The sequence below is a fragment of the Coffea arabica genome, chromosome 8e (assembly GCF_036785885.1).
Source record: "Coffea arabica cultivar ET-39 chromosome 8e, Coffea Arabica ET-39 HiFi, whole genome shotgun sequence".
Taxonomy (NCBI): Eukaryota; Viridiplantae; Streptophyta; class Magnoliopsida; order Gentianales; family Rubiaceae; genus Coffea; species Coffea arabica.
Window position 1 is genome coordinate 34,246,373 of NC_092324.1, and position 72,089 is coordinate 34,318,461.

The 72,089-nt window shown below is 36.2% G+C and overlaps 3 protein-coding genes across 3 annotated transcripts; all 3 read right to left on the bottom strand.

The window, feature by feature from the left end:
* Window positions 1–13,455: 13,455 nt before the first annotated feature.
* On the bottom strand, window positions 13,456–21,897 carry LOC113703368 (glutamate receptor 2.7). Its single transcript, XM_027224709.2, has 5 exons — window positions 21,400–21,897; window positions 17,036–18,360; window positions 15,221–15,533; window positions 14,307–14,701; window positions 13,456–14,054 (listed from the first exon to the last, which is right to left on the bottom strand). The coding sequence occupies exons 1-5, from the start codon at window positions 21,671–21,673 to the stop codon at window positions 13,626–13,628; spliced, it is 2,736 nt and encodes a 911-aa protein (XP_027080510.1). The 5' UTR covers window positions 21,674–21,897; the 3' UTR covers window positions 13,456–13,625.
* A 5,980-nt stretch (window positions 21,898–27,877) lies between these two features.
* On the bottom strand, window positions 27,878–30,283 carry LOC140013058 (replication protein A 70 kDa DNA-binding subunit B-like). Its single transcript, XM_072062079.1, has 8 exons — window positions 30,019–30,283; window positions 29,838–29,934; window positions 29,599–29,723; window positions 29,193–29,499; window positions 28,954–29,105; window positions 28,730–28,850; window positions 28,423–28,651; window positions 27,878–28,344 (listed from the first exon to the last, which is right to left on the bottom strand). The coding sequence occupies exons 4-8, from the start codon at window positions 29,316–29,318 to the stop codon at window positions 28,217–28,219; spliced, it is 756 nt and encodes a 251-aa protein (XP_071918180.1). The 5' UTR covers window positions 29,319–29,499; window positions 29,599–29,723; window positions 29,838–29,934; window positions 30,019–30,283; the 3' UTR covers window positions 27,878–28,216.
* LOC140012742 (uncharacterized) lies at window positions 29,428–32,545 on the bottom strand. Its single transcript, XM_072061036.1, has 7 exons — window positions 31,434–32,545; window positions 30,657–31,352; window positions 30,379–30,523; window positions 30,019–30,289; window positions 29,838–29,934; window positions 29,615–29,723; window positions 29,428–29,499 (listed from the first exon to the last, which is right to left on the bottom strand). The coding sequence occupies exons 1-7, from the start codon at window positions 32,543–32,545 to the stop codon at window positions 29,428–29,430; spliced, it is 2,502 nt and encodes an 833-aa protein (XP_071917137.1).
* Window positions 32,546–72,089: the final 39,544 nt, after the last annotated feature.

The following is a 72,089-nucleotide window of genomic DNA, read 5'->3' on the forward strand; positions in this document are numbered from 1 at the left end:
GAATTATCACAAATGGAAAGGTAAAATGAAAGATCTTTTATTTGTGAAAAGTATGCACCTACCTATGTTTGCTATGGAAAAGCCGGAATCCAAATCTGATGAAGAATGGGATTTTGAGCATCAACGGGTTTGTGGTTATATTAGACAATGGGTGGAAGATAATGTTCTCAATCATATTGCCAATGAGACAAATGCCAAAATACTGTGGAATAAACTTGAGCAACTCTATGCTTCCAGGACTGGTAACAATAAATTGTTTCTACTCAAGCAGCTAATGCAGTTGAGATACAAGGCAGGCACTCCTATCTCTGACCATGTGAATGAGTTTCAAGGTTTGTTGGATCAGCTGTCTAATATTGGAGTAAAATTTGATGATGAGATTCTTGGATTGTGGTTGCTGAATACTTTGCCTAACTCGTGGGAGACATTTCGGGTCTCACATACCAATTCTACCCGTAATGGTGTGATGACCATGGAGTATGCTAAAAGTGAAATTTTGAATGAAAAGGTGAGAAGAAAAACTCAAGGTTCATCTTCATAGATCGAGATTTTGATTACCGAACAAAGGGGAGGCAGAAGAATAGAGGTAATGACAAAGGCAGGAGTAGAAGCAAATCCAAATTACGATACAAGAATATTGAATGTCATTATTGTCACAAGAAAGGCCACATCCAGAAGAATTGTTTCAAGTAGAAGAATGAGAATAATAGCAATGGTGCAAGATAGTTTGAAGATGGTAGTGTTGATTGTGTTGCCACCGCCACAGATGGAGATCTTGTTATTGTTTTTGATAACAGTGTCATTAATCTGGTTTCTTCTGATACTAGTTGGGTGGCTGACACTAGTGCTGCAGTCCATGTCACTTCCAGGAGAGATCTTTTTGCTACCTATACTGCAGGTGACTTTGGTTCACTGAGAATGGGTAATAATGATGTATCTAAGGTAGTTGGCATGGGTGATATTTGTTTGAAGACGAGCAATGGCTCTACACTACTACTCAAGGATGTTAGCCATGCTCTAGATATTCGCTTGAACCTGATTTCTATAGGGAAACTTGATGATGATCGCTTTGACAATAATTTTGGTAATGGTAAATGGAAGCTCAGTAAAGGGTCCCTAGTTATAGCTCGAGGTATGAAATTGTAGACAAACTTGTATTTGTTGCAAGCTTCAATTTCGAGTGACACTGTGAATTTGGTGGAGAAGCAAAACTCACCTGAGTTGTGGCACAAGAGGTTGAGTCACATTAGTGCAAAGGGACTTGAGACTTTGGTGAAAAAGAATGCTCTTCCAAGTGTGAAGAATGCAAATTTGGAGAAGTGTTCTCATTGTCTTGAAGGAAAACAACATCGAGTATCCTTCAAGACTAACCCTCCTCATCCAATGTGCAATTTGCTAGATTTGGTGCATTTAGATGTTTTTGGTCCTTTGAAAGTACAAACTTTTGGGGGTGCATCCTACTTTGTTACTTTTATTGATGATCATTCCAGGAAATTATGGGTTTATACCTTGAAAACAAAAGATCAAGTGTTGATAAGTTTAAAGAGTTTCAAACTTTGGTCGAAAGACAAACTGGAAGAAAGTTAAAATACATCCGGACAGATAATGGGGATAAGTGTCGAGAACTATTTGAAGATTATTGTAAGCAAAAGGGAATTAGATAGCAGAAGACGCCTCCAAAGATGCCTCAACTGAATGGTTTAGCTGAGAGAATGAACAGAACATTGATGAAGAGAGTTAGATGCCTACTTGCAGAGTCAAAACTGTCAAAATCGTTTTGGGGTGAGGCTTTGTATACTGTTACTCATATTATTAATTTGACTCCTACTATTGCTTTGCAGGGTGATGTTTGAGAAAATGTTTGGACTGGTAAAAACACCTCACACGATCATTTGAGAATTTTCGGTTGCAAAGCTTATGTTCATGTTCCAAAAGATGAGAGGTCAAAATTAGATGCAAAAAGTAGACCATGCATCTTTGTTGGCTATGGTCAAGATAAGTTTGGTTATAGACTATATGATCCAGTTGCGAAGAAACTTGTGAGAAGCCGTGATGTTGTGTTTCTTGAAAATCAAACCCTCAATGATATTGAGAAGACAAACTCTCATATCCATGATGACCTCACAGATTTTGAGCCAATTCCTATATCCCAATTACTTACAAGAGTTGATGGAGGAGCTGATATGCAGCATGATGCTATTGATAATGACCAGTATGATGGTGATACATATAATCCTATGGATGCTGATGATGATCAACTCAGTCATTCTATGGTAAATCCACAAGAAACTACACTCAGAAGGTCTACAAGAGTTAGACAACAATCTACTAGATATTCTCCAAATGAGTATGTACTCCTGACTGATGGGGGAGAGCCTGAAGACTTTAAAGAAGCTATAGAGAATGCAGACAAGCAGTAGTGGTTGCATGCTATGGAGGATGAGATGAAATCTTTGTATGATAACCAAACATTTGAGTTGGTAAAATCACCAAAGGGTAAAAGGGCTTTGAAAAATAGGTGGATTTACAGACTGAAGCAGGAAAAGGGTTCTTCAACACCAAGATATAAAGCAAGATTGGTTGTTAAAGGTTTCAGCCAAAAGAAGGGTGTTGATTTTGAAGAAATCTTTTCGCCCATGGTTAAAATATCTTCTATCTGAACTGTGTTAGGGGTAGCTGCAAGTCTTTATTTACAGATTGACCAAATGGATGTGAAGATGGCTTTTCTTCATGGTAATTTGAACGAAGAAATTTATATGGAGCAGCCAGAGGGATTTCGGGTGAAAGGAAAAGAGGATTATGTGTGCAAGTTAAAAAAGAGTTTGTATGGTTTGAAACAAGCTCTGAGACAGTGGTACAAAAAATTTGAGTCTGTTATGCAACAACAAGGCTACAAGAAAATCACTTCTGATCATTGTATGTTTGTGCAAAGGTTCTCACATGATGATTTTATTATTTTACTGCTCTATGTTGACGATATGCTCATTGTTGGTCAAAGTGCTTCTAGAATTGCTAAATTGAAGGACTAAATTGAAGCAGGAGTTGAGCAAGTCTTTTGCTATGAAAGACTTAGGACCAGCAAAGCAAATTCTTGCTATAAGAATTTTGCGAGACAGGAAAGTAAGAAAATTTTGGCTATCACAGGAAAAGTACATTGAAAAGGTACTTCAAAGGTTTCGAATGGAGAAGGCTAAACTTGTCAGCACTCCTCTTGCATCGTATATGAAGTTGAGCATCTCACAATGTCCCTCTACTGAAGAAGATAAGGAATATATGAGGAAGGTTCCTTATTTATCTGCGGTTGGTAGTCTTATGTATGCAATGGTGTCTACGAGACCTGACATAGCTTATGCAGTTAGTACCGTGAGCTGATTTCTGTCACAACCTAGGAGAGAATATTGGAATGCCGTGAAGTGGATTTTGAGATATCTCCGTAGCACTTCAGATTTGAAGCTTCGTTTTGGAAGTGGAAAATTAGTTCTCACTAGTTTTACTGATGCTGATATGGCTGAAGATGTTGATACAAGAAAGTCTACTTCGGGTTACTTGATTACTTTTGCCGGGGGAGTAGTTTCTTGGCAATCAACATTGCAAAAATGTGTTGCATTGTCAACCACTAAAGCCGAATTTATTGCAGCTACTGAAGCATGCAAGGAGTTGTTGTGGTTGAAAAAGTTTCTAAGGGAACTTGGTTGCTCTCAAGAGGGGTATAAATTACTTTGTGACTGTCAAAGTGCAATTCATCTTGGAAAGCATCCAACTTTTCATTCCAAATCTAAACATATTGATGTAAGATATCATTGGTTGCATGATGTGTTGGATGAGAAGTTGATTGAACTTGAAAAGGTACATACGGATGACAATGGTGCTAATATGATGACCAAGTCATTGCCAAGATGGAAGTTTGAAGTATGTTACTCACTTACCGGGATGGCAAGTTCCTCCACATAGTCGGGAGGGGGGAGATTTGTTGGGTTTTTGGGCTCCCAACTTATGTGGAAAAGTCCAAAAATTAATGGGTAATTATTTAGGCCCATTAAGGAGTTGCCCTACCTATTAAGAGGTCAAATTAGGTTTATTCTAGAAGGAGAAAAGTGGGAAAAATGCAGAAAATTTATGGAGAAAAATTTCAGCAAGTTTCTGGTTTGAGTAGTTGGGGTAAATCACCCGATTGACATAGGAAACGACGTCTGATCGGCCTGAAATTTTAACTGAAAGTAGAGGACATCCAGTTCTATGTTTTGGACTGTGAAGATTGGACTTCAACTGTTCAATCTTTAGTTATAAATTTCGGACAGCTGCTGTTTCTAGTGAAGCTTTTCACAACTTTTGCTCTTTATTTGGGATTTGGTGACTTTGTTGATTGTTTAAGGCCTTATCTCAATTGTGTACTTGCTAAGAGTTGTACTCTACTTTTAATTAGTGATAGTGGAGTAATTTGTGGTGGATTCAAGAGCCTCATGGTTTTTCCTCTTCACATTGGAGAGGTTTTCCACGTAAAAATTTTTGTGTCTTCGTGTGGTTATTTCTTTTTGTGTCTGTGGGTTAATTTATCTTCTGTTAGTTGCTGATCTTTGTCTTGCTAAACGCTCCTAATCTGTTCTAACAAATTGGGGAGGTGTTCGTTGCATGTTGTGGTTATTAGAAACCCGGTACGTCCCAACAGTGGAATCTATACCATCTAAGTCAACTTAGAAATCTCACCAGACTTGTTTTCTGAAGTTACCTTTTCATTATTAGTGACTGTAAGCATTTTGGGCACCCTAAGAGGCCTACTGAAGTCACATTAAAGGGTAAAAAACAAAAAGACCTATGATATAGTTATTTTACAAAAAATGCTCGTTGTGGTTTCAAATTATATGTGTCGGTACCTCATGGTTTGAAGTAATTTGAAACATTGACGAAAATCGTTAAAAAAAAAATGTTATGAGTGAAATGATAGAAATACCCTAATAATATAAACAAACAAAAAAAAACTGAAGAGATTCATCAGTTTCATTCACTAATAATATAAGCAAAAATAGTCGATTTCTGCAAGTTTAGGGCGAAGTTGAAGAAGAGTTATGGCAATTTTATTAAGGTCTGAGGGGCAAAATAGATATATTAGGTCAAAATTTGTCTTAAAAAAACTGTTATTTGGAAGAGCCACTCGCAGGTCCAACGTGTTTACATCAAATGCATTAAATTTAATGATTTCTGTCGATTTTTTACCTTACTTTAAACCATAAGATACTGACGAGTATGATTTGAAATCATAGGGGGATTCTGTAAGATAATTATACCACAAGTGGGCTTTTTTGTTTTTAACCCTACATTAAAACACTGTTAATAATGAATTTGTTTAATTTACGTGATACGATTTGATGATACGTAAGTTTCAGGGCCATCAGGTTGAGTTCATTTCATTGGGATTCTTGTCTAGTTTCATATGGCTTTAAATGTAATTCAAGAACGGATGGAAATTCTTCTAAGGATCGATAGTTTCATATGGCTCCAATGCCAACAATGCTCCCCACAGTACATGAAACAAACAATCATTTGCCATTTCAAGATTTTCTTTGGAATTTATTAATCCCAATTCCTTCGATTATGGTTTCAAATGGGCTTTCTAACGTCCCCTTTCTCGTATACATTACTCATCCGGTTGCCTTGCTGATCAAACCAGAACCAGAACCAGGCGGTTGTATGAGAAAACACCAGATATTGGCATTCTTTCCATGTCAAATCTAATAATTATCTAACATTTGCTGTCCAAAAAAACAAACAAATAAATGAAGCAGCATACCTATGCCTCGTTCCATCTTTTTTTTTTCTTTTGTTTGACAGAATCTTGTTCAGATTTCTGCATCTAGGTTTCATTAGCTGTAAGAAGTTACTAATCCTTTGCTGGTTTCTCCAAAATTCGTGTACGTCAATTACAAAAAGATAAGACATTAAAAAATATAGAATGTGCATAAAGGTTTTTACAGTTAAGAATTACTGATGTTTAAGTCTATTGTTTGCATGCATCCTAGTAAGTATCAGAAGTTTAGTGTGAGGATCACAGGGGTAGTCTACAATTTCAGAGATGACGTCTGACTTTTGAAGAGGATTCGTGCTAGACTTTTATATCATTTTAAATTGAGAAAGAACAACAAGCAATTATATACTAGTGAATTCAAGCGGAATCCATATGCGTATAATTTAGATCACTTAATTATTTTTGAGATAATTTAGATCACTTAAGAAAGAATTTTATAAAATATACTAGTGCATAAAAGTTTTTCTTTTACATAATATTTATTTTATTTTAGAAGATATTAACGGGATTTTGCTATAAATACAAGTTTAATTCCGAAATATACCCGTTTGGACTGCAAGTATACAGATCAAATTAGTAGTTTATGGCAAATATCAGGTCGATCCCACCAGGAAGATTGGACAATTACCAGCACTACTAAAGTTTCTCTATTATTTAGATGATCAATGAATTAAAAAAGATAAAACTGCGCTAAAAAAGAAAATAGTAAATAAAAGCTCCTTAGGTTATGGTATTCCTGGCTACTCATGCAAGTGCTATTTTTGGATCATTGAGTACTACTATCTTGGCTAGTTATGGCGTAATTTTCTTATGTATGTGAAACCTGACGTGTTTTACTTTAAGTGCAAGTTTAATTTCGAATTATACCCGTTTTACTGCAAGTATACAAGCCAAAATCGTAATATTGGGTATGTATTGGGTCGATCCCACGAGGAGCAATTAACACAATTATTAGATACTAATTTATTATATTATTTAGACTCACAATAAATTTGAACAGAAAATTCAGAATTTAGTCCAACTAAAAAAATTCTTAACTAGATAAATGCAATTTCACAAAAGGAGTAGAATTCACTAAATATTAAGATCTAGGGATGTAGATTCCACATATGACACAAAAGATCTAAAACGAATGAATTTAACACTTGTTACTACTCTTGTTTAACCAAGGATTCATTTCCAACAATACCAAAATCACATTCTCATGATAATAATGGGTTAAAACAGATTAGTTTTTCCTAATCTCTTGGTAAATACTAAATCTGTTTTGTGCATACATGAAATGTAGATTTCATCCACTTGAATGTATTTCTATTCTCATGAATATACTACTCAAGCTCTACTTATGTCATTCCATTATTTTTACCATTTCTCAATGAGTAAAAACAACTATAAACCTGCTATTGGTGATCAAACAACAACAAGTAATCCAACATACACAAGTAGATAAGTTAAAACAAGATATAACAAGTATAAATCACAATCACTTCATATCATTTCGCCATAAGCTTCATCTACTCCCTAGATAAAGGAAATTAGCTACTCATGAATGATGAAATACTCATAACTTCATTATTGTAAATCATCATGAATTACAAATACAAAAAGATTAAAGAAAGTCTTAGCCAAGATATGGTGAAGCCTTCCAAAAATCTCCTTTGTCTTGAACTTAGATGATTACAAGATGAAACCTCAATTGCCCTTTTGCAAGTTTCTAGCTAGAGAGAATATGTTTTTTAGTAGGAATACTAGCTACGTATGGCTCACAGACCTCTCTCAATGTCTCTGCATAAAAACTACTCAAAGGCTCCATTTTTCCAAGTCAAATTCTAACCCTTGATTCCCAAATCTCCACTTTGTTATCATAGTCAATAACCAATATTTTTGACTTGAAAATAAGCCACCTTTCTTGCCCTTTGGTCTTCTGAAGCATGTGCACTGAGTTCCCTTACATCTTATAACTGGAAAGTGGTATGAACACAAGAGAAATGGCTAAGCAAATTGCAGAATTTCGGCTACAAAACGCGCCTACTCAAAACGCGGCATCAACTCGCGTTTTGTCTACTCGCGTTTTCACTCTGGCCTTATTTCAACTGTGATTTTCTCCATGATCAAGGCCGAACTGGCTTTTGTGAAAAACAAAAAAGTTGTAGCTCTTTAAGTTAGCTTTCCAATGCTTCAAAAATCATCTAAATCGGAGTTTTTTAGCCTGAGATATGATCGAAATACTAACACCTGGTCAAACCTCTGTTTTAACTTCCGACCACAGAATGTAACTTTTGTATTCCGACTTTTTGTCCATGAAAATGGCACAATTGGATTTCTATGTCTTCATACGCATTGTAGGTTTCTTTCTTAGCTTTAAAATGGTATAAAGATCACCTCAATCTGACAAGTGTAGCTCCAGATATGGTTGAAATACCAAAGAGTGTCAAAACTGACTTGTATTGCAATACCTCACTTGAACGTTTTTCACTTCATTCTTCTTGTTACCACTTGAATTCATCACCAAATCTCTATTTTTTCACCTCATTTGACATCCTTTCGTGATTGAATCATCATTCCTGCATAAAAATGAAGTTTTTACCATTAAAATCAATAGAAATGCAATATTATCCACTTTTACCAAAAATATATAATTTTACCAAAAACCTCTTTATTTTAATTATAAAACTAAATAATCAACTCAAAATTAACTAATAAAATGCACTTAAAAATACGTAAAATAAACTCTTATCAAAACCTACTTTCGTAGTGAATCAACTATACTTATAATTAATCCATATCTACTCTCGGGTTGTGAAATTAGCTACAAATTCATTTCTTCTATGAAATTACATGAAATGAATCACTAAAGCTACATAGGTGCACTTCTACTCTCGTGAGTGTACTCCTTAAGTTTAACACTTCTTGAACTAGTGTTAAATCTCAATTTTCATTGAAGAAACAACACCTTTAGATAATCACAATTAATAGTACCAAGTTAATCATGATTTAAAGAACTAAAGTGCTAAATAGCTTGCTCAAAATAATAGCATCAAATAGCCAAATAATAAGCACTAACAATCATAGAAATTTCAACCAAACCCAAGGTATAAACTTTAGAAACACATAATGAATATAAAATCCAAAACTTGTATATTAACTAAAGAGTGAATGGCCCAAAAGGTCACTAAACTATTAAAAATGGCACCCTTTGGTCACCAAACTTTTTTTGCGGCCCAAAAGGTCACTAAACTCACAAAAACACGCCAGCGGAGTCATTTTACCGATTTTCAGCGGTTTCTCATCCGGTTCCAAGGGTCTTGAGTTGAATGAAAATTCTGATATGGGCAAAAATGTCCAAAAGATTATTGGGACAGGTGAACTCATAGATTGTTTCGTTCCCAAAAGTTGACCAATTGATCATTTCCCTAGCTATCGCCTTCAAATTTGTAAGCCCAAATATTAAATCCTAAAAAATGTCAATTAATACTCACACTAACAAATCTAAATCCATCCTTCATCTCCGCCACCGCCCCATCTTACATCTTTCCTTCATTATTTTCCTCCTATTCGTGGTTCCTAAATCTGTCGCACCAATCCCCGAAGCGACGTCACTAAAGCTTCGACTCGCGGGAGCATCCGAGATTGTACTGATGTCAGGTCAAGATCCGAGTGCTCGTTGAACGCCAAATGTAGGTGGTGCCGCAGTAGAAAGCTAGCACTCGAAAGAAAAGCCACTTCCTTCGTGAGAAGGATTTCTAGCCCCGGGTAAAGGAAGCTTGACTTGTTGGGAGATCATCCACCAAGACTGGATGTCGCAGCAAAGGAATCATATTCAATTGCAATCGGCCTTTTCACTTTCTTCCCTTCTGCAATGTAAAGAGTAGTCAACAGGCGGTTGGCTAAGAGTCTTACTCTGAAGAAGCGAAGGAGACCAGCCCTTGAACCTAACCCTTGGAAGATAAGCTCAGACTCTGCCCAAGGCTTTAGATTGTTGGTTTATAGATAGCACCAGTCAAGAATCGAATTCTAGGTAGCGCACTGAATGAAGTCAAGGCTATTTCGTCTTTCTAGTCAAGCTCCGGCGAAAGGGAAGACAGAGGAATTCGATCGAAAGTGAAAGGCATTTCGTCAAGAAATTAAATGCGTAAAGGACAGATGCAGCTCAGTCGAAGGAGATGAGATGAAATCGACTCAATAGTTAACGGAAAGGAAGGTAATGAATGGGCTAGGAAGCCACTGATTATGAAGGGAATGATAAGGCTGCTTTAGGCCATCGACACCATCGATGACTTCTGCTTCTCCAAATCTGATGTCTTGCGGTTGCCCTCCCAAGTCTTCGCTTGCGATTGAATTTCTTCCTTTTTCTGGGGAAAAAATTATTCCCTTTGTCCAGCTTTTTTTCGCTTTGAGATGGAATTTTTCTGCTCCCTGTTGAACATTTTTCTCTATTCTCTGCTTTTTTTCTTCAATTCCTCAGACTGAACGAAGATTTGTGTGAGATGAAAAAAAAGGAATCAATGAACTAATTAGGCTGTAAATCTTGTTATTTCCTATTTTGATTTGCTCTAGAGGTGGTCGCAGTCACTACTTTTACTGCTGGAGATGAAGTCAATCTATGGGTGGAGGTTGGTCAACTTCGGGAACGAAAAATTTTGGGCTTCACTTGTTCCAATAACCTTTCGGACATTTTTGCCCCTTTATTATATTCCTCCACTACACATTGTCCATGCCACCGGATGAGAAACCGCTGAAAATCGGTTAAAGGACTCCGCTGGCGTGTTTTTGTGAGTTTAGTGACCTTTTGGGTCACAAAAAAAGTTTGATGACCAAAGGGTGCCATTTTTAATAGTTTAGTGACCTTTTGGGCCATTCACTCTTAACTAAACTTAGAATCAAGTACAAAAGATAAAAAGTTTGGAAAGAAATGTAACCGTTGTCACATGAGTTCATCTCCTCCTTCATCTTTGCCTAGCTAATAAACAAGAAGGATGAACTACTAGTTAAAATATCCTATACTAAACTAACCTAACACTAAGAAAATGTAAGAACTACATTTTTTAGGTATGTTTTGCACTCTCCAAGCTCTCTTTGTCCTTGCAAATTCATGGCTATATATAGATCAATGTAGTGAAGAAATGAGGCTTCAAATATCCTCTTTACAGCTGCAAAGTGGTTGTCACGCGTCCATCAATAGCTGTGAATTATTGGAGGAGAAAACAAGTTGTGCAAGTGGAGAGCAGCCATTTCTGATCAGAATCTGGCCAAGATCCGGCCGGATTGTCGGCCGGTTGCTCCCCTGCCTTTCTTTGTAATTTCTGTTCAGTCTTCAACGTTGCTCCAATTTTGCCTCAAGTTCAACTGAACTTTTCTTGATGATATAAGCTTAATTAACTCTTGACCAAAACACAAAACTTATCACCCTTTGAGTTATCTTTCCAATGCATCAAGAATCACTTCATTTGGATTTGTGTAGGCTTGGGAATGACTGAAATACCCTTGATTGTTCAATGCCTTGTTTCAGCTTCAACCATTAGAAATTGGCTACAGTAATTTGGCCTTTTGACCTAGAAAACCTTTAAACTGGACTTTGATGTCTTCACAAGAATTGTAGATCTATATCTTATCTTCAAAATTGTTCAAGAATCATCTCAATCCGATTATTGTAGCTCAATTTATAGCCAAAATACAAAGATGTGTTAAAGCTGTCAACTTCCTTTTCATCCAAATGAAGTATATTTCCAACTCATTTACAAAATATGGACAAAATGCAAGTAAAAAGTGACAAAAATCTCATTTAATCACTTGAAAGCATTTTAAACTAATTATAGCCAAAATAATCCATTTTCTTCCTATAATATAGCCAAAGTGACTAAAAATAGCATAAAATGTCATTCAAAAATAGGGTAAATTAGTCAGTTATCAGATATTAAGTAGTTCTGTCAACTCGTCGGGTATGGGTCAAAATTAAAAATTTCAGATTTGGACCCATGATAATGTACCAATTCTAGACCCGACCCATCTATCCAACGGGTTTTGTGCTTATAGTCTCGAAACAGGGTCCGACAGGTTCTAGGTCGAGTCCGGGTCTGCCTGATAAAAAATAAGGCTCGACAAAATTTGTCTATGAATTGACTTATGGAGCCATCAAGAATGACAATGCATCAATTTAACAACACCTCAAGCAGTTCTCTATGATATGAATTGGCTTACACAAACATATTTATTGTAAAAGAATTATTATTGTATTTAGAAGTATTTATATTTTTTAATTATTAAACAAGTACAAGAAGGATACGGATCGGAATCCTATATTCTGTATCTGACCTGCTTTTTTGTTAGAGTAATCCTGAGAAAACATTTCAACATCTTGAAATAGTTTCTTAGGACAGTGCTAATAAGCACGACTCATGCTACATTTTAATTAGCTTTAGTTAACATTGTTTTTTTTGTCTATTTTTACTACAAATTATTAATTAAGATTGGTCTAAATACTCCACTCCCCATGAAGTTACTGTATGATAATCAATATGCTCATCCTATTGCATCAAATCCAATTTTTCATTAGAGACTAAGCACGTCAAAATTGATTGTTACTTTATTTGTGAAAAGATTCAGTAAAACTTAATTGCAACTAGTTATGTGAAAACTAAATAGCAATTAGATGACGTCTTCACTAAAATTTTGAGTGGTGTAATGATTGATTACATGTATAGCAAGATAGGCATGATTAACATAAATACTGTATCTTGCAGGGTAGTATTGTATAATATAGTAAGAATAAATTTCAAATTGTAATATTTGATTATAGGATCATATTATAGGAAAATACTACAATCCCTTTTATGTACTGTACCCATCATTCTAATCCACTTATATCGTCCCACATCATTCAGTGATTTAAACTCCTGAAATAATCTAAAGGTTGATAACTTTTATTTTATATCCAACGGTGAATTTAATCTTATCGATACAATACTAAAAAGGGACCATAGAACTCCCCCATATTATATTAGTTTGATTCAAGAATCTAGATAAGTTGATTTTAAATTGAAATTAATTAGGTTGATTTTAGGATCTAGATTAGTCTACACTTGTATATACATCGTATCTTTTGTACTCTTTATGACATGTAAGGAAAAGATTTTCCCTCCTTTTTAGTTTTCACGATTTTTCTCTCCTTTTTAGTGTTCACCTTTTTAGATTTTTGGAACTGGAATTCTATTCTTCACTTTTAGTAATTCAACATTGACATTCTAAAGTCTTGATTCTTATCAACTTCATTTTTTTCTTTGTTAATTGTCTTTTTTTAGGAAAAAATAACTTTTATTGAAGGAAGCAGGAAGAAGTCACACACAGCTCAATACATAAGAACATAAACCGAACAAACAACTGTATCTTGCTAGATAAGATGAAATTATAGCTACCTATCCACAACTCAGTTAAAATAAGGAAAAGATGCCGGGGACTAGAATTTCTTTCTTAATTCACTTTTTAAACTTATGTTTGTTTTTTATCAATATGTCTATCTAATAAAATCATTTAAGCCCGTGCCTACAAAAAAAGGGATGCAACTTTAGTTAATTGTTGACAAGCATTAAAAGGAACATAAAGCTTGTAATGAAACATAATATAATACAGGATTTCCTAATGAAAACTACGTCTTTCCCTAGACTAGTAATCCAATGCTTTCTATATACATTTATAGGTTGTATAGATATGATTACAACAAACGTAAAATAACAGTCCAGTTACCAAGTAATTGTATCAAAATTTATTTGAACTGAATGTACAACTTCTAGGATATGTCTCAATTTGGCTTTCAAATCAGTTATTTATCCTACATTTCTTCGTTATCCTCGACACTGGCACTTCTTGACATGCTATTTTGTTGACTATAGTTAATTACAGAATCTTCCTTGTCTTTACAACTGCCCTCTATTTCTTCTGAACCATTGGATAGACTGATGATAGGGATTGGATCAATGCGCTGACTTTTTCTTGAGCCAACAAACAAATTTCTATGCTCATAGAGTGATATAGAAGAAAATACAACTAGGGCTAGCATTGAAGCAGCTCCAACAATGAGGAATAGACCCCAAAAACTGTTCACATCAACACGATTTGATGATGTGGTAGTTGTCAGATCTGGGCAAATATTTTGTTCCCCAAACCAACCTTTCTCAAATTTTGACATTTCTGGCTCTTCAGTGATGATCAAAATACCCCTAGAAACATCCGGCAAGAGAGGGGAACCTTTAGGGAAGACCTGCAAATAAAAAAATGTTGTCAATTTTCGTATAAATTCATTTTGCAATGTGTCTAGGTTATAATCGAGCCTAAACAATTTCGATCTCACTTATAATTGTAAGTTAGAAGCCTAGGTCAAGTCGTGTCTATTCTGCATTAGCTACGTGGCTCAATCTAGTCCGCTAACAGATAACTGTTAGTGATTTGACAATTGTATACAAGCCGATTCAATTTATATTGAGTGGTAAAGTTGGGATAACCAGGGACTTACAAATCCAAATCCACCAGCCTTAAGTGTTGGTGCAACCATAGTATATTTTGAGCAATATTTTGCAACAAAGGGCTTCATATAGGGAAGTTCATCAAAGGCTGCAGCAATACGTCCATCTAAGAAAGCATTGTGCAAGTCATCCATGTTGTGATACATTATGAGGTTGGCCTCATTGAAATTCAAGTGTCTTAAGAGAGCCAATACAAAAGAACCTTTTGGATAGCCAACTTTTACCCCATTCTGTATGAGCTGATCTATACTTGTTAAGGTAGGCTCCAGTTGTGACACTGTCAGCATTGAAGTTAAACTAGCTGTGTAGCTTTGTGTTAGAATTAGAACCACGAAGCACCATATAATCACCACAAACCTTGCTAAGCCAGTCACCACTTTTTCTCCTGTAACAGATGTTAGCAAAAGCACACAAGAGAATGAAGTTTTTACTATCAAATTAATCATTAGTTTCATCATAATTCAAGAAAAGAAGATTAAAAAAAAAGAGAGACATATGTAACTTACTGAATGGACCATAATCAACAACTGCATTTTCCCTATCAATAGCATTTGCAAAAAGTATGATGTTATATTTCGTGCCAATTTTTTGCTATGGTATGCACCCAAGGCGATTGTGTAAAAATAAAGTTATAGTAATGATGCAGGAAAATTACTATAATAATATATTCTAATCCATTAACTATACTTAACTAAGAAGTGTTATTCTAACTAATTAATTCTTCTCTTGAATTTTCATTTAACATTTTCTATTACCTAAGGACAATCAATTGATCACTTGGTTAAATCTCACTTCAAAATTTATTTTATGATTGATCTTTTTGTTTTTTGAAATTAATTGTAATCTAGAGTAACAAAGAAGGATACAATTGTGTTAACAAGGAGAAGAAAGAGAAATTACGTACGTTGCGAAGAAACCATTGTTGAGAACGAAAACCATAGGCTTGTGCCTAGTTGTTGAGGAGGAGTTTGTCCAAATTCTTCATTTGATTTTCTTTCAAGAATCCAGATCACAAAAGCAAAGAAAATGAAGAAGCATACGCTCGTTAACCATAGATCCCAGGTCAATGGCTTCAAGAAAACCCAAGCAGTTTTTTGCATCTTGTCTTTGACAGGAACAATCATTGTTACACCAGACTCGGTATATGGCAGGGTGAAGTCCACATAGTTTGATCTATTTGCAATAATTGTAACATCTCCAACAACTGCATCAAAATTCTATTCACAAGAAATTATCAAAAAAAAATATATATAACAAGCTAATTAGTGCCGTTTTAAACCTTTTAATTTTTGGAATTTTGATAGTCTGCATCCTAAATTTTTAGTGGTCACCACTTAGTATTACATGAAGTTCTACTTTTTACCACTTTGAACCAAATGTCAGCTCAAAACTGATTGTTGAGTATCTATTGAGTTATTGAGCAGCATATTAGTTCAATATAACAGCTGGTGAGGGTTGTACATTAAATGCAGCCTCACCCATATTTGCACATTTGTTTTAGTTTGCTGCTACTTCAAGAATTACCAGTCAACCACTAATTGAGCTGCAATTTCAGAAATTAGAAGTATAGATTAGAAATTGTGAATACTCCAGAGCTTGAGCTGCAAAATGCGATTAGCAGTAACAGCCAAGCTGCAATATTATTATGAATATAGTGGATATATGAAGGCATTTCAATATTATTATGAATATCTATTAATAATATGTGTATGTAGAGTAAAAATGAAGACCAAAGACCAAGTATTAAACTTAAGATCAAAGAAAAGGTACTTGAGTAATATTTGTCCTAACTGCTCAACAAAAAAAAGAAAGAAAAAAATTGTCCCTCCATCAAATTAGAATTTCAGAAGACCTTTATTGATATGTCTAGAATAGTGATAACTATCATTATTTTCTTTTTCTTTTTCATGGCTTAAAAAGAATATAGGCATATTTCAAGTTCAATCAACATGTTCAATACACATTCAAATCTCTCCTCTTCGTTTGCAATCCATAAATCACTTTCATTAGAGTCATTCCTAAAATCAACTTGTCCTACCTCATGTCTTAGGTAATTTAAACACAACAATATATCCTTGTTGATGTATATGAATATCAATAAGGACAAACTTTACAGCTATAAGCTCATATGGAGTCAGTGTCTTGGTTCGACTTGTCATAAGTATGAATTAGGTAATAAATCTGTAAACACCACATATATCCTTGTCAATAGACAAATCAATATATGGATCGAGTCTATCCTCTAGTTTGGAGATGTGGTTCACTCCTGCTTGCCTGGTTGAGCCCTCTTTTAGTATAGATTAATTAGTGTAAAATTAGTACATATATCATTGTTTGAAAAAAGAAAATTATGGCTACCCCTGTTAATATGATCATGAATTTATAGATTAACTTATGCTGTTTCATGTTGCTTGGCAGCTTTTGCGATAGTTAGAATTACAACTATCCTTAAGTTACTAAGTGTGAATTAATTACTTTCTTTACAACTCATAAATGTCGCTAGTCATAATGTCAATCCATTATAAGGTAAAAGCTGAGAAGGTCTTGATTTAGTGACTAAATTTGAAATTCCAGAAATTAGACTTTTTATATTCAAATTCCTCTTCCCTCTTTCCCGCTTCTTAATCCTACCATTCTTCTGCTAGAAAAATAAATTATAGAAAAGATTATAAGTTGAGGATGCAGGCCATTTAATAAGAAAACGAAGGGTTTTACTTACCCCAAGGTAAACTTGGTAAATCATATCATCATAGCTTCCAGCGCTTTTGCCATCCGCATTCTCAAATGGAACGTAGTCATATGGAACATAGTAGGGTAGTGTTGCCATAACAGCATCAAAGATGTCTATGCTAAATCCCGAGACCTTTGACGTATTAGATTTCAGATCATTTATGACCCTTACAAATTTACTACCATCCTTTACCGGCACCCCTATTCTCAGTTTCTTCTCATTGGTTGGAATCACCCATCCTTTTGGAACACTTTTACTATCACCTGGCCACAAAATATCAAGACTGGCTGCTGAAGATGGAAGGATTGGATCACCACTCATACTTGTTAAGTTTCTTGGAATCCCATTTTCTGTTGTCCAAATTCCTATCACCTTCTTTTCTTTACCAACCACATTGATTATCTCAAATATGGATGTATCCAATTGCCTATTTTTAAAGTGGAAATCTCCAGAAATGCCAGTAAAGCTAGTGTCCACCAATGCATGTTGGAGGTCCTTCCCAACTGTTGAAACCGGTAAACTATCAAGATCCCTTGAACCATTAGAGACATTGATTTTCTGGAATGAGAAATGTCTTGGTCCAATCTTCTCTACTGCCATTGCTAGTGCAATAGTTGCATCATATGCCCACAAACCGTAGATATTTAAGTCTTGAATGGAAGCCTCTTCTTGAGAGTTGTATCTCCATCTGTAAGAAAAAGCTTGCAGCCTTTTAGTTACACGAACATGAGGTTTTATTCCAATTACACCTTGCATTGATCTTGCAATTGCTGAATTCTCCAACCTCAAGAAATTAGTCATTCCATCCGTAGTGATCCAAACATATCCCTTACTCATCATTCCGATTTCTTTTGCTTTCATGAAAAGCCTTGAGCCGAGTGAGAATGGCATGTGAACGATGAAAACTCGAGTTTGCATAGTCATTAGCTTGTAAAGCTCTTTAAGGATTTCATCGTCGCTAGCTAATGGATGGATAACACTTCGGTAGGGAAGATTGGTGTTGATTTTTTCCAATGCATCATTAAGAAAAGGGATGATTCCTTCTCCAAATTCATTGTGAACATAAATAGGCACTGCTGCTTTCCATCCAAAGGCATGAATAAAAGCACTTATGGCTTGTACTTGAGACAAGTCATTCAGAGTTGCCCGAAAGAAAAACTCACTTCGAGTGTAGGAAAGTGAAGGGCTTGTTGCAGAAAATGAGATTATAGGTACTTGAGCAACATCTCCAAGATTGATAACAAAGTTTGCTTGCATAGATGTCATCGGCCCCAAAATAGCTTGCACCTCCACATTTTTCAGTAGATCAAGTGCTGCATGCATATAAATTTTAAGTGCATGTGTCAAGGATTACGTGTTGTGTTATTCCATAATATACTCCACTCCACATATAAAGATAGATTTACTTTCACTTTCACACAGATTAAAAAAATGTGAGTGTAGTTACTGCGATCATTTTCGTTTATCATCTTCCTCATATGCTCTGACATTAATACTAATTTTAGTGTTGCATTTATTATTCTTAGAATGGTTCACCTATAGAATAGTGTATTTATAGATAAAGATATATATATATATATATATATATATATATATATATATATATATATAGTGTAAATAGGAGGGTTCGAATTCGAGACCTCTTACTTACACTCCCTCCACTGAAGCACCCAATCCATCCCGCCTTCTCCCCCAATAAAGATGTATATTAAATATGGGCATGGTAGTAAATTGATAAATTAACTATCCTTTTAAATAGGATATGGACTTATAACTTATCACAAAAAGAAAATGATCGTATATATCTTTAGTAACATATGCCAGCCTGTACAGGTATATGTACTCATTTAATTAACAGGTATATGTAAATTATCACTATATTATTAATGTCTTAAATGCAGCCAATATAATAAATATGTCAGCTTTCCAACCTACAAAAATTGAGCACGTAAAAAAAGCGCTAAAAGAGAGAAAATTTCGACAATCCTTAGGACACTGCGTCGGGATTGGAGCAGGAGCAATTGAGGTTGTTAGGATTGTATACAACTTGGCAAAATTTGGTGTACACTTTGAGACATGATTGTATTTATATATTGAATTAGTATATACAGTATATAAAAAAAATTTAAACCCTTCCTTCCTACCTACATCTTTCTCACCTTTAACTGTCAAGTCCAAAATTTAAATTCTGAACCTAATAACAAAGAGAACCTTACAAATCCTTCCCTAATCACTAGATTAACCTCAGTAATTATGTATACTCCCTCCATTTCAAAATGTTTGTCACATTTCGAGATTTCAACATTTTAAAAATAGTGACTTGATAGTGATATTATTAAAATTGTTTCCAAAGTTGCCCTCGAAAAGTCAAATTTTAAAATTTGAATTTAGTATAAGTCATAGATAAAGGTGTGGATAATATTAGAAAAAGAAATCAAAAGTAACTTTGATTTTGGTAAGATGATAAACATTTGACAACATTTCAAAATAAAAAAAAAATAAAACTTTCCATGGAATAGAGGAAGTATATAACAAGTTAGATTAGTGTAAACCCAATCATCTATAAAATACTCCTTCTTTCCTAATATTAGAGTCATTTTTTGAGAATCTAACTTTCTACGAAGACATAGTGATCATGATGTTTAGATAAGATAGTATTGGTAAATTTACAAATGTATTTTTTGAATTCAAAATATTTCCTTGTTAAATGTATATTGAAATTTTAAAAAATTACTTTTTCAAATGATAAGATTGAAAAGTATGTGTTAAATTTGAAATGATAACTGTTATTTTAAAACATTTATAGAATGAAAACATAACATTAACACTGAAACAGGAAAGTACAACAATTATAAAATCGTACAAAAATCTAAACCTTACCTGCACCTAGTCTGCTAAGGCTACTCAAACTGCCGTCAATTGGACAACTTAATTATTAAAGCCTATCATACTAAGTGAATCAAATGCTCTAAAAAATTTGTTCGGTAAACGGTTCACGGCGCACCATTCAACCACGCAAATATCAGCAATTGTGTCTGCCAAGTGGGATTAGATGATATACTCCCTATGTACCGTTCATTTGGTTATATTTTTCGTTATTAGGTATTTCAAAATAATTGTTATGTTAGAAAAGTTAAAATAACTTTTATACTCTTTTTTTAATATAACTTTTATTTTTAATCATACATTCAAATTTAAAATTTGAATTTGAGGGATAAAATTAAAAAGAGAAGCACAAATATAACTATTCTTAAAAAATTGGATTCTCCAAATATAACCAAATGAATGGGACGGAGGGAGTAGATAGAAGTTGATATTTGACAAAAAAAAAAAGTGAGATTAGATGACATCATCCCTATCAAAATAGTGATGTGGTTATTGTACGGACACATGTTTTGCTATGGTCTTATAGGCTGTGGTCTATACAAGTATTTCTCCAAACGTATACAGTATACTCACTGCTTAATTCATTCACCCGCACTGTTTATAATGTTTCAGAAAATCAACTATTTTATTTTTACAACTATTTTATTTTTAGAGTAGTCGGTTCTGGGAGGTTGGATTGGATAGATATAAGTCTCCTGGAGGCTTCCAAAAGTTGCCAACTTTTGAAGGTTCTTCTGAGGTTTAGATTTGTAAAAGCCGTAACTCTAACTTCGATTAGAAAAGGTCAAGAGTAGTTGATCACAGAAAAAATACAACCTAGGACGAGTTGTAGCCTACCTCCCAAACCACGGGAAGAAGGTATCAGATCACTGTAGTTCTAGACCCCTTCTGATAAAACACAATTCCCGTAATTGAAGCTAGTAAAGTAATCTGGTAGAAAGGGCCCGCGTACCCATCTTCTTTCCCAGTTTCCCCCGATTGCTGGGCACCTCAGTTTTCTTCGTACTTGGAACGTAGATTTGCCCAGTTCCGGAGAAAGGGCACAATAATAACTTCAGAATCCAGGGAGATCCCACTTTTATCATTCAAAGGCTCTTCTTAATGCAGGTCAAGGAATCGTATTCCTTAACTTGCGTTTAGAATTTTCTAAAAATTTCACTAACAGGTGCAAAAATACTCATTTAATTTGGTGATGTTTTAATTCTTTCTGAATTTTCTCTTGACTCATTTGATCCTATTCCTTCCTCTTAGTATAGGATAAAAATAGGAATAGAATAAAAAAGAAAAAATTATAATGTTTTAGAGGATAAGTCAGTTCCACCAGTAACTCTTAAAAATAAACACACACACACACACAGAGTCCAACTGTCCAAGAGGCGAAGACAATTGAATCTGAACCTGTAGCATCAGCACAAGTGGAAAGCAAGATAAAACACACACAAATCAAGGGATAGAGAGAATTGAACCTGCAGCAGCAGCACCAACCACAGATCTTTTGGAGTCCCTTCTGTTCAGAGCAAGCCTTGTTTTGTAGGAGGAACCATGAGAAGCATACAGGTCTGACAAGGCCATCGAGATGCATTTCATCCCCATCTTACCAATCTCTGTATGCGCATCAAGAACCACTCCAACATTCACTGGAATGGTTATATGCTCAGCAGCTTCTTTTGCAAAGCATACTTGAAAACAAAGCAAAAGGGCAATTGAAAGAACACCTATCAAAGTATCCATTCTTCTCATTTTTTTACCTCCTTAGTTTGATCATATAAATGAACATTTTCTCTATGACTACACAAGTTCATGTATAAAGAATGGCATATGAATACAAGGTGCTAAGAGTATTCAAAAGGGTTTAAACTTGACTAAAATGCGAATGATGCAACGACTTCAAACCCAAAACGTGTGACATTACTTGGTCTGGTATGGAATGTCTTTCTTGACTCTGTCTCGATGAATTTACAATGGTTTTGTGGAACTATGCATACTAAAGAAATTTAAGCCACGAAATTAATATCTGACCTAAAATTTTGTCCTATCTGTATGGGATCAAGAACCCATCCTATATATCCAACGATGCTGAGTTGTTCTTGTCTGTCGTATGTCTATTTATATATGCCTCTCCTTCTAAATTATCGTGTCATTGTCACGTATGATCAAAAAATTTGGGACTCTTGATTGGTGACTCCTAATCTCTAACCTGGGGAGGTAAATCTAGAAGACTACAGAGTGCAAGATTTGCAAGTTTATTTTGTTTCAAGTGGGTTGTTAAGAAATTTTAAGTTTATTTTGTTCTCATCTCAAAGACCATAAAGAGTTCAATTTTCAACTTGGCCCGCTGAGCTCTGTTTTCATACTCTTGACTCCGTGCGTGTATAGACTCAAGGAGTCAACTCGAAGAAGAGACGACTTTCCTTCGTTTTTCTTACGAATGACTTGGAAGACTTTGGAGAAGAATTCGCCGATTGTAGGAAGTGCAGTGAAAAGTTGACACGTTATTAACGCAGGGGAACATGCGGGCCAAATTGAACAGAGAAGACCCGCTCACGTCATTGGATACTAAGTATAAAAAAAAAAAGTTAAGAAATAATAAGTTTTTAACAATTGCCGCCACCTCTTTTAAGATTTAAAAAATTTACTTATAGTTAACACCTTTTTTAGTCAAAGGTTCTAATCTCATGTTATGCAGCACATTATATTCCATTCTTTGTTCCTCTTAGTGAACTTTTTGCTCAGTTTTATAGAAAGCCAAATAACCAATAGGGGTGCACTCGTTAAAAGGAGTCCATTCACTAATTACATAACGAAAAATAAATTTAAGGATTGTTTCAAAACATGGCTCAAATTTTGTTACGAAGAACTATCTTGAAATTTTTATCTACTGGGTAATGGTGGCGTTTAACTTTTTTGTCATTTAATTTGTTAAATGGAATCTCTTCACAAACTACATCAAAACATAGTTCAAATTTTCTTATAAAGAATTACCTTAAATTTTTTACGTAATCGGTAATGATGATGTTTAAGTTCTTTTGTCATTTAATTTGTTAGAAATCATATAGGGGCAATCTATAATATTTATTAAATTTGTTATGGTTACATTACCAATTGTTACTAAAACATACATTCTATGCGTGGTTTTCGTGATTTTTTAAACCTTAGGAGATGCGGCTGTAATTGTTATAAACATCAGAGAAGGTTTATCAAATTATTCCAAAAATTAAAAGAGGAATGCAACAATGAAACAAATGGTTACTGATGGCTGGGGGGATAATCAAACAAATACAATGAAATACTGCAAGTGGGCAATTTGTAATATAAAATAGGGTAAAATACAAAAAAAAAAAATCCCCTGTAGTTAAGTTAACCTGGAGTTAGGACCTTAGGGTTATAAGGGTCGGTCTTTGACATCACACCAAATATAATCATAGCAAATTTACAATTAAAAAATGTTTATTTTAAACATACTTTTTCCATTATGTTATTTAGACTTTGGCATCTAAGTTATGCTATAATATAGTGGTAGTTTAACAACATCAAAAACTAAACCTAATTTTGGATTTATATCAATAACTAAACCTAATTAGATATAACACTTTTGTAAAGCGCAAGAATTTAGAATTCTTAATTTATTAAGGGAAGTCAATGTCAATAAAAATGGCACATTAAAAATTTTAGAATGGACAATACAGAACATTGAGGGGAAAAGTTGAGAAGAATAAAAAGTTTAAATATTTTAGGGGAGACGAATAAAGGAGTAGCCGCCGCTTTTTAAATTAGTTCAAACCACAAAGTAATAAAGTGTATGTTTTAATACTATAGGGGATTTTTTGTAGGTCCGCTTAACCACAAAGGTCTTTTTTGCACTTTATCCCTGAAGAGTATAATAGGTATATCAGTTGAAAATTTATTTGTTTTCAGTACAAATACTCGCAAAAGAGATATGTGTATCTCAAACTTGTTAATTTAGACGATTTTCGTCGCTTTTTCCAATTAGTTCAAACTACGAGGTAACAAAATGTATGTTTTAAAACTATAGAGGATTTTTCTATCAGTTCACTTAACCACATGAGACTTTTCTATATATTACCCTCTAAAAATAAGTATTATATGCACTTTCTTGGAAACCATCAAGCAATTTTCATAAGGGAATGATAGTGCAATAAAATAAGGGATGTGGAAGGAATAACAAATGATATGAAGAGTTGAAGCAAATTTATTAAACCTGACCCAGCAAAGGCACCGGGTGATGGATCAATAGTTCAACTGGTACGTTAGTAGTTAAACTAGTGAGCAAATTATCCGGATAGCCACTAAATTTTTAGAATTGTTGAGTTTTGGTCATTGAACTATTAAAAGTTTCATTTTGACCATCAAACTATCTCAAGTTTAGATTTTTGACCATTCTGTTAGATTTAATCGTTAACTATAGCAGATCTGAGTGTCTACACAATTCATGAGACAAAAGAAAGAATCATGGTTAACGATTAAATCTGACGGAATAATCCGAAATCTAAATTTTAGATAGTTTAGTGACCAAAACCAAACTTTTAATAGTTTAATGGTCAAAACTCCACAATTTCAAAAGTTTAGTGGTTATCGGAATAATTTGCTCTGAACCAGTGGGTCACTTAATTAATATTTGTAAATCAATTTTTTGTGCTCCCACGCAGTCCTTCATACGGTAGGAATTCTCGTACTATTCCTACCCCGGACGGATCCCTTTCGAGAATATGAAAGTGCCGTGCATACATGTCTTTGAATTCAGATCGAGAGTTTGGGAGACGAACGCAGAATGGGGGAACTCTAAATCCGAGGCTCACAAGTTCCATTTTACTTCCTTTGAAGTTAAAATAATTATAGTGTGTGTTTAAATAATACATTATTTGAGATAATTTTTTGAAAAAAAATACTGTAATAATTTTTTAATGTGATTTATGTGAAATGAAAAAATAATTAAAAAAATATGTCCATGATGCAAGTAAATAAAATTTAACAAATAATCTCTATTCAATATTAATCGTTTTTACACCATCTTACAACTTATTTGTACCACAACCTATAACCTATCTATTCTATATTTCACGCAAACTTGTTTAAAACGAAACTTGTGAGGTCCATCAACACTCTAGTGCTCTCACACGATTTGGATCACAAAGAAGTTCAAAAATGAATGAAACATCCGATTCAATGAGGTCGTGGATATGTAATCATTCAATTACATCCCATTGTTGGTGTCATTATTCTATTTTTTCCATTATTCCAAAAAAAAGATTGATTCTTTCAAACTCAACCAAAATTTTTGAATGAAAATGATTTTCCATTTTGCTATTTAAAAAAGTAAATTTTACAATTTTCGATACACTCCTAATGAGTTAATATCCCAGATCAAAGGATCAAAGTGATAAATTCATCCAAATTCATTTTTTTTCTAGGAATTTGATTACACATATTCATAAAAAATTTGATTCCCAAAATGATTATAAATGTTGGATAGTGGGAGTAAATGCTATTGCACCCTAAAGATGGGGACAATGTGCAATATTCTAGCCACGAATGACAGTCAACTTACTCTAACCACAGTTAGTAGAATACTAGGAGGAGGATCACCGCGCGATGCGCGGTGTGCGAATGCAATTATGCCCAGTAATGGCCAATTTAATTGTAATTTATGAACAATATTAGCGAATTCAAACGGCAAGTAATATAACAAGTGTTACACAAGATGAAGCGTGCGGTTAGTTTGCATCTAAAAAAGAACGCGTGGAAATAGAAAATTGAATAGGTAAATGATTTTGTATTTAGCGAGAATTGTATAAAATGGTTAGTTATTTGTAATATTAGCGGGGACGTTTTTATACATAAGTTAACAGCTATATGTAGCACTTGTGAAGATTTCTTTGGTAGAATAAATGGAAAGAGTAAAGAACATAATAACATGTATAACTTAGATAAATTAATTATCAAAAATTGTAAATTTGAAAAAAGAATGTAGTATGTTTATTATGAGTAAAGAATTTCATAATGGCTGTTGAATGCTAATCAATTGTTTGTTTTATTTGCTAAGACTGATCAGTGAACAACAATCATTGGCATCGAGTATGCAATAGGTGACTAATTCCGTAATGGATAATTGTAAAAATAGGCGAAGGAATTTTTTTTATGCTACCATTATTGTTGTTTAAATATTTTTTTTTTCACAGAAAGAAGACATGCGATATAATTGTTTTTTTGTAAAAAAATGAGAGACAAGAATATATATTATTTTTTATAGTATTGTTGACCGATCAATGGAAATAAAGGTTGTAGTTGATGGAAAATGGCAGATTTCTTTTATTTAACTAATGATAAGCAGACTACATCATATATTGCAGCTGGATTCCTAGACATCTGAATAGATATTAAACGTGTGATACCATGGGAAAATTTTTTCAACACCGGTATCATCAAAGATTAAAACTGTGAAGACAGTTTCTGATTCTGGAATAAACGCCAGGATTTCATTATGCTGTAGCTGGTGCTCAAGAATGAAAGTTCTCCAATTTCGCCGAAGGCGTTCACACTTGACACCAATTTGAGTGCTTCTATATCCAGTTTTGATAAGCAATGTAGGAGTTCTTTCATGATTTATGAAATGATCAACAAAGCGTGGAATTTGCTGATAGTAATATATTAAAATTAGAATGTATGTAGAATCAGAAGAAAATTTCTTGCAAAGGGAGTAAAAGGACGAAGGCAAGGATAGAATAGTTCACCAAGCTATTTGGAGTTGCTGAGTGGAAAACTTGGTAAAAGCACATAGAATCGGATAAATTTTGACAGAGATCCGGTTGCATTGAGGAAGCTACATGCTGCTGTCTAGTGCCTGAACAGTTATTAGCAATAATTACGAACCATGTATTCAATTAGAAGTAATATATTGTATATATTAGAATATAGGATAGGTAGAATGGTGGTAGAACCTTGCAAAGTAAAATTGCTTGTCTGTAAAAGATTTGGCAGGGGAGCTGTCCAGCGCATGTAAACTTGTGTTTGTAGTTCAGAAAAATGAATTACATCAAATATTAGACTTCCGGCATGGCGAAGTAATAGCGTGTCATGTCTTTTAATGCTATTGTGCTCGCAGAAATAATCCCAGCCTTCTCCAAATGAATGGTTAGTGACCATTATGGGCCATTGTAGCAGTCCAATCCTGAGAATGATTCGGCTGGATTGGTGTTGAGCAAGCAATAGCTCAAATTGAGAAGGAAATATCTGGAGAACATGGAGAATATAAATAGTGTTGATAAAGTCTTTGGCATAAACATTTAAATTAGATCATTTAGATGTGCATAAAGAAAGACCAAACTTGTCCTCTATGGATGCACTTGAGAAGGAAACAACAAGCTGTTAAATTGTCATACGTGAGATGAAGGTCTGGTGCTGTTGTGCAGCTTATGTCTGACATTGAACTAATAGAAGGAAGGTTTAAGAAGCGGAGAAAAAGAAGGCATCTATTTAAGGAAGATGGGTGTGCAAGGCAAGTTCATCTTCTGAAGATTTAAAAGCACATATAAACACATTTTTCCTTGGTTTTAATGGCGAGTGCAGACCTGCTTTGTACTCTAAGTGAAGAAATTTATTGATTGCAGTAGAGGACGGTAAAGAATGGGCAATAGAAATGACAATTCAATGTTATTTATTAGGTGTGAGGCGTCAGCTGACCACAATATAAAGCTAACATCAACCCTGTACTTGGAAAATTTAATTGCGTGCAAGGAATTCATAGATAGTCATGCTTTTGTCATGTCTGTCATATATGCAGTCAAAGAATCAGTCTAGAAAGGAGCAACACAAGGTGAATTTATAATCTTTACGTCCCAAAGAAGGTAGTAGGTGCAATAAATAAAGAAGTGTACATACAGAGCTGGACGGTTAAAGAATTGATTGCAACATTTGCATAAAAGAAGATGAAAAGGAACAGAAAAGCACTCCAAAATCATATAAATTTTAAAGTCGACACAATGAACAAAGTAAGTTTCTTGCCAGGAATCCAAAGATTTCTATGAAAATCTCCTTGATATCCAAGATAAAGATTGCAGTTCATCTTTGGAGCGCTGGCAGGAACATTGATACAAAAGTAAGCATCGACGTTAGATGGTGATGCAAAAGCTGTTTGACAAGTCACCACGCAGAGAAGGCAAAAGGCTTACAAACATAGTAGTAGCACATTCAAAAGTAACAAAAAATGTGCTGTTTTGCATATAGAAGTGCAGATGAAAAAGGCAAAAAAGTTTCCAAACTCCTGATTCATCTCAATTTTGTCCTCTTGTTGGAATTCTTAGTAGCAGTCTCAACGTCATCACTGGCAGTAGTTTCTGCTTCATCAAACTTATCACTGAGGCGGAGGCGAGCTTTTGAACCAGAGCTACTTTCTTCTACAAGGATAAAGATTAGTTGGATATGATGGTAAGATACGAAAGTTATTTGTTAAAACTGTAACTATGTGGACCAACCTGAAGCCAGCAGCTGAGCAGCGTCAATTTTGTGCTCAGACGAGATAAGTAAAGCATTTGGTTGTTCTAGTGATTGAGCAGAATCAAATCCTTGTTCAAGTTCAGAATAATGCAAAATTGTATAACGTTGCCTGGCATCCGCTAATTGAGTCTGGATTGGTTTAATATGGAGCAGAAAAGTCTTTGTTTTCAGGCTGTTGTGAGCAAACTCGAGTGGAAGTTCGTGGTTCTACAGACAAAACAAAAAGGAATGACAATTGGGAGTAGATTGCTGCTTTCACTAACAACCACATGAAGCTAAAATAACCTGGTTAAAATGATCCATTGCTTCAAGGGCGGTGAAGGTGAGAAGCTTCTCTGCCAGGTCGCCAAAGACTGAGGCTGGTATAACTCCGCTGTCATCACTTAAATCAACGTCGAACCGACATCTGAAAAGTAAACATGTACCGTATTAGGTAATGGATTGAAGTCTGGTGAATTTAGGTACAATTTGCTACTAAATTTAATGCTGAGGATTTAATAATATAGCACCTGGGCACAGCAGGACTCTTCTGCTTGCATGAATTGCAGGTAAACTCAATGCCGTAGTCTGCTGCAGTAGCGCGGTTGCATTTTGCACAGCTCATATACCAATATTTCTGGAAAATGTGCTCAAAAGAGATTTTTGCCTTGACCAGCGTAGTCTAAAAGTAACCAAATATAAGTTCAGAAGCTAAATATGCATGACTAATTTTAAGGAAAGTGGTTAAATAGGAAAAGCGTCATAGCACCTTCTGTGACAGAGAAACATTACAGATTAAAGTACTCTTTTGGTCTGCTTTCAAAAAGAGTTGAGGATTGTATTTGATGTAACTCTTTGTTTCAATCAGGCTTGCAATTAATTTAGTATTTCTCATTGCCCTGCACAGCGAATGATGAAATCAGAGAATAAGGGGAAAAAAAATGAGAACAGCTCATATTGCGTGTTTATGAAAAAAGCAAAGAAATAGGCATTGAACCAATTCTTCAATTCTCTTGCTTCCTGTATGGGTGGGTCAACAAGAAGTGCAGAATCAAACCAGGTAGAGAGTGAAACTCCTACAGAATAAACAACAGCGGAAGATTTCAGGCATCACTGGCAAGCTTTAAATTAAGTAAATAAAGGTTATTACACAGAAGGACAGTATTTTAACGAACCATTGTAGTTGTTAACTTTTAATCTGCGCCCGATGACAACTGGATAGGCCTGAATGGTATTCACTAAAATCTGTCCTTCATTGTTCAAAAAGTCATCCCACAAAGATAGCATCACTGTTTGAGACCTAGTATTCACATTGACATATAAGTCAACATTCAAAGAAATAAATATGGTTACAAAAACAAGAAGATAGAGCTAGCCAAAAACAGTAATAGGATTATAAAAAGATGGTGCTTACTGTTCATTAAGGAGGACAAATTTCTGAACACTTGACTGTTTGGAGTTCTTAGTTATCGTTTTCTTCTCTAATGAACTGATTACAACTCCCAGAACGTCTACGAGACAACAAAGATAGGTCAGGAAAGTAATAATCAGTTTGATGAGGGCAAACTCGCATTTCAAAGGTAGCTAAAACTTACCTACAGACTTGCTTTTGTCGTCCATGTATTGAGCTAAATCTGCAAACTCTGTGAAGGTAAATTTAACAGGCATGATGTCTTCTTCCCTATTAACTTCTTCAATAACAGTCTTAGCAGTAATCACCCATTGCACAGTCAAGTCAGAGGTCTGAAATTTTGGTGGAATGCTTCTGACATCAGCATTTGAGATCCTGTACTTTCGATAAACTTGAAGAACAGGACTCATCTTAGGTATATCAGCATTGAAAATGATGCCTTCTACTCTAGAACCCTGTTAAGGAGATCAATTGAAAAAGTCCATTAAAACGAGTGTAAGATTGAAGAACTGATATGCTTAGAAAATATGCTCTAAAATATAACCTCGGAGTCGTAGAAGATCATTTTTTGTTTCTTGGTCGGTGTTCCCATTGAATCAGTAACTTGTTGCTTTTCTTGAACAGTTACAATACAGCACCAATTTTTCATATTAGGAGCGATATCTCTGATTGATAACATGTTAGCCATCCTGAAAAAAGAAGAAGCAAAAAAATGTATAATCTGGAAAGTGATATACGGATGAAATAACATTAATAAGTAAACTAAGGGATAGGGATATCCAGATATACCTGAATGCAAGAAAGATATATAGCTAACTGAACTGAAATACTTCATTGAATACAACATTTCTAGTTTTGCAGTCTTTTTTTGTACCATCAAAAGTCCCCGGAACAATGAGAATCTTGCACGCAGATGAAGTTTTGGCTCTGGACAGAGCTACATAGAGCTGTCCATGTGAAAAAACAGGTTCACGTAAATAAATGCCAACATAGTCGAGAGTTTGTCCTTGGGACTTATTGATGGTCAATGCAAAGCAAAGACGGACTGGAAACTGCGTTCTTATGAATGCAACGCCATTCTTTTCATTATCAGGAGTCTGTAGAGGCATCTTTGGAATTAGGATAATTTTTCCTTGATGCTGGCCGAAAACAACTTCAGCAGAAATAGTGTGATGGCCAAGTTCTCTACATACGAGTCTAGTACCATTACAAAGGCCCTCTAGCGGGTTAAGATTCCTCATCAATATAATTGGACAGTTTTCCTTTAGCATTAACTTGTGAGGAGGAAGGCCTTTTGGATTTTGAGAATTGAGAAAATCTTCATAATCACCTTGGTGCCGCTGATCAACAGTTTTGTCTGTGCTAGTGTAAGTATACAGCTTTCCAGGAAATCTCCTAATTAGGATATCATTTAACTCATCAACTGAACTGTTTTTAGGAGCAAGAATACACCTATTGATCATACTATAAGGGTCTCGAGAATAGAGAGGTAAATCCGGGAAAACACAACTTATTAACCTGTTAATAGAGGAATTAAGTTAGGAATTATATAGGTAAAAAGTCAGACAGATAAACCAGCATAGTAGTAAATTATTTAACCTGTTCAGCGACTCTTCTTTATCGTTATAAGGAATGACTAAATCTGTGGAGAGAGTTATTTCACCATTCAGGTCAACAGGTTCCTTTCCTTCGCCCACACTTAATAAGAATTCAGAAAACTGAGGATCTAATATAGCTCGCATATTTTCTGACAGCTTTAGCTTATGAAGTTGAGGCCATAAAGGGGAATTAAGAAAGCAGGACTGTAAAAGGACCTCTTTTGTTGATTGCTCAATTACAGGCAGTGTTTGTCGGAAATCCCCACCAAAAACGACAACTTTGCCCCCAAAAGGCAGGTTACATTCCATAATATCTCTCAGCAAATCATCAAATGCTTCAATAGTTTCTCGTCTGGCCATTGAAGCCTCATCCCACAAGATCAATTTGGATTCAGAGAGCAACTTCGCAACGCTACCTTGCTTGCTAAGCTGGCAAGTTTTGCTCTTTGAGAAGTCAAGAGGTATTTTAAATCTTGAATGTGCAGTTCTTCCTCCAGGTAGGATAGATGCTGCAATTCTAGATGTCGCCACTGCAATGGCGATATGACCTTGTGATCTCAAAGTAGCGAGGAGCGACCGGTACAAAAAAGTTTTACCGGTACCCCCCGGACCATCAATAAAAAAAGGATGGCCATGCGAAGAGAAACATGCTTGCAAGATTAAATCATAAGCATATTTCTGTTCAGAATTTAATCTGGAAGACAGTAATATATCCTCTGACGGTACGCTGATGTTTCTCTCGTACTCAATTTCCTTCGTCAGGGACGTGCTATATGAACTCATGAGATTAGGTGGCACCAATTGGTAGTCACTAATATTTTTACCCATCTGGCCAAGCAATCTGTTAATATCAGCCAGAACAAGTCTCCTAATTTCGTCAGGAGAGCAGGGATGATATTGCTGATGTCTTTCATAATCTCTAGAGAAATCTGGTTCAAACTTCTCCCATAACATTTTGGGATTAGTTGGAGAACAATATACCAGAAGAGTGGCAAATAAGAGCCTGAGCGAAGATGGCATCTGAAACGCAACAGCCTCTTCAAGCGTTTCTTCTATATACGAATCAGATTGTAAGAGACCAAGTGCAAAGGCAGCATCTCTGAACGAACTCATTTTTTTGTTATTCACAGTTAACAGATCATCGAATGATGTCGGTCCAGGAACATGAGTTAAGAGAAGGCGTAGATAATATCACTCTCCCTCTGTTGGACTAACACTAACAAGTCTACCTATCACTTTCCGACGTTTCCTTTCTGTCCAGTGTCTATACTTAGCAGTCCAAACGAAATGCTGAGGGAAATCCCTATAGAAACATTTAAGATTTTCAGCCACTGCATTTGTTGCATTCATTTTGAAAAACTCAGTTAACATGGTTTTTGAAAAGTCAGCCTTGGCTAATAATAGCAAGAGATCTGAGTTTTTATCAAAGGAAACAAACTGCTGATTCGGAAGGTGAACTTGGAGTGTATAAACAGAAGGAGTCATCTCATTTAGACGAAATTCATAGATGCGCCAAAAAGCCTCGGGAGGCGAAATATATCTACCCTTTTGAAACTCAGTAATTTCATCGATATCAGGAGGACCGGCATCAGTTACAACCTTAAAAGAAACCAGATCATGACCTTTAAACACATACTTGTACAAGTACTTCACCAGCTTTATAGTCGAACAGATCTCGACGTTTATGTGGCAATCAAACAAAGCAAGGAGGTACGGGTTGTAAGGCACAACCCACCTATTATCGAGAGTAAACCGTCGGACCTTTATTTTTCTACCATCATCCCTTCTTCTATAATGTGGGTAACCATCTTCAGCATGAGTTGTTTGTGAACAAAAATCTTTGGGATAACGACTTTTGCATGAACCGTCTCTCATACAAGGGCAAGTTTTATCCATATCCCCGCAAGGGCCGTGGATCATATGCTTGACAACAAGATTGTATAGGTGAGGGTAACGAGCACGATCAGGTAACTCTGCACAGACAACCTTATCATAAGATTCAGGATTAAGCAGCTTGGACTGAGGTTTTAAGATCAAGAGTAAATGAGCATGGGGAAAGCCACGCTTTTGAAACTCAATAACATAGACACATGCTGCGACCTCACCAAAAATCTGCTTATTCAAAATTTCAGACTTGAGCATCTCAAATTTAGCTCTAAAAACTCTGGCTAGAAGATCCGGTCTATCTTGCGGCTTCTCATGATACTTTAGATTGTCCTGAATTTCCTTCCATGCTGGATTGCAGGTCATGGTAAGGAAAATATCAGGTTTACCATATTTCTGAACGAGCGCCATTGCATCAAGATACCGGCGCCTCATGTCTCTCGGGCCGCCGATAAAAGAGGATGGAAGAACTATCCTACGACCGACTTTAGACCCTTCAGACTGGCCTATAGAAACACTGTCCAAGACTCCTTGGAGGATCTCCGATCTTATCACAGTTTGTTGATGCCTATGGAAGTCCAACCTCGAAGTTTCTATCTTCACATAAGAATCAACAGAAAATTGCTGTAGAAGCCTAAGGCAGTGCAATAGCATCGATTCATCATCATCCCTTATCTGAAATCTGTAGCAATAATACTCTCTAGCTGATACCGTGTCTCCCTCGTTCTTCGCTCGATCGACAGCTATATAAGATACAAATATTCGGTCGATGAAGAAGCTGTTCTAAGTTTAATATTTAATAGTGCAGAAGCAGTAAGTGATATACTTGCCTCTGCGTTCCAAGTCCATTAAGTGCGAAGGGTCATTAACAGAAGAAGGATCAACGTTAGAATCGTCCTCACAGGAGTCCCCATTTCTTTTCCTCTTATATAGTCTTTTAATACCATGGTGCCATCCACATTCACCTCGAGGAAAAAGAATAGGATATTGTAGAGGGTCATAACAGCCGTAGTAATGATTAATCCTATGACTGGTATGTGAGTGAGTATAGACCTGAATATGAGCACTCCTGTCTACTGTTTCATTTTCATCTTCAGTCCATATGGCAGCAACTTGTGAGGTGGATGGCAGGTTATAGACACGTTGGTCTAAACCAGGGTAACAGTTAAGGATGATTTTATAGTTGTCAAGGTTTGGTATATCCCTGAGGCTTTTAAAGAATTTGGTGTAAGGATTATTCAAAAGGATGCGCATAAGGAATTTTAAAGTGCTTTCACGCAACTTTTCACAGGCTCCAGTTCTTTTTGCTAATTCTTCATCAGTGTCAAAGAAGTAGAACTGAATTCCTGATGGTTTGTCAGCTGGCTGCGTCAAACCATTGAGGAAGTGATAGACTTGGCCTTGAATACGAAAGGTATAAACACCTTTCGTATTTTTGGTCAATTCTGGGTCATACCTCGCAGCAAAGGATGTAAAGCCCAAGTTATTATTATAGGTTCGAACATTATTCCTAAAGTGTGCGCTTTCTTCGTCATTTCCGATAAACAAGCGCTTAAGATCATAAGGCATTGCTGGAATAACTAAAGAGATCTCTCCGCCAGAGCAACAAAAGCTAGGAGGTTCTAAATAGAACCTCTTAGCTCCACAGTGGTGACAGTTAGGAACATCCGGAAGGGTAATGGCTTCATGAGGGATCTCATCAAGCTGAAAAAGGCCCTGTTGGCGACCTCTGCGAGGCCTCGCTGCATTTAATTACAAACTATAGCTGAGAAAGGCACTAAGTATCGGCATCTTAGGTAATCAACTTAATTGCATAGCCTGGTAAGCTATAGAAAGTGAAGGAGAATTAAAAAGCTAACCCGGAGCCTGCTTCCTGACATGTTCATGAGAATTACGAGCTTGACCAGAAGGCTGCTTTCTAGATCGGAGAGCAGAAGAACTACGACGGTGACCCTTTTTCCCTTGAACACGTTTTTTTTTTGGCAGACTTGTTAGACTCTCTATCTTGAACAGAAGAAGTTTCTGCAACTATATAAAGAAAAGAGCTGAATCTAAAAGTTTAGAGGCATCTGGCTGCGTACAGTCAGCAGAGGGACCAAATAATGAAAGTTCCAGCCAAGTAGAACCGGAAAATATATATTTTTTGCAGAGGAATCTAAGTGGGCAGGGCAGCCAAAGAAGTATCTGCAATCACATGGAAAAAGGCAAAGGAATATATACCTTGAGAAGTTGCTGCTGATGCAGAAGATTGTTTTTGAGAGACAGATGTTTCTCTTTGCAGATATAGTTCTCTATGGATATCATTCAAGACAGGCTGGTTTTTTCCAAAGTCCATATAAGGATTAGACAAAGGAGAGAACTTAACAACATTTTCAAAAAGTCCATTATCAGGTAAAACTTGTTTCTCAGTGGAAAATGGACGTATGGATTTATCAAATAGAAGAGGAAAGCTGCTTGTTTGGTCAGGCAGCAAAAAAGGTTCAGAGCAAGCAGTTTTTGTTCCAAGACTTGGGCACTCATGAAGAGGAGAATATACTTTTTTAGAATTCATGGGAAAATCAGTTATAGGACAATATTGAATCACATTTTCAAAAAGATTGTTCATAGGCAGGATCTCTTTGTCACAGTAAGGAGCTTCCAGAAAGTTTGTTAGTTCATCTATCCCTGATACAAAGGCAGAGCTCTTATTTTTTTTGTTAAAAAGATGCAGATCAGGCGTAGCCGTAAAAGAACAGGAGGCTGAACTTTTTCGTTTTCCTTGGAGGGATGTAGGTCGACAGCTCCTAAGATTAGCCGTATCAGTGAGTGGATGTTCTAGGTTGACACCTCCTAGTACACCCCTTGCTGGTGCAGGATGCATTTCCTTAGAAGAGGAAGCAGAATGGCTATGAAGACTAAAGGAAGCAGACTCACGAGATGACATGTACTGTAACGCTTCAGCAATAACACCGATGCTATCATGGCCGTCTTTAAAACTCCCACTTTTTAGCATCTGGCCATGCATAACAGGTTGCTTTCTACAATTGGTCGGGACACTGAGTGCCTCAGGGAAAGAAACACCTGTTTCCACATAACCAAGCGGAACCTTGCGAATACGCGAGAGAGGACGTTCTTCTTTTTTTTTGGCAGCCCTATCTTCTCTTCGACGACGCAAAAGTTCTTTTTTTTCTATGTCCGGCATTTCTGCGTACCTTTTGCGGCGAGCAGAACTTTTACCCATTCACTCTAATTGGGTAAAGCGCACAGGGACTATATATAGAAAGGCAAGATTGAACAAATAAAAACACAAAAAAAGGAAACAGGTCTGTAAATGTCCAAGCTAAAATTAATAAGCAAGCAACGAGCAGGAAGATAAGAAATCCAACAGCTAGGAAATAAGCAGCAAACAAACGAAATGGACACATAAAATAAGTAACAAAAAGTAGTTCAGCATGAAATGCAAGGCTGTCTATAATTTCCATCCTTTAGCAGTAACAGTACAGGAACAGGAGTTGAAAAGCTCCTTGTTAACCCAGCAAAGTCATCCAAAAGTTTCGGGAAGTAGTAAATAAGCTCCCGCAATTCAAGTCAAAGAAGTGAGGCTCTAAGAAGATGCAGCCAACCACATAGCAGAAAATACAAGTGATAGAGACGGAATATAGATAGCAAAATATAAAAGAAATAGGAAAGAGAGGAGAACCAGAAACACTAACCTGTCTGGCTGCAAAAAAAGCTTCGGAGCAGAATCAGAGAAAAGCAGGCGGTACCACGATAAAATCGAGCATACAATAGCTAATAGCGAAAAGAAACAGAACAAGGAAAAATAAGCCCGTGCTAATAGACCGAGTGCAATGAAAAACTTAAAGGCATTAAGCTAGTGCGCAAGAAAAGAAAGAAACCGTTGCTGGGAAAAGAAGGCAATAACTAAGTAAAATGACAAAGCAACAAGGGAAAAAAAGAAAGTAATTATTTTTTTGTAAAAAAAAAGCTCAACAGATGCAGAGGGACTAAGTTAAACGTTCTTGGAGCAAGGCACTCACCAGCAAAACAGCAGAGATAGCAACTTTGCAAGCTGAAACAAAGTCAGGAAATTAGTAATGAAAAAGGCAAAAAGAAGCAAGAGCAAGAGAAGAAGGAAGTTGATAGCTAACCTCTATGCTGTCTAGAAAAAAAGCAGCCGAAAGGGATTAGAAGGGAGGATGCAGCAGCTGTAGATCTACCGCCGATCATGATGGTAAGCCGCCGAGGTTCTGCTAGAACAAACCAGGTAATGGTAACAACCATTGTACAAAGGGAAAACACCGGATTATCCCTGAACAGAGCAAGGCTAAAAGGTGATGTTTGGCAGAAGGCAACAATGACGGTCGCTTCATTTTTACAAATATGTCCATGAGCAGGAAATAAGGAAAAAAGAGAAATTGAGCAAACGGAAAGATAAAGGCTGGGTAGTTTAGTAAAATACAGGTACCAACTTTCCCATCAAATACAACTCTCCACCAAATGGAAGTAATCAGAAGTGATGGCTGAGGATGTATTCGATTAAGATGCGCAGAAAGTAGATTGCAAAAATCGATGCCAGCAACGGAAAGTGCAACTTTTTAGACAAATATACGAAAAAAAAGATTTTGTTCAAGGAAAAAATACTAATAGAGAGGCAAATTTTATTTTGAACAGCTAAAATGCAAGCCAACTAATTAAGTAATCATTAACAATAACAAAAAAAAAAAGTGACGAGGAAAAGGCAACAATTAACAGAGATAAATTGATAGGTAAATATGAATGTAAGTAGGAAAAAAGGCACTTTTTTGCTAACCCAAATATATTGGGTCAGATCAGGCAATAAATAATTGTTAACAATCAACGTTAAAAAATGATAATTATTATTTGTTTTGGCAAAAATATTTTTTTTTCCTAATAACTAAAGGAACCGGTAATTAAACACGATCCATTAGATGAACAATAAAAAGCAAGACATTATTAAATAGCTATTAACAATTAATTGTAGCGTATTGGTAAATAGATACAATTTGGTGGAAAAAAAATGGTCATTTTTTTTGTTAAGACGATCCACTGGAGCAAAAAAAGAAGAGCGGCCAAATAAACAACGAATCATCAAAGGGGAAAAAACGAAATTATTAATTAACCAACGAAGCATTAATGGCAAAAAAGCATCTATTTGATAAAAGAAAATAAAAAAAACAGATTAAATTTGTTTTTATTTTTGGAACAAAAATGGTTTTTTTTGGCTAACAGCTGCAAGGGAGCACTAATTAAACACGATTTATTGGCTGACCAAAAAAAGGCACTATTAAGCGCAAAGCGCCAGTAAATACATGCAGTTTGGTGGAGGAGGAAAAAAATGACACTTTTTGCTCATACAATCCGCTGGAGCATAAAAAAATAAGCTAAAAAACCAGCAAACCATTAACCGGGGAAAAAAATTGAAGTATTAATTAACTAACGAAACATTAACAGCAAACAGGGCATTTTTTTTTTATAACATCCATAAAATAAAACAGTTGATAAATATATTTTTTTTGCGAAAAAATGTCCCTTTTTTTTTGCCTAACAACTGCAAGAAATCGCTAATTAGACGCGATCCATTGGACAGCAAGGGAAAAACCATTATTAAGCAGCCAGCAACAATGAATTGCAAAGTATCAGTAAATATATGCAATTTGGCGGAAGACTAAAAAAGGCCAACGAAAAGCAATAAATAATTGCTAACAATCAACGGTAAAGAATGATAATTATTATTTGGTTTGCCCTAAAATATATATATTTTTTGGTAATAACTGAAGGAGTCGGTAATTAAACACGACCCAACTCATCAAGCGCGATCTGTTGAATGACAAGAAACATGACATTAAATTAGTTATTAACAATTAATTGCAAAGAATTGGTAATTATATGTGATTTGACGGACAACAAAGAAAAAAAGGAATCCAATTTTTTTGTTAATGTGATTTGTTGGATAAAAAAGTAAGAAGCAAAATTTTAGCACAATCCTACATGCAATTAGAGGACTATTACTTTTCATCCAATCAAAACTCGACACATCATCAATTTAATATGCAATTGGGAGGACTACCACCAATCGACGAATCAGAGGACGACAACTCACCAAATTGGAATCAATTGGAGGACTACCACCAATCAGCCAATGGGAGAGCGCCACGTCAGCAATTGGGTTCAACTGGGACAATTGCATTCACACATTTACTATATATGTTAATAATTAACAATTAATTGCAAAGAATTGGTAATTATATGTGATTTGACGGACAACAAAGAAAAAAAGGAATCCAATTTTTTTGTTAATGTGATTTGTTGGATAAAAAAGTAAGAAGCAAAATTTTAGCACAATCCTACATGCAATTAGAGGACTATTACTTTTCATCCAATCAAAACTCGACACATCATCAATTTAATATGCAATTGGGAGGACTACCACCAATCGACGAATCAGAGGACGACAACTCACCAAATTGGAATCAATTGGAGGACTACCACCAATCAGCCAATGGGAGAGCGCCACGTCAGCAATTGGGTTCAACTGGGACAATTGCATTCACACATTTACTATATATGTTAATAAGACGAATATAGTATGAAATATAATATGTTTTGTATTATACAAATTAAAAAATGATTAAAACTTCGGTACACATGTATGACTTTGGTAAAATTATGCATATAAAATCATACGTGTGGATAGTACGAATACATTTAAAATTTACAGAACTAAAAAAATGGATAAAATTACTTCAATTTTCAAAAGTTATGATTCATTGATACCACTTTCAACTCTTTTCTTGTGCATCAAATATTAAATTTATTAGAATTTATCACTTTATTGTGCTGAGATGTATAAATCCATAGAAATTATAATATGCATGGATGCTACATTTTTTTATATAATTGGAACGATATGTCATCATGTTGTAGATATATAACAGTTTTTCCAAGAAAAAAATTGAAACATAATTATGGAGTATAATACGTCAAAAATTTATTAAGTGTTTTATAAGGTTATATAGAATGTACGAGTATTTTATATAACATTTTTGAAATATAAGAATTGAAAATTTTTTTTCAAACTTATACATACAAACATGTATTGTATGCATATAATACGACTACTTCCTAATTAGGACCCCGAATCCCATTTTATTCAAAAAACGATTGTTACAAAAAGAAAAGACATTAAAAATTATAGAATGTGCATAAAGGTTTTGACACTTAAGAAATGCAGATGCTCAAGTTCATTGTTTGTTTGCATCCTAGTAAATATCAGAAGTTTACGTGTGAGGACCACAGAGGGAGTCAACAAACCCAGAGACGACTTCTGACTTTTGAAGAAGATTCATGCTAGACTTTTGTATCATTTTAAATTGGAAAAATTCCACTAATTGTTCTTCACACATTACTAAAATGAAATTTTAGCCCTTGAAAATCGAAATGAGTTATTTTAGCCTTTAACAAATATAGTCCTTGGTCAACTTTTTAGTTAAATTTTAGCCGGATTCTATCAAATCCCGTCATCTTTCCTGCTAGGTTTTGTAGGTGTTTTGACCTAACTCGTTAGAAAGTTATTTTGACAAATTTTACAACTTGATTTTGGCGTCAATCAAGTTTTTAAATCATTTCAAATATGTCCCAAACTCCAAATCAAACTGAAATCACCATATAAACACAAATCAAAGGACCAAATGAGAAATCCCAAACTCCAAATTTCCAACTCTATTTTCTCCATAAGATTCAAATAAAGTTACAGCCAAATTACATCTAATGATTTATAGGATCCTAAAGATCAAGACTCATGAGAAATTTGAACCCAATAATTGGCAAATAAGGGACCAAACATCTGGTAAAAATTCCACCGGAAAGTTAACCAAAAACCAAAAGTGAGCCTTTTTATTTGTTAGGGACCAAAATCGCTTGCTTTGATTCTAAGTGACCAAAATTTCACATCAATAATATGTGAGAAATTACTGATGCAATTTTCTCTTTTAAATTCAAAAGAACCATAAGCAATTATATACTTGTGAATTCAAGCGGAATCCATTTGCGTAAAATTTAGATCACTTAATAACTTTAGATATAATAAGAATTTTATAAAATACACGAGTACATTAATGTTTTTTATTTTACATACTTGATTTTTTTGGAAGATATAGTCAAATAATATTATAAGATCACGCTTTCTAAATTTTTGGTAAATCAAATGTCGAACAATCTAGGAGCTGAGCTACTTGATTTACAACCGAAAACATAGTCAACTTCAGACTGACTATCTAACATTACCTAATAACAGACAGGGTTCTTTTATTTGTTGCTTTAAGGACACATAATTTTTTTTAAAGCGGGAAGTCTTGAATCCAGGACTCTCTATTTACAATCTTGTTCACCTTATCATTCAACATAACCCTCCCCTTCAAGGACACATAATAAGTAGTGAGCCTGAAGACTCTTTTATCACAAAAACTAAAATTTTTCCACGAAATTGTATGTGATTCAGGTTATGAGTGGTACTTGAGAATGTTAATAACAGATTCACCCCTTCAGTACGTGTGCTTATTGTATGACCATAGAGCACCAAACTTAAAAATGGAAAATAGAAATTTAACAAAAGACATTGGGAGAAAACGCCTATTGGACATCTTTCACGATCACAAACACAAGGATCACATAAATTTAACATAATTGGAGAACTCTTGGTGCTTGGATTCTACTTCTTTCATGAATTACTTTTCTCACTGTTTATATTTCAAAGTAGATTATACTGTAAAACTGTCAATTATATAATTATTCATGACTACTTTCAACTTTATATAACTTTTTTAGTTCAAGGATGGTTGTAAACCTTAAAAACAAAAAAGGGGATGGAAAATGTGAGAGTTGGGGAGTCAAATTAGAAGCCGTTACTTGATTAATGTTCCTATTGGCCGAGTTAGGTCTTGAAGACCATGTATCATTTAGCCTTCACTTACTTTGGATTCAACTTCGCACTATGGATAACTAATTCTACTAAAGATTTCTTGAAATTTATTTACTTGACATTTTTGCATGCTCTTGTTTATTTTTGCAGAAACAAGGTTGTACCAGAAGAAAGATCAATTTAGACTTTGATAAAAATGTCAGACGTGTAGTTGAATGGAAGAGGCTGACTTATATCTTGCTGTATCATATCAAGATTTTGTTTAATCAAGGTAACGGACTGTAACTTACTTTGAACATTTTAGGTCAATGATTCAGTGTAAAAGTCATTGGTCGCAACTTTCTGCCTCAAGCCATTGGTCAATGATTTCACAACTGTTGCTTTTTCCTTCTCTGAATTTTATTACTTGACATTTTTTAATCTTTTTTTGTCAAACTACATAGTTACAATACAGTACCAGCTAAATTCGTACAGAAAATAAATATGAATTAGACTAAGATAAAAATGTTAGACGTGATAGTTCAATGAAAGAGGTTGGAGATCTGTCCAAATTTCAATTTGCATTATTACTAAATACTACCAAATTTCCTCAAAATATGTTAATAAAAACAGGTAAAGAGTTGACAATTTTATATGGAAGAGAACTACAAAATAATCGTAGCACAAAATAAAGTCTCTAAAATCACTTGGTTACTCCACCATCAATTTGTAACTAAAAGTCAGTTTCCAATCCTTAAATCTATGCCTTCCACTTTGTAACGCAAAATTTAATATTATGTACTTTGCATGCTAAATCTTAATTTATCCTGATTTGGTCTAATTGGTCATGAAGTTCACAAAGCTAATGAAATAGGCAGATTATTGTACCACTGAAATCACTTGGCATGATGTTCACAACTAGATCAAAGTGGAATGGTTTTAAGACTTCAGAAAGCAAAAATTCTGAATTTAAGTTTGAGCTGTATAGTGACAATTAGTGTAAACTTAAAGGGTAAAAAATAAAAACGTAGCCTTTTTAAGCCTAGGGGCAGACAACAAACTAGTATTCGAAAACTAGATAGGCCAGGTCAAGAGCCACCTAAGGTGTGGTAAGTTTGAGTTTACCCTATATCCTACAATGATTTTAAATGCTGAAATTATGCTTTCATTTAGGATTTACAATTTAAATACTAATAAGCTACTATTGGAAATCAAGATATCAAAGGACATATTTTGAGAAAATCAATTTATAAGTCCTCCTATCCGTTGTAAGGGTTAGAATTTCAGTCAAAACTAAAAAATTATTGATAGCAGCTCGAGTAGGGGCCAACAAATGTCAAATAAAGAGATAGTGGTTCCGCGAGGTCCAATTACAAGGAGTCGGGCTAAGCAACTTCAAGAGGCTATACAAGCCCTAGTTCGTCAAGTTCAAGTGCAAGCAGGAGGGTCAAGTGAAGCTCAAGGGCTCATAGTTGTTGATCTTAAACTTTGTACACTTGTTCAAGTGATTGAAGCCGAAAATGAAGAAGCTTAGTTCCTATTTAAGGTCGTTAACTCGGCCAAATCATTGGTTCCACTAAGGCCAAATGGTTTTTGCCATGTTTCCTAGTTTATTTAAGTTAGTTTTGTTAGTTTAATTGCTGGTTTACATAAAGGGAACCAATTCGGGCAGCTTGAGTCTTCAAGTGGGCCGAAGTGTTTTCCAAATAATTTTAGGGTTTCTTTTGTAAAGGCTATAAACAGCCTCCCTTCCTGTTATCATGGGGGACAATCAGAATTTTACTCTCTCTTTTTCACTTGTGCGATAACAACTCTCTTTCTAAGAGATTCTTCTTTGAATACTTGAGAATTTACTTGAGTGTTCATTGGACTTATCAATCAAGAATCACACTTGATTGTGACGTCTTCTACCTTGTTCCTAGATTCACTTATTCAAACTCTTGTGGGTTGCGATTAAATTCAAGGTTCGCAAGTTGTTCGTCTAGTGGAGTCAAGGAATTCCGCCCTTGACTTGATTTCAGCGTCTAGATCCGTGACTAATGGGATACGAGTTCAGGCCTTCTAGGTGGGTTTGTATCAGTATTCCCCTCCTCTTGAAGGCGATTTGTCCCCAAATCAAACTCGTCACCTGCAAGGTAAGGTTGCAAGTCAGACACATTAAAAGTGGCATGTATCTCGTACTTACCTGGCAAGTCCAACTTGTACGCATTGTCATTAATGCGCTCCACAACTTGAAAAGGCCCATCTCCCCTAGGCATGAGCTTGTTGCGCCTCTGCATGGGAAATCTTTCCTTGCGCAAATGCAGCCATGCCCAATCACCTGGTTCAAATATGACCTTTTGACGACCCTTATTAGCTCCTTGAACATATTGTAGGTTTCTTTTTTCAATGTTAGCTCTGACCTTTGCATGCAAATCTCGAACATACTCAACCCGTTTCAAACCATCCATGTTAGTATGTTGAGAAGTAGACAATGGAGATAAATCTAGTGGTGTGACTGGATTAAACTCATACACAACTTCAAAGGGTGAGTAGTGTGTAGCACTATGAACGGTGCGGTTGTATGCAAACTCTACTTGTGGCAAACAATCTTCCCAAGTCTTTAAATTGTTCTTTATAAGTGAACGTAACAAGGTAGAGAGTGTCCTATTAACTACCTCAATTTGCCCATCCGTTTGAGGATAACTAGAAGTAGAAAACATGAGTTTAGTTCCTAACCTTCCCCACAAAGATTTCCAAAAGTAACTAAGGAACTTAACGTCTCTATTAGAAACAATTGTACGTGGCATACCATGCAAACGAACAATCTCTCTAAAGAACAAGTGAGAAACATGTCTAGCATCATCAGTTTTGTGACAAGGAATGAAGTGTGCCATTTTTGAAAAACAATCAACAACCACATAAATGGAATCATGACCATACTGAGTCCTAGGCAAACCAAGTACAAAATCCATAGATAAATCAACCCAAGGAACGGCAGGAATAGGTAATGGAGTATAGAGTCCATACGGGTGTATCTTGGATTTGGCAAGATGACAAGTGACACACCTTTGGATAACACGCTCCACGTCTCGCCTCATCTTTGGCCAATAGAAGTGCTTGTGGAGTATGGAAAGTGACTTAGGCACTCCAAAGTGGCCCATTAATCCACCACCATGTGCTTCCCTAACAAGTAATTCATGCAAGGAACAACTAGGAATGCACAGTTTATCTTTAAAGTACAAAAACCCATGGGACATAGAATAACCCTCTCGGCTATACTTAGGAAAATTTGAATATTCCTTACCAAAATCAGAATCATTAGGACATGCCTCTTTAATCAACTCAAAACCAAGCAATTTTGCATCAAGAGTAGTGATTAGGGTGTGCTTTCTTGACAATGCATCAGCCACTACATTGCTCTTGCCGGTTTTGTACCTGATCACAAATGGAAAAGTGTCAATGAAAGCAATCCAACGGGCATGTCGCTTACTCAGCTTGCTTTGAGACTTGAGATATTTAAGCGACTCATGATCAGTGTGTAGAACAAACTCCTTAGGCCTCAAGTAATGCTGCCAAGTTTGCAATGCTCGAACAAGCGCATAAAGCTCCTTATCATATGTTGAGTAGTTCAATGAAGCACCATTCAGCTTCTCACTAAAGTAGGCAATTGGCTTCCCCTCTTGAAGTAACACGGCCCCAACACCTATACCAGAAGCATCACACTCAACTTCAAAAGCTCTTTCAAAGTTGGGTAAACTAAGTACAGGTGCATCTGTGAGTTTGTGTTTAAGTAATTGGAAAGACTTAGCTTGTTCATCTCCCTAATGAAATGGTTTATTCTTCTTCACAATGGATGTAAGAGGCGTGGCAATGGTTGAAAAGTCCTTGATAAAGCGTCTATAGAAGCTTGCCAAGCCATGGAAACTCCTCACCTCACTAACACTTGTAGGGGTCGGCCACTCCATGATGGTCTTCACTTTGCTTTGGTCAACATGTATACCCTGCGCACTTACAACATATCCTAGAAACACAATCTCATTAGTGCAAAAAGTACACTTTTAAAGATTAGCATACAAGTGTTCCCTTCGAAGAACCTCTAAGACAGCTTTAACATGCTCAATATGCTCATCTAAACTTTTACTATAAATAACAATATCATCAAAGTAGACTACCCCAAATTTGCCTAAGAATGTACGTAAGACATGGTTCATCAAACGCATGAAAGTATTAGGGGTGTTAGTCAAGCCAAATGGCATGACTAACCACTCATACAAACCATGTTTAGTCTTAAATGCAGTTTTCTATTCATCTCCTTCTTTCATTCTAATTTGATGATAACCACTTTTAAGATCAATTTTAGTGAAAATAACGGCACAATGAAGTTCATCAAGCATGTCATCTAAACGTGGTATAGGATGGCGATACTTTACCGTGATGGCGTTAATGGCACGACAATCGGTGCACATCTTCCACGTTCCATCCTTCTTGGGGACAAGTAATACTGGTACCGCACATGGACTAAGTGACTCCTTCACCCAGCCTTTCTCTAACAAGGCAGCTATTTGTCTCTCCAATTCCTTAGTCTCCTCAGGATTAGTCCTATATGGTGATTTATTGGGCAAGGAAGCCCCAGGAATGAGATCTATTTGGTGTTCAATTCCCCTCACCGGTGGTAGACCACTAAGAATATCCTCAGGAAACACATCCCGATAGTCCTGCAAAAGTTTAGTGAAGACACTAGACAAGAAAACATCGAGTTGGTTAGTAGAAGTAAGCACAACCTTACACATAAGGAAAACTAGTTGATTAGACAATAAGGCTTTGCGCATATGCTTAGCCTTAGCAAGTAACACTCTGTTGTTCCCTTCCTTGAACGAATTACCTTCAGCCCCTTTCAGAGAGTTTGATTCGATTTTACCCTTTCTTTTTACCTCTCGGGGGGTATTCAAATCACTGCTCTTTTGTTCTTTCTTTTTCTCATTTTCTAGTTCAAACTCCCTTTGAAGGCTAGCTTGATCCTCATGCACTTGTTGGGGTGTAAAAGGTACAAGTATCACCTTTTTGTTGCAATGAGAAAAGGAATAACGATTGGTAACACCATCCCAACTAACTCTCCTATCAAACTGCCAAGGACGCCCAAGGATAATATGTGTAGATTGCATAGGCACTACATCACATAAAACTTCATCTACAAATCTACCAATGCGAAAAGGAACTAGTACTTGTTTAAGTACACGTACCTCTCCACTATTGTTGAGCCATTGAAGCTTGTATGGATGTGGATGGTTGGTAGTTGGTAAATTCAGCTTTGTCACCATAAGAGCACTCGCCACATTTGTACAACTCTCAGGGTCAATCACCAAACTATGAACCTTTTCTTGGATGTAACATCTAGGGTAAAAGATGTTTTCTCTTTGAAGTTCATCTACACTAGTTTGAGTAGACAGTGCCTTTCGAGCAACTAGTGTATAACCGAGTCTATCAAGAGTTGGCTGTTCAATGATCTCCTCTTCATCCTCTTCTTCTTTCATAAGAGGTGGTATTCCCTCACAATCATCCTCTTCGTCATCGGTCACAACTTCTCCATTTCTTACAAGCATCACCCGTTGATTTGGACATTGTGATGCGATATGGCCAAATCCTTGACATTTGAAACACCTCACATCTCGGTTCCTAGCTTTGGAAATGTCCGGGTTAGGGTTTGGGTTGCCTTTTGCATTTGGTCTTGAAGGAGCTCCATTCGGCCTTGAGGAGTTTGCTCCGGGTTTGGAGAAACCATGTGAAGTCACGACTGACTTGTTCCAATTGGAAGGTTCGGACCCTCTCTCCTCTTTCTTTGGTGGTTGATTCCGCCAATTTTTCCCTAGGAGATTAGTGTTTGGTCGATTGTTACCCCTCCTCTCAAACCTTCTTTCCACCTTGATTGCTTTGTCCAATAGCTCATGGATTTCAAGGTAGTGTTGTAGCTCCACAATATCAGCAATTTCAGGCTTCAAACCTCGTACAAATCGTGCCATAGTAGCCTCGGGGTCTTCACGTATGTCAGCTTTGATCATGGCCATCTCCATCTCCTTATAGTACTCTTCAACCGACATGCTACCTTGAGATAGAGTTTGCAGTTTGTGGTGCAAATCTCTATGGTAGTAGCTAGGTATGAACCTTTGCCACATGACCCTTTTGAGTTCATTCCAAGTAGTGATCACGGGCCCTTCATTCCTCCTTTGCCTCATGCAGAGTTGATCCCACCAAGTTGAGGCATAGTTGGTAAACTCTAGGACTGCTAGATTCACCTTTTGGTTCTCTGTGTAGTGGTGGCAATCAAAGAGCTTCTCCATTCGACTCTCCCACTCTAGGTATGCGTCAGGATCTGCCTTGCCCTGAAAAGAAGAAATGGTTAATTTAACTCCTTTAGGGATGTCATCCTCACGTACCAATTCAGTGTGGTTTCTCCTTGGAGGGTGCTCATAGCCTCGGCCACCCCTTTCTTCCCCAAAATCAATCTCACCATTAGAACCATTGGATTCAACCACTTGATGTCTTGCTCGAGTTGTATTGAATACACTTTTTGATCCCTCCATGTTATCTATGTGCTCATGTATTTCCTCGATTGTTCGGCGCAACTTCTGCTCTTGGTCTCCAAACATAGCCTTCATTTGAAAGGCTAATTGAGCAATGGTTAATTCCTATTCTTGAGCCATGGTGTTCCTGCAAATGGTTAGTAGTAAACAAGTAGAGTACCTCACACGCTCCCTCACGTGTTTCACTCATACTCGTGTTTCACTCGAATGTTTTAAATCACTCTAATGAGCCGATCAACTCTCTAAACCCTTGATTTCCTTCCTTGAAGAAATCAGAAATTCCTCAAGAAGTTCAAGGACTTACCGCCAATGGTCCCACAAGAATGTGGTGTAGAGGAGTGGTTCACTTGGTGATTTTATTTTTTTTTTGTACAAGAAAGGAATTAAGAAGACACGGACAGAGTGCAATTTAAGCAATTGAAGGAAGACACGGACAGAATGCAATTGAAAAGAACTGCGGGTGATTGACACACAAGGAACCGACAATGACTAAGGACAAGGTTTTCCGAATTTTGGGACTTGATGGATTCGGATTGTACTAGACTAATGTAACCGACTCACAGCTGAAACTAGGGCCTACTTAGACACTTGAAAACACCATAAAGTTGCTGGCACAAATTGAGTATTAATGTCGGTTTCTGGTCAGCACAAGGGGTGATATAGTATCGGATTTGGGAGATGGCAGCTTTGGTTTGTGCGTTTGGGAAGTTTCCTAGAGCTGTCTTGATCGGTTGTGGAATATTGGGCGGTGGGCTGGCTGTTAGATTGTAGAAACCAAAAAGTTCCAAACGGAGTTCCCAAGGGAATTTGAGTGCAGTCAGAATTTGGAAGCTAGGGGAGTTCCGAATTCAATTGGAAAGAAATATGTCTTGGGCTGCTATGTATTCCGACTTTCTTGCTTCTTCTCTGTTTTTTTTTTTTTTGCGTGGGTCTTTCTTTTTTTTTTTTTCACGCCGCCAGATTGTTTTTTTTTTCACTTCGAATCAATACTCAAGAACAAGATTTCAATCTCAGTACATGCACACAAGTCAGTCGCTGATCAGGTTTCAAGGACCTGTTTCAAGAATTCTTGTTCTCTTTTGGCAATTCGGATCAAAGGTGTCAAGAATAAGAATGGTTAGGCAGCCGTTGATGACCTTTGCAAGACAGTCTTGTGGCCAGGACAGCAAGGCAGCCGCACAACAAGACTTGGTCCAAGCGGTGGTCAGCAAAGGTTTCAAGAATCTAGGAGCAAAGTGGGTGAGTACTTGTACCAATCAAGACCACCACTAAGTATACCAAACAGATTCAGCCGCTAAGTGATTTTCAAGAAACAAAGGTAAGCTTTTAATTGCGAACCTTGAATTTAATCGCAACCCACAAGAGTTTGAATAAGTGAACCTAGGAACAAGGTAGAAGACGCCACAATCAAGTGTGATTCTTGATTGATAAGTCCAATGAACACTCAAGTAAATTCTCAAGTATTCAAAGAAGAATTTCTTAGAAAGAGAGTTGTTATCACACAAGTGAAAAGGAGAGAGTAAAATTCTGATTGTCCCCCATGATAACAGGAAGGGAGGCTATTTATAGCCTTTACAAAAGAAACCCTAAAATTATTTGGAAAACACTTCGGCCCACTTGAAGACTCAAGCTGTCCGAATTGGTTCCCTTTATGTAAACCAGCAATTAAACTAACAAAACTAACTTAAATAAACTAGGAAACATGGCAAAAACCATTCGGCCTTAGTGGAACCAATGATTTGGCCGAGTTAACGACCTTAAATAGGAACTAAGCTTATTCATTTTCGGCTTCAATCACTTGAACAAGTGTACAAAGTTTAAGATCATCAACTATGAGCCCTTGAGCTTCACTTGACCCTCCTGCTTGCACTTGAACTTGACGAACTAGGGCTTGTATAGCCTCTTGAAGTTGCTTAGCCCGACTCCTTGTAATTGGACCTCGCGGAACCACTCTCTCTTTACTTGACATTGGTTGGCCCCTACTCGAGCTGCTATCAATTATAGGTTCTACTAGCTGTTTGTGTAGGCCCAAAAAAAATAATCAATATAAGCCAGAAGTCTTTACGATTTAATGAAACAACAACAAGACAAAATAAATCCCGAGACCAGAAGAAAAAATAGAAGAAAGAGAATTTGAGGCTTTTATTATCTCTTTGAATCTTTTCTCTCTCTTACACCGATAGACCAAGACATAGGGTCTTTGTGACAGCCCCACCTTACCCTAAGGCGAACCAAAGGGTTCGGCAGACCGCCTGCCCAGCTCTCGCTGGGACTCAGTCATTCACCTCAAGGAATTGAAGATAAAATTTACAAAACAAGCGAATAACGATCCCAAACTTAAAACATAAACTTATATACATTCCTATTTCCAAAGGAATTACAAAATTCAAATATACAAAGGTTCCTAATTCCTCATACATTCAACCCTTGCCAAGTGCTAGGACGAGAACCATTACAAAAGAATCCAAAGAACTAGACTAAACTAGTCTATACAGAGCTCTCGTCCTTGCTCGCATCCCCTGTTAAGGAAAACAAAACTAACGGAATGAGCTAAAAGCTCAGTGAGGTTCCAAGTACATAAACAAACAATGAGTTCAATACATTAACCATAGATAGCAAGTAATTCAAGAAACATGACAATAGAAAGCAATAATAACATACATTAAAAGGATACGGGCTCACATGGAGCCATTCATTCATTCTCCTTTCATTTCCTTATTCCTCCAATCATTTGAAAATGCATTTTGATAAGTAAAACCCTTCATTTATATTGACATTCGTTCATTCATTTCATTTCACCCCCTCCTGGACGTTGGCCAGGCTCCACCAGACTACAAGGTAATACTCGAGTATACCAAACGTTCACCTAGGGTCACTAAATCGCCCGACCGAGTTCGCTTCTGGCTCGAGTCGATCAGTAACGAAGGGCAGGGCCCAGTTCAGCCAAGAGGCTTACATTCATGCACATATAATCATTCAATCATTGAAAATTTCACATTCATTTAGGTCGAGTGCGATAAAGTACACACTCGCCTAGAAAACTCATTGTTAAGCAATCATTGAAAACATTTAACATGTTATCATTTATTCATAACAAGTCATATAATTAAGAACAAGCCACATAGTCAATGAAAATATAACAAATAAGGAACACTCACCTATTTACGCAAAATAACGTCCAAAAATATCCCTCCGGACAATACCCTCAGTCACCGATGAAACCTAAGATTAAGTAAGAGAGAATATTACAGTTCATCTAGCAAAACAATTAGGTGAAATTGAAGAAAAACCTACCAACGATGAGTAAAACGTAGAAAGAGGACTTTACAAGTGAAAGGAGGCATTTAGATCTGAGGACGGAAATAACTGAAGGTTTCACAATCAAAAACAAAACTAAACTCAAAAGGGTTATAGAAAATTCCAACGGAAAACCCTTGGACCAAAGACAAATTAGAATCCGACTAGAGTAGCGAAAGAAATATGTTTCCGAATCGTTTATGTGGTTCAAAATCAACATATACTCAAGTAGATATTATATCACAAATGTCGTGATGAAAATCATATGAAAAGAGTACAAAATACCTTAATTTCACATTTAACCCTCACTTGTAAACACAATGGATTCCCATGGCCGAGGAAACCCTAAAGAGGGATTATGTTTTAAAATGGTAAAACGGTCGTGATATTCACCAAGCGGAAATATATAAGTTCAAATAGAAATGTACTCCTCGAACACCCTTCGAGAGAACCGAAGTAGTTCTCAACGAAGTACGTCCAACTTGACACAAAAATCATATTTCCAAATCCACTTTAACTCACTCAAATTACAAGAAAATAAATGGGCAGCATTTCCCCCTAAATTCTTCACTTTCACCCTACAATCAACAATCAATTCTCATAACAATTAACCACGATCACACATACGGTTCATAAGCAATAAAATACATCCAATTAGGACCACAATACCCTTCAATCAAAGCCAATTAGGAGCTTAAGAACCAATCATAAGAAAGCCCCAAATTAAACCCTAAAATTGGAATTTCCGCACAAACCAGAAATTTTCCGCAAGCAATCGCAATTAACGCACAAAAGCTCCATGTAACACCATCTCAATCCATCAATCCAAGGCCAACCCATAATTATCATATAAAATCAGAAAATTTTCCAATAAATCAGAAATTGGTTCAACTCTACTTAAAATCATGAAATCATCCTCAAAATAGCATCTTTAACCTTTCCAAGCCACTAATTAACCATTATTAGAACAAAAAGGGAATTTCTTAACACTCACCTTAAGAGCTCTAGAAAGGTAGTAACTTAAAGTTTCCCTTCCAAAAACAACTCCACCAAGACCTTCAATCCTTCTTAGCTAGCACTTGTACGGAGCAGTTTATAATTCCACCGGTTAAAACTCAAAATTTGAACAAAAAATGAAGATAGAAAATGAAGAGCTTTCTTGGTTTTTCTCTCAAGCTAGCCGGTCCAGCAAGGAGCAAAATGAAGATATTTTGGCCAAAAGTAGGATAAGAATGAAGGAAACAGCCGGTCAAAGCTGGTGACCGACAGTGATACGTCACAATCTGGCCGGAATTTGGTCAGATTTTCGGCCAGATTCTTGGCCGGATACAGGGTAGTGGCGCAACACAATTTTTTTTCAAATCCCTCAAGCAATCCGGCCAACAATCCGACCAAGAACTAGCCGGATTTGCGGCCAGATTTGGTACCAAGCACTTTCAGCAAAAATTTTCTTTTCCAAACTCACACGCCGCGTTCGTTCGTACGTCCAACAAAGATATATATATACATAATTTCACACAAATACACGTAATACACACAACCACATACTCACATTTATAATGAAAACTTCCTTAGAAACATGGATAGCAAAGTTCCATATAAATATAACAATGGAAGTGAGAATAAACAAAAAGGCTGAGAAAATGTGAAAATTTGAGGGTTCTCACAGTCTTTATATAGACTACCAAGTACCAAAATCCTATTGAGATTTAAACTATCAAAATATACTAGTAATAGGAAATCACAACTAAATAATAAACTAAATTCTAAAAAGATTTAGTTTAATAATCCTACATTGCCTCCCTTAAACCAATGTCTTCCAATCGCATCATACCAAATCTTTTCTTCAACTTGAGAAACAGTTCCACCTTCAATAGTCTCGTGAAAATGTCCGTCACTTGCTCTTCACTCTTTCAATAGTCAATGGCAATTTCCTAATTTTAAACTAGTTCACGAATGAAGTGAAATATCAATATGCTTGCATCTTCCATGAAATACTAGATTCTTTGACAGTTCAATAGCAGACTTGTTATCGCAATAGATTTTGGTAGGACCGACTTGTTCATGCCGTAGAAAATCAAGTATTCTTCTCAACCATAATGCTTGAGTAGCACGATGTGCAGCTACCATATATGTCGCTTCTAGTGAAGATAATACAACCACTTGTTGTTTCTTAGAAAACCATGAAAGTACACCACTACCTAAATAAAAGGCATAGCCTAATGTACTTCTTCTTTGAATCATGTCACCAAACCAATCACTATCTGTAAAGCCAATAAGACTATAATTGTTAGCATATGAATAAAAGATACCATCAGATTGTGAACCTCTAATGTATCTTAAAATTCTTTTGGCTGCCTGCCAATGTGATTGGCGTGGAGACCCCACAAACCTGCCAATTAACCCAACACCAAAATTAATGTTAGGCCTTGTCGACATTAAGTACCTTAGGCTTCCAACCAATCTCCTAAAATTAGTGGCATCAACAAATTCACCACATCTATCTTTCACCAATTTCAACTTCTCTTCAGCTGAAGTCAGCATAGACTTGGCAGTATCCATGTTAAATCTCTTTAATATGTCACATGCATATTTTTTCTGTGTAATAAATATGCCATGATCTATTTGAAAAATCTTAATGCCAAGAAAATATGACATTAATCCCAGGCCAGTCATCTCAAAATGACTAATCACAGCCTCCCTGAATTCAGAAATCACTCTGGGATTATTGACAGTAAAAATTAGATCATCCACATATAAGCATACAATAAGAATATCACCACCAGGATTGTACTTGATGTACAAAGTATGCTCATATGGACATCTATGAAAACCATTCTCAATAAAGTAAGAGTCAATATGAGTATACCAAATTCGAGGAGTTTGTTTCAAACCATATAAAACCTTCTTTAACCTATAACTTTATTTTTGAGGCCTTTCTTTACATAGCCTGGAGGTTGCTCAATATATATTTCCTCTGCAAGAATTCCATTCAAGAAAGCAAACTTCATATCCATTGATAAATCTTCCAAGAATTATTAGCAGCTAGATATAATCATGCGAACAGTATCAAATTTGGCAACTGGAGCAAAAACTTCAAAATAATCAATACCTACCTTTTGCTTGTATCCTTTAACCACCAATCTTGCTTTGTAACAATCTATTTCTCCAATTGGCTTGTACTTGGTCTTGTAGATCCACTTGACACTGATTGGTTTCTTTTCATATGAAAGTGTAGTAAGCTCCCATGTCTTATTTTTCTCAATTACATGTATCTCCTTATCCATTGCTTGATTCCAATGATCATCTTTGACGCCCTTCACAAAGGTAATTGGATAACAATCTGCAAATAAAGCAAAGTTTACAATATCTACATCAGACAATTCATTATCGTTACCAATAATATAATCCTCCAAGAGAGCTAGCATGCGACGTTCTCGTTGTGGACGACTGGATGACTACACAGGACTTGACTGCATGCCGAAAGATGAAGGATCACCAGTATGCTGTCTGGACTGCTCTACTGGTTGATTAGAAGAATTCCCTTCATCGAAATAAAACGGCATTGGTGGATTCTTTGGCGTAAGATCTGTGACCTTCTTAGACCAATCCCAAACACCTTACTCATCAAATATAACACCTCTATTAATAATCACCTTTCTTATATTTGGGTTGAACAGCTTGTAACCTTTCGTTTCATGACTATAACCAAGAAAGATGCATTTTTTTTTGCTTTGTTATCTAACTTCTTCCTAACAGCATCTAGAACATGGGAATAGACAAGACAACCAAATACTTTTAAATGAGAAATATTTCATTTCTTATCAGTCCATAACTCCTGTGGTGTCTTCCCAAAATTGCATTGTGTAGGAGACCTATTAGAAATATATACAGTACAAGCAATGGCTTCTGCCCAAAAATCCTTAAGCATGTTCTTGACATGCATCATTGATCTCATCATATCTATTATAGTTAAATTTTTCCTCTATACTATTCCATTCACTTGAGGAGTGTATATGGCTATCAACTAATGTTTAATCCCATACTTCTCCAAAAAAATTATCACAGACAGCAAATTCAAGCCTTTGTCATTCTCAAAATTTTAATAAATTGACCACTTTGCTTTTCTACATACACTTTGAAACTCTTAAAAATATCATAAGTTTTAGATTTATTCTTCAAAATATATACCCAAGTTTTCCTGCTAAAATCATCAATGAAAATAATAAAATATTTATTATCCCTATTGGAAGGTATCTCAACTGAGCACAAGTCTGAATGTATCAATTCCAACAGACGACCAGCCCTCAAAGTCTTGCCTTCAGAAAAAGGATCTTTATGTTTCTTTTCCAAAATACAAAACTCACAGTGCTTTGCAGAAAAATCAATATATGGCAGTCCATACACCATATTTTTTCTAACAAGAAAACTCAAACTCCCAAATTTCAAGTGACCATAGCCAAATATCATCAAGAACAACAGAACTAAAGTAAGGTAAATCATGACAATTAAGAGTGATAGGCCATAAGCGGCAAGTGTTCATATATACCTTTGCTATTAGTCCCAAATGATCATCAGTAATAGTACCAATGCCATATTTGAATCACAAATCATATCCCTTCTCAGAAAGTTGCCCAAGACTTAGCAAATTATCGTAAAGGTTTGGCACATAGAAAACATCATAGATAAAATTAGATTTTTCATTCTTCAAAGCAATCTTGATTTGTTCTTTCCCAAGCACATGCACTCTTTCATTGTTGCCAAATTTAACGAGGATCTAAAAGACTTATCCAATTCGGCAAGCATATTTTTGTCACCACACATATGGTTACTGTAGCTAGAATTCAAAAACCAATTATTCTTTTTATTTTCTTCCACTCTTGATCTAGAACATAAAATAGTTTCATCTTTTTCATCATTATTCTCTACCATATTAGCATACCCTCCTTTATTGTCAAAATTGTACCAGTACTCACCTTTATAATGATCAATTTTTTTGCAATTATGGCACTGAATATTATATTTGTGAGAATTATTATTATTTTCTAACTCATTAGTGGGATAGTTATTATTACCTTTCTACTGGTAAAAATTACCTTTGCCATGGCCTCATCCTCTTCCTCTAAAATTTTGGTTTCTCTGATTGGAGCCACTGCCCTTCTCCTTAGATTTATCTATTTGCAGCTACAATACATTCTCCAACATTTCTTGTTCTGTACCATTTTCCAATTTTTCATTAATTCTCTGCTCATGAAGAATTAACGAATCTTGCAATTCTTTAATGGTCATAGTTGAGAGACTTCTATCTCTTGAATCACAACAACCAAATAATCAAATTTCATGAGTAAAGTATTGAGAGCTTTTTCTACTAGCACCTCATCGCTGAGATCATGACCATTGCGCTCCATCTCATTTTTATGTCAATCAGTTAGGAAAAATATGATTCAATGGGCTCTGATTTTTCCATGGTGATCAAGTCAAATTTCCTAGTCAACATCAGCAAATTATTTTTCTGAACTCTATCAACTCCTTTGTATTTTTTCAACAAAATATCTCATGCCTGTTTTGCAGTTTTTGCATTAGCAATTTTTCCAAAAAATTGAAACATCAATTGCCTGGTGGATTTGAGAAGTGCCATACTTCCTTGCCTCTTGACACTTGCTTCTTCTTCTGCAGTAATTTCTTGCTGAACAAATCAAACCACATTACACGTATCAAGATGAGTTTCCATCTACGTTCTCCAAAAATTGTAATCTTTTCTCCTTGTGAGTTTTCGTATTGCACAGGTAATATTACTTGGCACATTTGATGTAGTTGGTGCACACATGTCTTATTATAAATCTAGCTCTGATACCACTATGTAACCCCACAAAAATAATCAATATAAGTCACAAGGCTTTCATGATTGAATGAAACCACAAGAAGACAAAATAAATCCAGAGACCAGAAAACGAAATAAAAGAAAGAGAATTGGAGACTTTTATTATCTCTTTGAATCTTTTCTCTCTCTTACACCATTAGACCAAGACCTATGGTCTTTATATAAACTACCAAGTACCAAAATCTTATTGGGATTTAAACCACCAAAATACACTAGTAATAGGAAATCTCTTTGAATCTTTTCTTTTTCTCTTACACCATTAGACCAAGACCTATGGTCTTTATATAGAATACCAAGTACCAAATCTTATTGGGATTTAAACCACCAAAATACACTAGTAATAAGAAATCACAACTAAATAATAAACTAAATCCTAAAAGGACTCGGTTTAATAATCCTACAGTTTGTTTTATTGAGCAAAAGAACAATTATAAGGTCACTTCATTAAGTAATATGTAGTGTAAAGATATTAGAGTTATAGAGCACCAATAACCAAGCAAAGTATAGATGCCAAACAACACAAATTTATCAAATTCTATCCGCTAAAAATAGCAAAAATCAAACACCACACATATTAAAGGGAAAAGATTCAGGAATACTTATTCACAACTCTGGATCACCAAGGAAATTCCCCTAACCGAACCATCAATCAACAATAACCTTTGATATAAAGCATTCCCATTCCGAGAATGGTCCAATGAACTCAATTTTTACGCTCTAAAGTATAGAAATCCACCCACGTACGAAATTCCTTTGTAAATATATATGTACGCAATAAAATTTCAAGTTTGCAAGAAAATTACAAGACAAGAAAAATATACAACAAATATGAAAAATATAAATTTAAGAGAAATATAAGTACAATCTTCGGGATTTTCTCAAACTTGTAGAGAGATTCCTTCGATTCTTCTCTTCAAATGCTAATCCAAGGGTTTTGTAGCTTATTCTTGGATCTGTGACGCCCCCACCTCTCCCTTAGGCGAACCCTAGGGTATCAGCGGGATGCCTGCTCAACTCTCGTCAGGACTCACGCACTCGTTCAAACTTAATAAAGGATCACAAATCAACCATCAACTTAATTAAGAAATACTTCGAACATACAAGCCACAAACTCCTAAAACTAGCATTTACAATTACAATCCACATTTCCCAATATAACAAAATTTACACTTTAAGAGTCTCCAATTTCATACAAAAGATATACTAGCTTCCACCAAAAGTCGCTAGTCTAGAATCTCTAATTTCCACCTCCAAAACCTGTTAAGGAAAATAAACTTAAAGGGATGAGCTAACACTCAGTGAGACCAACAAAATCAAGCAAGCAAGCAAGTAGCACCAATCAATCAAATAACATACTTGAAAGCAACTTTAATATGAACTTTCATTTAAATGTACAAGTAGGAAATAAACACATATGGAATGATACAGGAGCTCTCAGGAACTAATTCCACGTCTTGACCAATTCAAGCCATTTGGGGTTGACTCTTCGTCAACTCAAGAAGTAATATGACCGTAGCGCTCCACTTACTTCCTCCATCCAACGTAACACCCACTCGGATCCGAAACTAAATATTCATGTAATGGCAATACTATTTGAGTATGCCAAATGAAATCTCAAAAGATCAAGTTATATCATTTCCCAAGGTTCACCAAACTTCTCAAACAAGCCCTTGCCGACTCAAGTTACGAGGTTAGCCAATGGGTTGGGGTGTCCCCACAAGCATGATTGGTCGATGAGACAATGCTCCAATCGATTTAGAATCGTTCATAGCACTAAGTCAGGATGAGCGGCACCTCTCACCCGAATAGGGTGTGATACATTCTGCCTCTCAGTGCTCACGAGTTAAAACATGTTCAAGTACAAGTGCAAGTCATATACATTCATTTAACAAGTATCATTTCATCGAGAGAGAGAGAAGACGAGGGCGGTAAAGTACACCGTCGTCTCGGCAAGTTCTCGTATCATATAGCACTTGTACAAATAACATTTCAATCATAGTAACATTGAACATACACTTGACACTCACCAAGAGTCAAGGCAAAACAAGAGCAAAGCGAGGAGTCAGACAAGCTCCTCGACGTCCACGTGACCACCTGAGACATGCACAATCACGATTACCTAGGTACTCGACCAAGGCTAATAAAAAAAATATTTTCTTACTACCCATCTCAAGGTCACAAGTTCGAGTCAAGTTAAAGGAGTTTTTCTCGCTAAATCAATGAAATAATACTCAAAGGCAACTGAAAAGTCATTTTCAAGTCAAGTCTTGGCAAGAACTCTCGGTTCCAAAATAAAGTACCGTACTTACTTTTGGCATGAAAATCGAGAAAGGGGAAGATGATTTTCATCTCTCAAAACTTCTAGTCCTACGCCCAAGTTTTAGAATATAAGGAACGTTCACATTTTCTAAACTAATGGAGTCAGAATTCATCAAAACTCCACTCATTTCCATAATAAATGTTAAAGCTAAAGGTTCCAAGTTTAGAGTATAAAACTAGTGAAATTCTCCAAAAATTACGGTAGCTAAAACGTTCTATTTTTAGGGTTCAAATTCATAGAAACTAAGGGCATAAGACTAGGGGTCGAAATCCATTTCTCATGTATGAAATGAGGTGCAAATAACTAGAAAAGTAATGCTTGTAATCTAGAAAATGTTTCCAAGTGACTTTGGAGTATTGTCACCTTGCAAGGAAAAATTCAGTTTTGGTAACTGTTTTTGAAAAATCATAACTTGAGTTCCATAAGTCCAAAATTGGCAAATCTTATACCGTTGGAAAATAGACTCGATGAACTAAAACTTCTAGAAGATACTTTCCCCAGAATTGAATCCAAAATCAGTCAAATTTTAGCTCCAATTCACTGTTCCAGCAAGAACAGAGCAAAATAGTCTTGTATTTTCAGTAAACTTTTGGAAATTTGACAAAATTTATAGAAATAGAATCAACCCTTGAAATTTATACCACTGAAAGAACTCCAAGTCTAGTTTCAAATGCAATAAACGAAACTCAATTTGGACCTTTATACACCGAGATACAATAGTTTCATGAAAGCTGATTTTTGGAACCTGGTTCACGGAATTCCAGTTTTGGATCACTTGACACAGTTTCAAAATCAGGTCATAACTAAAGCTTCACAAATCAAAATTTAACGTGGTTTGAGGTGTTGAAAACTAGATTCAAAAATGCTAAAATTCACTAGAAGAAACTGTCTTCAAATTTGTTTTGTAAGATGAGTAAAAATGAGTTACAAACTGCAGTTATGCTTCTTTCTCGAATTGAAACAGTGAGGAAAATTAGTCAACTTTTCCGGTTCACTACGGCTCATAGAAAACGAACTAGCAGGTGCATTTTATACCATTGGAAAACCCTTGGAGTCTAGTTTCATATGTCGTAAACACAATTGATTTTGACTCCTGGACAAAAAGTTATGACATGTTAAGTACACACGGCTTTGGTGTCCTGATCAGAAATTTTTTTCAGGTTTGCTTCCTCACTTTAACGCAACTTTCAATCAATCAAATGAAATTTTTTTAGGAGATAATTTACACATATAAACACCAATATATAACAAGCATTTTGGCATCAAAATCACCACAAAATTCGAAATTAAAATGAGAGAAATGACCAGCAAAATTTCGGACCGCTTGCTCCTTTCTCTCTTCAACTTTTCTTTTCAACTCTCACTACCAAAACCAAGATACCATTCACAAAAATAACAACCAAACAATTAATTCCTCAAGACCACTACCTAAGAAGTCACCTCAAGACATCCACCTAGAGTCAAGGTTCAATGAACCCATCAACAATCCAATACTTAACTAGTTAAAACTACTTAAAATAACCATAAGTTTGGAGGAAAAATGAGGGCTTTAGGAGTTTTACCTTTCTTCCAAGTGTACGGTGCAAGACTACAAGGAAATAAGCTCTATGCCTCCAAGTATCTTCCTCCTCCAAGTCTCCTTTCAAGCTTGAGTGATGATCCAAGAAGATGAGCAAGGTTGGAGTGAGTTTTTTGGGAGCAAAATGGAAGAGATGCTAGCTGAAATTTTTGGCAAGAAATGGTGAAGGGTGGCCAGCCAAGAGGGGAGGGAAAAGAAAGGGTTTGTATGATTTTTGGTGAAGTGATGGAATGAAAGGAAGAAAAATGACATAAAGGTTCTTTTGGTGCAAAAAGTCAACAAATGAATAGTGAACCATTAGTACTCCAAATTGAGTTTAATTAAACTCACTCACCTCTAATCTCTCAATTAACTTTTCTTAATCTACAATTGATCACCCTTAATTCCTCAAGACCACTGCACTCTCGGACCGAACATTGTCTTGAAAAACGTGTATTCATTATTTCTCACTAAACGAGCAACAGGAAAATTAACCTAAAAAATAAATGTGTTAAAATATAATTTGGGTAATGTACAATGTAATTGCAGATAAAATTGATGAAATAAATTAATTGGAATAAACGAATAAATAAATAATAAAATAAGCCAGTAAAATAAAATAAAAATTCGAATCCTCGCATCTTTCCCCCCCTTAAAAGAATTTCATTCTCAAAATTCATATCTTGATTCAGAAACAATATTGGATATTTCTTTTGGATCTCCTCTTCTACTTCCCAAGTCGCTTCCTCTATTCGATGATTTTTCCATAAAACCTTCACTGGAGGGATTTACTTGCGTCTTAACTCCTTCACTTTTCGATCTAAAAGCTTTACCGACTTTTCTTCATATGACAAATTCTTATTAATCTCTACTTTTTTCGTTCGTAACACATGGGACGGGTCGGGATGATATTTGTTAAGCATGGAGACATAGAAGACGTCATGAATCCTGGATAAACTTAAAGATAATTCCAATTTGTAAGCCACATTTCTTATGCGCTGGACAACCTTATAGGGTCCCACAAATTTCGATTGTAATTTATTTCTTTTTCCCGCCATTAGACTTGCTTTCAAGGGTGTAATCTTAAGAAATACTTTATCTCTAACCTCAAACTCCAAATTTTTTCTCCGATTATCCGTATAGCTCTTTTGGCGGTTTTGAGCCATTTGGATCTTCTGACGTATCAATTTCATTTTCTCATAAGCTTTCTCAACCCAAGGTACGGTAATTGGGTCCAAAATCTTTTTTTCTCCAATTTCGTCCTCAATGAATCGGAGATCGACACTTTTGACCATAAAGGGTTTCGTAAGTATCCATTTGTATTGAGAAATGAAAACTGTTATTATAAATAAATTCCATCAACGTAAGGTACTGACTCCAATTTTCTCCAAAATCCACAATACACGACCTCAACATGTCCTTTAGGATTTGGATTATCCTTTCTGATTGTCCATCGGTCTGCGGGAGGTAAGTGGTATTAAAATTCAGCTTAATCCCTAGGTTCTCTTGCATCCTTTGCCAAAATCGAGTTACAAACTTAGGGCCTCGGTCTGAGACTATACTTACCAGTATCCCATGCAACCTTATAATTTCATCCAAGTACAATTTAGCCAACTTTTTCAAGGAGTACTTCATACTAATCGACAAAAAGTGAGCAGACTTGGTCAATCGATCTACTATGACCCAAATAGCATCGTGCCCTCTCTGAATCCTTGGTAGCCTTGATACGAAATTCATTGTGATATTTTTTCACTTCCACTCGGGTATCTCCAATGGCTGTAATAGTCTAGACGGTTTCTGATACTCGGTCTTAACTTGTTGGCAAGTGAGACAAGATCGAACAAATTGGGCAATTTCTTTTTTCATATTCTTTCACCAATAAAGGTTTTTTAAGTCTTGATACATCCTATTACCTCCAAGATGTACCGTATACTTAGAACGGTGAGTTTCGTCCAAGATTTCTTTCTTTAGACCTTCATCTTTTGGCACCACTAGGCGATTTTTAAACTTTAACACTCCATCGGTTCCCAAATTGAAGTCAGACTTTTCCCCTTTTTGAACTTTCTCAATCTATTTTTGCATTTCAGGGTCTCCTTTTTGAACTTCTTTGATTCGATCTAACAAGGTGGATTTCACAGTAATATTCCCAAAAATTACCCTCTGTGGCTCAAGACGTGGATTCTAAACACTAACTTTTTCTAATATGTGCCATTCTCTCACCATTAAACTGGCCACTTGCACTTTACGACTTAGGATATCTGCCATCACATTAACTTTTCCAGGGTGGTAGTTAAGCGTATAGTCATAATCTTCCAAAAATTTCACCCATCTACGTTACCTCAAATTCAACTATTTCTGGAAGAATAAATACTTAAAACTTTTGTGATCAGTGAAAACCTCGAAAGTCACTCTATACAGATAATGTCTCCATTTTTTTCAAGACAAATACCATTGCTGCTAACTCCAAGTCATGGGTCGGATAATTCTGCTCATGATATTTCAACTTACAAGAGGCATACACAATCACTCTTCCGTTTTGCATTAATACACATCCTAAACCATCCTTTGAAGCATCTATATAAACCACAAAACCATCTCCTTTGCTCGGAAATCCTAATACAAGTGCCTCGGTCAAACACTTTTTCAACTCTTGAAACCCTTCTTCGCATTTAGAACCCCATACGAACTTACCATGCTTCTTAGTCAATTCGATTAGAGGTTTTGCAATCTTAGAAAAGTTTTTGATAAACCGATGGTAATATCCAACTAACCCTAAAAAATTCATAATTTCGGTAGGATTTTCTGATCGTTTCCACTTAGAAACCGCTTCTACCTTAGTTGGATCCACCATAATCCCTTCCTTAGAGATTATATGACCTAGAAAGACTATTTCTTCCAACCAAAACTCACATTTATTGAACTTAACAAAAAGTTTGTGCTCTCTCAGGGTTTGCAAAACTATCCTCAGGTGTCGCTCATGATCTTCTCGAGATTTAGAATACACCAATATGTCATCAATTAATACTACTACAAATTGATCCAAATACGGTTTAAAAATCTGATGCATCAAGTCCATAAACGCTGCTGGCGCATTAATTAACCCAAAAGGCATGACTACAAATTCAAAGTGCCCATATCTTGAATTGAAAGCGGTCTTAGGCACATCAGCTTCTAGGATCCTCAATTGATAATAATCTTGCCTCAAATCTAATTTGAAAAATACCACTGCTCCTTGCAACTGATCAAATAATTCATCTATGTGAGGCAGAGGGTATTTGTTCATAATAATCACGTCATTCAAGTCTCGATAGTCCATGCATAGTCTCAAACTTTCATTTTTCTTCTTAACGAAGAGCACTGTAGCTCCCCATGATGAGTCACTTTCTCTAATAAAATCTCTTCCTAATAAATCTTGTAACTGCAACTTCATTTCTTTTAATTCAACTGGAGTTATTCTGTAGAGTGTCTTAGAGATAGGGGCTGTCCCCAGAACCACATCAATCTCAACCACTATTTCCCTCTCCAGAGGCAACATCTCTAATTTCTCGAAAAAGACATCGAGAAATTCCTTCACTATTGGCACGTTTTCCTACTTCACCTTATCCTCAAGTGTATTGATAAGAAAGGCTAGATATCCTTTAGCTCCACTACTCAACAATCTCCTAACTCGAATCCCCGAGATTAAAGTAGACGATACTAGTTTACCCCTCACATCTAATTTTAAAGTTGCTTCCCCCGGAATGTGCAACTCTACTAGTTTTTTCTTACAATTCAATTGAGTATAGTATCGAATTAACAAATCCATCCCAAGTATCACATCATATCCCTTAATTACTAGATTTATTAAATCTGCCAACAATTTCCTCTCACCAACCCAAATCTCACAATTCCTATAAACCTTATTGGCAATTAAACACTGGTTCCCCGTAGGAGTTTTAACTTTCAAATCAAAAGGCAAGAAATCACACTTTACATCTATACCTTTCATAAATTTAGGATCTACGAATGAATGGGCTGTCCCGGGATCAATTAAAACCCTAATTAGGCGATGAAAAACGGGGATCGTACCTTCCATCACTTCGGTTGGATTAGGGATTTGCTAGTTGTCTAAAGCGTAAACCCTAATTGACACTTTTGGTTGGCTCCCTTCGGCACTCAACTGTTTCGAAGTAGACCTAGTACGCTGCTGGGTATTTCCTCCTTCCTTAGAGGCATTAGGGCAACTCGAAATCTGGCTCGGCGCTATTGCAAATTAGATATTTTCCTTACTTTCTCCAGCACTCGGCTTCAGTGTGGTTAGATTTGTTACAGTATCTACAAATCACACGAGGAGTCACGGTCTGATCAGCTTGAAAACTCCCTTTTTACTGATCTCGTCCACTCTGATTTTCTTTTGGCGGGGCTTCCTTTGGTGGAGTTTCTCCTGATTTTCCCGGCATTCTCACTCCTCCAGCCGCTCTTCCCATTTTAAGGGGTTGGGTAAACTTCTCAGACGATTGAAGGGTGTTGCTCGGGTTACCCCTCTTTCTAGCGTGAAAATCTTTAAATTGGAACTTAACATTCTCTACCCTCTATGCCTTATCCAAGACATCCGTGAAAGTTGTGATCCGAGCGGCTGTTAGGGATTCTTGGATTTCTACATTTAACCCTTGAATAAATCTCCTTATCCTTTTACGCTTCGTGAATACAAGCTCAGGGGCAAATTTAGAAAGTTTAGTGAATCACTCCTCATACTCGGCCACACTTAGTAACCCTTGTTTCAACTTAATAAAGTCGTCCTCCATCCTTTCTTGTATCATAGGCGGAAGAAATTTGGCATTAAATTCCCTCTCAAAGTTTGTCTAAGTCCAGGGGGTTTGTTCTCTTTCCCACTTCGCCCTAACAACATTCCGCCACGAGCTCGCCGCTCCCTCAAATAGGAAAACAGCGAAATTCACTTGTCTTTTCTCGGCATAATCTAGAGCAGCAAAAATCTCCATCATCCTTTTAAATCAATTTTCTGCTACATCGAGATCAGACCCTTCATGAAACTTAGGTGGGGCGAACTTCAAGAATCGCTCTAAATCTCTATCCTCCCCCCTTCCTTGGTTCTTAGGTTGGTTGACTGGTTCAGGACCCTGGCGCTCAGCTAAACGCTCAAGAACATCAGTTATACGATTAAGGGGCGTAGCCACTTGGTCACCCCCTTCGTTCCTAAGATTTTGGTTCGGACCAGTCGCAGATCTCTCACCTCTCTCGGGAGTGCATGGTTGTCGAAACCCACGCCCATGCCCCCGTCCATGTTCTCGCCGATCCATTTAGCAAGATTCTAAATGCATAATTAAAAGAGAAATAAATAATCATAGAAATTTAAAAACATGCACAAGTTGCAAGAACACTTTAAAATTAAAACTTAGCTCTTTACATAAACCAAAAGTCATGTCACATGTCAAGAGTGCATACAACGAGTAAATAATATCAAATATAGGACATAGGCATCCGAGTGTTTCAAAATACAGAGATACATGTAACAAAATACAAAAGCCTCAAGGCAAGATTCACCCTTCTAAGTCCTGAGCAAAAGTCAAAAGATCGGGAGATCACTAATATAAATGAACCGAACTAGTCGATCTTACAACCTCAAAAGGGTCCTCCTCGGGGTCCTCCTTGGTATTCTCCTCCATCGGCTCCATCTCCACCTCAACAACAGGGGCAACATCCTCAGGTCCAACTCCAAGCAAAGCCTCCTCTATACTGTCGGCCATGGTTGCATATTCAGCCATAATACCATCCACGCAGTTCCCCGCCTCAATGACAATCCATATGAGGCGCCCCTCAGTCGCCTGAAACTGAGCATGAGAGGCATCATCCCTCTGACGCTCCTCAATTACCCTAACCTCCAACTCCTGGATCGGGCAGTTTGGGCCTCCATAGTGGCCACCATTTCCTCCCTCTCAACTTGTGCTATCTTGAGATCAAGGGTCAATCATCTTCTCTCTTCGACTACCCCTAACATCACACTGTTAGGGTAGGAGAATCTCACTCAACAAGGGCACGTCCTAACCCTCCTAGCAGGTGAGTACCGAGGAGGGGTCCGCCTCCGACCATGCGATACGAAATCACGAGGAAAGGTCCCTCAATTCTATCATCATCACTGCCACTGTCCATATTCTACAAATAACCCACAAAACTAAAGGTTAGGTCCTTATAATCACTGATACCATTTAAAAATTTAATTTGAGGTCTATCACGGATTTCTATTACCAAAAGTTCACGACTAAAAATTCCTAACCCTATTCCAGGTATTTCAAGCCTAGCGCTCTGATTCCAACTGTGACACCTCCACCTCTCCCTAGGGCGAACCCTAGGGTATCAGCGGGACACCTGTCCAACTCTCGTCAGGACTCACGCACTCGTTCAAATTTAATAAAGGATGGCAAATCAACCATCGACTTAATTAAAAATATTTCGAACATACAAGTCACAGCTCCTAAAGCTAGCATTTACAATTACAATCCACAATTTCCAACATAACAAAATTTACACTTTAAGAGTCTCCAATTTCATACAAAAGATATACTAGCTTTCATCAAAAGTCGCTAGTCTAGAATTTCCAACTTCCACCTCTAAAGCCTGTTAAGGAAAATAAACTTAAAGGGATGAACTAACGCTCAATGAGCCCAAGAAAATCAAGCAAGCAAGCAAGTAGTACCAATCAATCAAATAACAAACTTGAAAGCAACTTTAACATGAACTTTCATTTAAGTGCACAAGTAGGAAATAAACACACGTGGAAGAATACAAGAGCTCTCAAGAACTAATTTCACGTCTTGACCGATTCAAGCCATTTGGGGTTGACTCTTCGTTAACTCAGGAAGTAACATGACCGTAGCACTCCACTTACTTCCTCCATCCAACATAACACCCACTCGGATCCGGAACTAAACATTCATGTAGTGGTGATATTATTCAAGTATGCCAAGCGAAATTTCAAAAGATCAAACTATATCATTTCCCAAGGTTCACCAAACTTCTCGACCAAACCCTTGCCGACTCGAGTTACGAGATTAACCAATGAGTTGGAGCGTCCCCATAAGCATGATTGGTCGATGAGACAACGCTCCAATCGACTTAGAATCGTTCATAGCACTGAGTCGGGATGAGCGGCACCTCCCACTCAAATAGGGTATGGAACATTCTACCCCTCAGTGCTCACGAGTTAAAACATATTCAAGTGCAAGTGCAAGTCGTATACATTCATTTAACAAGTGTCATTCAATCAAGAGAGAGAGAGGACGAGGGTGGTAAAGTACTCCCTCACCTCGATAAGTTCACGTATCATATAGCACTTGTATAAATATCATTTCAATTAAAGTAACATTGAACATGCACTTGACACTCACCAAAAGTCAAGGCAAAACAAGAGCAAAGGGAGAGGTCAGACAAGCTTATTGGGATCCATGTGACCACCTGAGACATGCACAATCACGATTATCTAGGTACTCAACCAAGGCTAATAAGAAAACATCTTCTTACTGCCCACTCTCAAGGTCACAAGTTTGAGTCAAGTTAAAGGAGGTTTTCTCGCTAAATCATTGAAATAATACTCAAAGGAAACTCAAAAGTCATTTTCGAGTCAAGTCTTGGCAAGAACTCTCGGTTCCAAAAGAAAGTACCATACTTACTTTCAGCACAAAAATCGAGAAAGGGAAAGATGGTTTTCATCTCTCAAAACTTCTAGTCCTACGCTCAAGTTTTAAAATGTAGGGAGCGTTCACATTTTCTAAACTAATGGAGTCAGAATTCATCAAAACTCACTCATTTCCAAAATAAATGTTAATGCTAAAGATTCCAAGTTTCGAGTATAAAACTAGTGAAATTTTTCAAAAATTACTCTAGCTAAAATACTCCATTTTTAGGGTTCAAATTCATGGAAACCAAGGGCATAAGACTAGGGGTCGAAAATCATTTCTCATGTATGAAATGAGGTGCAAATAACTAGAAAAGTAATGCTTGTAACCTAGAAAATGTTTCCAAGTGACTTTGGAGTATTGTCACCTTACAAGGAAAAATTCAGTTTTGGTAACCATTTTTGAAAAATCATAACTTGAGTTTCATAAGTCCAAAATTAGCAAATCTTATACTGTTGGAAAATAGATTAGATGAACTAAAACTCTCGAGAAGACACTTTCCCCAGAATCAAATCCAAAATCAGTCAAATTTTAGCTCGAATTCACTGTTCCATCAAGAACAGAGCAAAACAGTCTTGCATTTTCAGTAAACTTTGGAAATTTGGAAAAATTCATAGAAATAGAATCAGACCTTGAAATTTATACCACTGAAAGAACTCCAAATCTAGTTTCAAATGCAATAAACGAAACTCAATTTGGACCTTTATACACCAAGATACAATAGTTTCATGAAAGCTGATTTTTGAAATCTGTTTCACGGAATTCCAGTTTTGGAACGCTTGACACAGTTTCAAAATCAGGTCATAACTAAAGCTTCACAAATCAAATTTAACGTGGTTTGCAGCATTGAAAACTAGATTCAAAATGCTAAAATTCAATAGAAGAAATTGTCTTAAAATTCGTTTTGTAAAATGAGTGAAAATGAGTTACAAACTGTAGCTATGCTTGTTTCTCGAATTGAAACAGTAAGGAAAATCAGTCAATTTTTCCGGTTCACTACGGCTCACAAAAAATGAACTAGTAGGTGCATTTTACACCGTTGGAAAGTCCTCGGAGTCTAGTTTCGTATGCCACAAATGTTACTTGATTTCGAATCCTCGACAAAAAGTTATGGCCTGTTAAGTACACGCGGGTTTGATGTCCTGATCAGAAATTTTTCCAGGTTTGCTTTCTCAGTTTAACCTAACTTTCACTCAACCAAATGAAATGTTTTTTGGGAGATAATTTACACACATAAACACCAACATATAAAAAGCATTTTGGCATCAAAATCACCCCAAAATTTGAAATTAAAATGAGGGAAATGACCAACAAAATTTCGGACAGCTTGCTCCTTTCTCTCTTCAACTTTTCTTTTCAACTCTTACTACCAAAAGCAAGATACCATTCACAAAAATAACAACCAAACAAGCAATTCCTCAAGGCAACTACCTAAGAAGCCACCTCAAGACATTTACCTAGAGTCAAGGTTCAATGAACCCATCAACAACCCAATGCTTAACTAGTTAAAACTACTTAAACTAACCATAAGTTGGGCCGAAAAATGAGGGCCTTAGGAGTCTTGCCTTTCTTCCAAGTGTAGGATGCAAGACTACAAGGAAACAAGCTCTACGCCTCCAAGTATCTTCCTCCTCCAAGTCTCCTTTCAAGCATGAGTGATGATCCAAGAAGATGAGCAAGGTTGGAGTGAGTTTTTTGGGAGCAAAATGGAAGAGATGCTAGCTGAAATTTTTGTCAAGAAATGGTGAAGGGTGGCCGGCCAAGAGGGGAGGGAAAAGAAAGGGTTTGTGTGAGTTTTTGGTGAAGTGATGGAATGAAAGGAAGAAATGACATAAAGGTTCTTTTGGTGCAAAAAGTCAACAAATGAATAGTGGACCATTAGTGCTCCAAATTGAAATTAATTCAACTTACTCACCTCTAATCTCTCAATTAACTTTTCTTAGTCTATAATTGATCACCCTTAATTCTTCAAGACCACTGCACTCTCGGACCGAACATTATCTCGAAAAATGTGTATTCACTATTTCTCACTAAACAAGCAACAGGAAAATTAAGTTTAAAAACAAATGTGTTAAAATATAATTTGGGGTAATGTACAATGTAATTACAGTTAAAATTGATGAAATAAATTAATTAAAGTAAACGAATATATAAATAATTAAATAAACTAGTAAAATAAAATAAAAGTAAATAAAATAAAAATTCGGGTCCTCACAGGATCAACCGCTAATTTCTTCAAAACTTGATATGGAAGATTTGAAGAACTTGACGAAATCGATATAACATACTTGAATATTCAAGTCTTGATATATGGAAGACTTGAAGAACTTGAAAATGCAGGCCTTTGTAGTTTGGAGCTTCAAAAAACTTGAAAGTATGAGATGTGCGGTCTCAACTTTGGTAGAAAGACCCCCTATTTATTACTATAAAATAGGGTAAAATCTGAAAACATGTATGCCACTTTATTTGTCTTGCAAGACATGTAGTCATATCATGACTATACCATTTCAAATATTATCTCTTCATTTTGTATTTATTAATAAAGAGATAATATTGATGAGTATTTCCTTGATTAGCCATGCTCATAA

Bases quoted from the DNA above. Each gene is read 5' to 3' on its own strand.
- LOC113703368 (XM_027224709.2), bottom strand. From the start codon at position 21,673: ATGAGAAGAATGGATACTTTGATAGGTGTTCTTTCAATTGCCCTTTTG. The intron at 18,361-21,399 runs GTTCAATTCTCT...ATATGCATGCAG, and splicing joins GGTTGGTGCTGCTGCTGCAG to CACTTGATCTACTGAAAAAT. The intron at 14,055-14,306 runs GTAAGTCCCTGG...TTTTATTTGCAG, and splicing joins AGGCTGGTGGATTTGGATTT to GTCTTCCCTAAAGGTTCCCC.
- LOC140013058 (XM_072062079.1), bottom strand. From the start codon at position 29,318: ATGAGAAATACTAAATTAATTGCAAGCCTGATTGAAACAAAGAGTTAC. The intron at 28,851-28,953 runs GTGCTATATTAT...TTTACTTTTCAG, and splicing joins AAGAGTCCTGCTGTGCCCAG to ATGTCGGTTCGACGTTGATT. The intron at 28,345-28,422 runs GTTGGTCCACAT...TTATCCTTGTAG, and splicing joins TGCTCAGCTGCTGGCTTCAG to AAGAAAGTAGCTCTGGTTCA.
- LOC140012742 (XM_072061036.1), bottom strand. From the start codon at position 32,545: ATGAGTTCGTTCAGAGATGCTGCCTTTGCACTTGGTCTCTTACAATCT. The intron at 29,935-30,018 runs GTAAGTTTTAGC...GTTGTCTCGTAG, and splicing joins CGACAAAAGCAAGTCTGTAG to ACGTTCTGGGAGTTGTAATC. The intron at 29,500-29,614 runs GTTAACAACTAC...TTTATTCTGTAG, and splicing joins TCATCGGGCGCAGATTAAAA to GAGTTTCACTCTCTACCTGG.